Below are 65,583 nucleotides of genomic sequence, written 5' to 3' on the forward strand. Positions count from 1 at the left end.
CTCTTTCTTCTTCCAGTCAGTTGAATGCATCCAGAGCATTATCTCTGCTTGGAACTGACTTTAGCAGCAGTGGCTTAATGTAATTACTGAACAGCAGCCAAAGGACACTGGTGCCGCATAACCCTGGAAGGGCTGAACTGCCAGGACTCCTCAGCAGCGAGTCACAGCCCTGCTGTGGGAGCAGGGGATCCTTGCAGGTGTGGGTGGCCCAGGACAGGTGTAGGGCCACTTTGCAGGTCCCACCTTCCCCAGCCTTCATCAGAGCAGTACCATGCCATGCCGTGGCTTTTCAGAACTGTTCAGCTCCCGGCCATCCTGCTGTTATCTCCGGGGCACGGGATGCCCTGTGGAGTGGAAAATGCCATGCCCTGGAGGGCGTACAAGCAAAGGTTGCTCCCTGCCCTGTGCCATGGTCACCCTGGAGCAGTGGGTGCGGGGCAGCTCGTGCCTCAGAGCGCGCCGTGGGACCCATGGCTGGTGCCCAGCCCGGGAAGATGCTCTCTCCTGCCTTTGAAGAGTCAGCCCAAGGGCTCTGCCTTTGCTCAGCTTTTGGTTGCCAGCTCTGGTTTGCTTCTCCTCTGCCACGATTCAGCTTGGCATGTTCGGGAGCCCGTCTTGGAGAAGGAGTAGGAGGGTTTGGCTTGCTGGGTTATCTGTAACGCATAAAACCCAAATGCAAATGTCAAGAGGGCAGGGCGTAACTCATAAACAGCATTCACGGTGCTTGCACAGCAGTGTGTGGAGCCAAGACCCGTTCTCAGGCATTGCAGGCTCTTTCTCTCAATTATTTACTCTGCTTATCTTCCCCTCTCCTCTGCTCTGACATGCTACGCCATCTCTCTCTGCTAATTTCCTCTCCATCATGTGCAGTTGACATGCTGCTTTCCCTCGCTCTTGTTTTCTATCATTTTCTCTCTCACCTTCCCTCCCTATTTTCTTTCTCCTCCAATTCAAACCTGCTCCCTGAATAACTGCTGTCATATTTGCTCTTCTCCCATCCCTCCCCTCGTCTGCTTTGCTTGTGTACTTTACTCAAGAGCTCTTTTGATCTTTGGTTTTTCTTCTGTGCTGATTTCAGTGGACTGAAGTGAGGTAGGAGCTGCTGCCTTGCAGCATCCACTGCTCCCCAGAAAGGTTAATACCTTCAAGTTGTTAAGTTTGGGGATTTTGTTAGTTTTAGAACTGGAGCTCTGTCATGGTTTGACCAGGAAGGAGTGGGAATTCTGGGAAGCTGTGGTCAAACCAATGAAGGTTTTGGGTTTCATACTGACACCTGGTGTAGCCAGTGGGGTTTGGACACACCTCCGAGAATACACAGGGGTTAAAAGCAAGGCACTGCCCTGGCACTTCCTCTTTTGGACATCGTCGGGCGAAGAGGTCAGATCTCTTCCCCCGCCCGGCCCGCTGCTGCTGGGCGGGGGAGGGGCCGGCCATGCGGTAGGCCTGGGGCCTGGACAGAGGTGGGGGTTGAGGGGGCTTTCAAGGATGGAAGGGTGGCGGAGCCCCAAGAGACATCGAGACATCGGGCAGCCAGCCCCCCCCCCCCCCCCCCCCCGGAGAGAGAGAGAGCCGGCGGCACCGAATGTGATGGCAGCCAGCCAGGAGGAGAAGGGGGGAGGGAGAGAGAGAGCCCGGCCGGCCGCAGCAGCAGCACGTGTGGGAGTATCATCTCGTCTCAGGACAGACAGAGACTGAAAACTTTTAACCCTTTCTTGCATGATTGGGGCCTTGCAAAAATGCTAATCCTCCTCGAAGCTGAATAAGAAGGGAGATGAGAGATGAGATGAGATAAGGACTTTGGCCCGGAGATTGTGGAGATGATTGGATGGGGAGAGATGATTTGGAGTGGCCTTTTGGCTGGACTTTTTCTTGTAGCCATAGACTCAGTTGTTCCTGTGACACAGACTGCATTTAGGGGGAGGCAGTGCCTCAAAACCAGGAGGGTTCATTTGTGAGGACCCCCCGGCCCCAGGGGGTTGGAAAAATATGGGGGGGACAGTTGTCCCAAAAGCAGAGACTGTGCCTTTTTGGAGTGAGACAAGGCATCCTTGAAAGACCACCCTAAAAGCAGATCTGGCCATGTCTCGGTGGTGAGAGCACTGGGCATGGAAGGAACATGTCACAAGCGGCAAAAGGACTTTTTTTTCTCCCGGGCGGTGCCGAAGTGACAAGGAAGCATCCGAGGTTTCAGTGTGTTTCCAGAAGCCTATGGAACAAGAAGGACTCCTTTCCTCTTCATGAACTGCAGTTTGAGTATACTAAAGTGTCGTGCCGGACTGGGCAGTTGGTGTTTTTGAGAAAATGTATTGGATTGGGAAAGTCAGGGAGTGGGGAGGAGGAAAAGTGGTTTTTGTAAGGTTTTCAATTTTCTTTCTTTTTCCTTATAGTCTTTCCCTATTTTTCCTGTAGTTTTAGGTAATAAAGTGTTCTTTATGTTTAAGTTAGAGCCTGTTTTGCTTATTCCTGGTCACATCTCACAGCAGACACCAGGGTGAGGCATTTTCATGGGAGCACTGGCTCTGTGCCAGGCTCAAACCATGACAAGCTCTCACAACACACTCTGGTTAAAAAAGATAAACACATCTTCAGAATAAGCTTTACAGCACAACAGCACAATTTACATTCTGCTGTTGTGGTGTCTCACTGACGCTGGGGCAGCACAAAGGACTCTGGTGCTGCTGAGGTTACAGCAGGGGCTGGTGTTACCACACCAGCTGCTGGATGCAAGTTCCTGCCTGTCCATACATTCCCTCTCATGCAGAAGCCAATGTCTGATTCCAGCACTAAACCAGTTTTTACAGAGGCTGAGTAATAAAAGGACCCACTGGCAGCTGAAATTGGGTTGCTGCATAGATTTATTTGTAGATAAAGATGGGTCTGCAGAAAAGTGAGAGCTCTGGCAGGCCTGGTTTATAGGGACAGTTAAAAGAACAGCATTTGAAAGGATACAAAAGCTGCTGCAAATCCTGAATCAGCCCCAGCAGACCTGCAGAGAGCAGCTTTGCAGAGGGACAGGTGGGTATTGTCCCACTGGGGAGCAGAGATGAGCTGGAGCTCCCCAGGTCCTGCTTTGGTTGGTAACGACAGACCCGTAGGACACAAAACTTCTTCCTTCTCCTGGGTACCTGAAATATCTGACTTAGGGCCAATTTTGATGAAGGTACATGGTTGAGATAAATATAACACTGAGCATGAAGTCATTGACTAGAAGAGTGTCCCACATGCCCTGCATGGCTTGTGGTCCTGTCCCTGTACTCCCTGTACCTCATCAGGGAGTTGGCTAGCCCTGCTGATAACTCATTTTTATATTATGTTTCCATCTGCCAATGATTGCTGTTGTGTCCCTGTCTTTCAGAGAGATATGTCGAATTTCTAAACCTGATTTTTCTGTGTAGGCAAAAACTGATTTTTCTGTGCAGGCAGTTCTGAGCATTCATCAGATCCTTTTTTAAACTGAAAAAAACCCCATTGAACACCAAAATGCATCAATTTGACTTTGGACTGAATTTTGTACTTGAAGTAGTTTATGCTGTTTCTCTAAATGTTGTCTGTGAGCACTCAGAGCCTTTTTGATCTCCTCTCCAAGAGCAGATGCCCGCTGGCACTGTGCTGGGCTAGCCCCTGATCCACTTAGAGCCAGAGGCTGATGAATTCCCACTAATGTGCAAACTTTTCCCTACTGGCAGTTAATCCATTATTGTTTGCTCAGAAAAGTCATTGTGGGGCTGCTCCCTGGGGAAGCTCCTGGATGATCCCTCCAAGCTGGGACTGGCTTTTTCCTTCCTTGTCCATGGGAAGTTGTTGAAGGAACTCATGGAGAACTCCCAGAACTGCCCATGCTCCTCACTCCCATGCCCCCTTTGCACCCTGTTGGTGCTGACAGGCTCCTAAACATCCCTGACTCCTGGTGCTACGATTACAGCATCAATTAATTAACTTCATTTGCAAAACATGCAATTCCCTGGATCCCTAGTAAAGGCTTGCTCAGGGGAGAGCAAAGAGCTGGAGTTTTTTGACATCAGCAGATAAATCGAGTTTTTGACACGACCTGAATTGCCATGTCAATACATGTCAAGAGCAGTTTTGATAGCTATAATCAAAGTATTTGAGTTTCCAGTGATGCCTTCTGAGTGTGACAATGTCCTCCCACGAGGACACTGTGCCTGGGCAGCTGTGACATCGCTGCTCGTGGGCAGGGCTGTGCTGAGCTCAGCCACAGCCATTCCCTCGGAATTTTTAATTCCTTGTAAAAGTCCCTGCTGGTCAGAGCAGGAGGGAAGGGATGCTGTGGGTGTGAAGGGAGGTGTTCTGCAGGGGCTGGGGCTTTGTGCTGATGGAAGCTGCTCTCTCCCAGGTGGACAATGCCAAGGATTTCCTGTCCATGGGTGGGCTCTGGCTGGTTATTGAAGGGCTGAACAGCAGTGAGGCCTCGCTGAAGGAACGTGCTGCCTTCGTCCTGGGAGCTGCCCTGTCCAGGTGAGACCTGCCCTGTCCAGGTGAGACCTGCCCTCAGCTGGGCTCTGTGCCTCTCTCCACCTCCCTTGGTTTATTTCTGATAACAGAGACCAAAAACTGTGTTGTGACACACCACAAAACTGTCTTGTCCCCTTCCTTGCCCTTGCAACACCCATTTCCCCTTCTCCTCAGTGTGTCCTTATCTTGCTCATTGTACACATCCAGAAGTAATGTGGTGTCAAATCTATGATTGTTTCTTGGTTTCCCTGGGCTCCCTGTTTCTACAATGTCCAAGGGGGAATAATTCTCCTTCTGTCCCGTTGACAGCTCTCTCTGGGCAAAGATGTGACAGAGGGTACAGTTACAAGCACCCCAGTGAGCACCTTTGTCCTTCCTCATCCTTGCTCCTGGGCTGCTTCAGGATGCCAAGGTGCTGATTTGAGCAGCTCCCGTGGTCTTTAGAGAGAGATTTGGGCCCCATGGACACGTGCCTCTGACATCAAAGGCATGTTGATTAGATGTGGGGTCAGGAATAAGGGTCAGCAGCCAGAATCCAGAGGAGACTGACCTGCAGAATGTTTGAGGTTCAGGGGAAGGAACCTGCTCTGCCTCATCCTGGGGCTGCAGGAGGTATCCTGTGGGCTCCATGGGTTTTCCTGGTGCCCCCTTTTTGATTTATGGGTTTTGGGGCTTTGCAGGGGATGTGTTGCTCATTCAGAGGTGCAGAGGCTTTAGAAATGCATTGGATGGACTCAAACTTCAGGATCAGAAGTGCAGAGTGAAAATTGAAGGTCGGGACTGTTTTATCTGCATATTTCTACACCTAAAAATACAGTCACCTTCTCCAGCATCATAAATTATTTATGGCTTAGTCTAACACATGGTGCACAGACCTGCATTTACTTGGCAATCTCCTATGCAATGCAGTTGGCCCTCAGCGTGCGTGGAGGGATGGGCCTCGTGGACAGGAGCAAGTACCCAGGTTTACACCAGGAAAGGATCCAGCTTCTAGTCTGAAACAGAGCCTGATTTAGGGATGACAGGAAGATACATGAGAAACAAAACCTGCTCTTCATATTCTGGTGTATCTTTGTCTCTGAAACAATACCAGAGTGGTTTGGTCAGGTTCTTTATGTAGACTCTTTCTGCATACAGAGAAGATCATGCAGAGGGTCTGGAAACATTTGCAGGTAACTTATGAAATGACAGGGGCTGCTAAAGAGCTTCTTTCCAGATGTACCTGCCATGACATGGCCAGGAGTCCAAAAATTCATTGTCTCACGGTGCCTGACAGTGTAGCAGTGGCCACGAGAGTCACACTTTTGTGTAGTGTTTCTTACTCAAGTGCAAAAATCTTCTTTGGAGAGAGCCTCTCATCTGATATGACAACATTAAACTGCTGCTTTGCAAACTTGTGGACCTTTTTTCTTTGAAGGATGTTCTGGCAGATGGTAATTTGGAGTGGTTTGGATGATACATTGTCTGAGAGCTCTGCTCCAAAATGTGAGGGATATTATGCCTTGTTTTGAGTTTGCTTTTTCTCCCCTTGCTGTGCTTAAGCTTTATCAGTAGACACCTACATGCAAACTTGTCTGCTGTGTGCTCAACTTGTTTAATTCGTTTGTTCATACATTTTCTCAGCTTACTCCATGCTCTAGTTAAACTGTTGGAGGCATTTCAGATACTTCACACAGCATTTTGTGTTTTTCTGAGGGCTTGTTTTTTATTTCCTTCCCTCATGGTTGTTCCTGAGAGCCTTAGAGAGGTGGTAGGGCTTTCCAGTAAATTCCCAGAGGTGTCACAGCTTGCTGGGGTGCAGGGACATGATCTGCTCTGTGCTTGTGTGCCTGGGGCTGGTGTCAGATCCTGTGCTGGATGCTGAGCCTGGGAAGAGGCAATGGTCTGCTGCTCACCAAGTGGGTCTGTGGCCACCTCCCAGGTCTCTTCAGCCAGGCTGGCTCAGGCCAGTGGTTTCAAGCCAGGCAAACATTCCCAGAGGAAAATCAGGGCATGATGAGAGCAGCTCCAGAGCCTGGCACAGGAGGTCAGTAACTCCTGGCACAGCTCAGTCTGGAAGAGGGAGTTTGGCCTTGTCTATAGACAAGTGTTTAACACAGGAGAAAACCACTGGACACAGAGTGATTCCAGGCATGCCTGGGACACATCCAGAACTTTTCAGCTCTCAGAAATACCCAGATCTTCTCCAGATTTGCACTGTCCTTAACTCTGCTCAGGTAGTCAAGCAGGTAAGGGATGGAACAAACAGCTGCAGCCCCCAGGTCCTGCCTGCACATGGCCCTGCCAGGACCTGGCTCAGAGCTCTGGCTGTGCTGGGAGCCCATTGGAACAAAACGGTTTTCCAGGGGATCAGCATCTTGAGCCAACAGGCCAGGGGGCTGGCCAAGACTTGGATCAGCAAAGGCAGCAGGAGGAGAAGGCACAACAGGGCCAGCTCAGGATTTCCCCTGCCTGATATTAAAGCTCCTATTTATTTGGCTTAAAGCAGACTTGAAAAGCAGTCATAGCACAGCATGACTGGGACCTCAGGGCACAGGGTCCCAGGTCCAGCTGCCAGGGTCTGACCTCCTGGCATTCATCTGCCTCTGGGAGCCTCTGCCATAGAAGAGGCAGATATCTTCACTTGACAGGGAAGAAATCAAGGTTTCATCTCATGTTTCTCTTATACGTCCTTCACTTCAGGCATTTGGGTTTTAATTGCTGAGTCTGTGACTATTGGAATAGGAATAAGAATCCCAGTATTACCGGTTAGATGGTGCCTGGGCCAGTTCTGACCCTCGCTGCTGGGCCAAAGGCAGCACTGTAGTGTAATTCACCCCAGAGATACCTTGGCTGCTGGAGATTGCAGCAGAGCACTGAATGAGTCCAGGCTTGTCAGGAACTCCGTTTACCTCAGGAGAGAGAGCTTCTGGCGATGGTGAAGAGAAAAAGGAGAGGATTCTGCTGGAGGGTTATATCCAGATGTTTATTCCATGGTAACAGAGGTCTGAACCGGGGCAACTGCTCCAACCAGAATGCGGCCGCATGGTCTGATTAACCTTTTAAGCTCATGGACAGGGGCAGGGGGAGGGGACAGGTGAGCTACCAACCAGGTGAAAGGGGCAGGGTCTCAAGGGACTAGGGACACCTATCCAATGTCCCCCAGGCCTGAGGGACCAACCACACGACGCCTTGCTGGAATGTTAAACCTGATTGACAGGGCACACTCAGCAAGGGGCGAGGGGGAAGGGAGAAGGGAATATTGGCACACCTGAGGAAGGGACCCGGAAGCTAAAAACACACCACAACATGTGACCAAATCAAACATCATTCCATCTGGTGGGGTTCTCTGAGCAGTGCCCTTATTGCAAGTCTAAAACCTCATCACACTCTTACTGTTTTTAAGCCTTCAACAAAATGTTTTTCCATTCAGCAGTTTGCAAAAGTAAACTTCGTTTGAACAATCCTCAAGTGCTCTGATTGCAAATAAAAGTTAAATGCACTAACAAAAATAATTGCTAGGCATGTGGGGTTGTACATTTAGGTATCCATAATTCACTAACAGTATATGCCAACACACAGCATTATCTGGATTTCCAGTGATTGCATTAGCATAAAAGCATGTTAGAATTTATCCTGTGGTACTAACAATTAAATATATATAAGTATGAAATATTAAGATCCAGCATTTTGGAGGCAAGTGAAACTACTGTCTGTAAAATGTTCCTGCATATTTTGAAGGTACACTCCACTATCTTCGCATGACAATCAGCATTCGCACCATTGGGTCCAAACATTACAAAAATGTCAATGTTTTATGCAAAGAGGAGTTATATTAAGCTAAAAAAGATTGCTGATGAGAGAAGTGTCTTCTGATGTCCTCTGAGTTATTTACAGGCAGCATCTCCCTTTGTTCGTGGCACAGCCAGGCCTCTGTGCAATCTGTATCTCCATGTTTGACAAGAGTGGAAATGTTAGCCAGAAAGGATTATGCGTGTGATTAAAACCTCCATTTTTGAAAATTTTACCTACAGGAAACGTTTTTCCACACCAATAATTTGAACATTTTAGTATTTTGTAATAAAAGGATTTTTGTAATCCATTTAGAAGGGGAATAATAATTTATGTTGAATGACTTCTTGAAGTTTTATCCCAAACGCTCCCTGTGTACTTAGGGATGAGTTGGAAGAGAGGATGGAGACAAGTTAAGCTGTAGGACCTTCGAGGCAAAGGGAAGCAGTTTGTATTTCATGGGGGCAAGGCAGAAGGCTCAGAAGGTGAGATTTTGGCCTGGCCAGAGTGGGGAACTGGGAGGGCAGCCACTTGTGCAGCTGCAGTGAGAGACTCGTGGCATTTTGGCCAGACCCTCCAAAGCCCACCCCGTGGGGTAGCCATGGACAAGGATGTCCCACTGATGGTCCAAGCTGACATCTGCCATGTGTCCTAGAAGGGCACAGGACAGTCTAGCACAGCCTCTGCCCACAAGCCCAGCACTTCTGGGCTCTCACTGTTCCCTTTTGGCCCTCAGTGCTAAAATAATGTCACGGGGCTTGGTAAAGGCTTGGGAGTAAACTCATCACTGGTGAGAATTGAAGCATGATCCTGTAGCCACACACAAGAGTTTTCCATGGATTGTCTTAGCTGTTTCCCAGAGATTAAACCCCTTAAGGGATGATCATGTGCATCCTGAATACCCCATTTACCATTATTTGTATCACCAACTGTGAGGCTCATTCAGAGCTTGCCCCACTCTGGTAAAGCCAAGAGAGGCACAAAACATGTGTTTACTTCTCAAGAGAAACTTCAGAGAAGCTCCTAGAGTGATAGGCTCTGATTCCAGCTGTGCTAGGGTGCCCAACAGAGCTCAGTGTCATGGGGTCCACCTGGTTTTGGTTCTGCTTTTCCACTGTTTTTTCTGACAGAAGAGGGATGTGGCAATGCTGTCTCCTTGCTCCATCCAGCAGTCCCCTGGTGGTGCCCATTTTCCCAGAGCACAAGGCTTCCCTGCTCTGTTGGAGAAGCAGCAGCCCCTCCAGGATGCCTCTGTCAAGAGGAAAGAGCTTCCACCAGATTTAAGGGGTTTGAGTTAGGTCCAGCTGTGCACTGAAACTGGTTGGTGCTCGCTTAAATAACACAGAGGCCCAAGCAATAAACCCAGGAAAAGTAAAATTAAAGACCTTGCTTCAATGCTGTCTTGTAAGGACATAAGAATTTCTGTGCAGAGAAATAAATCTGGTTAGCTTAACAAGCACTGTCCCTACCCATTTATTTCCAATCCATCTTCATCCCTTCATCCTCCAGCTTTTCCTTTTACATCCTGCAGTATTTGCCCATCTCTTTATCCACTTTCCCTGATTTTTTCAGTGGCCTTGTTTGCCCACACCATGTGTTTGCCATCTCCCAGTTGCAGTAATTCCAGCTCCACTCCTTGACTGCTTATAATTTCTTGCTTTGTAGATTGTCTCCTCTATTTTCATTCGAACTCCTGACTTGTGTGAAGTTATCAGCCTCACTGCACTTAATTTCAAATTAATTTGATTGGGTCACCTCAATTTTTTTTCTGTAATGATAATGAACTCAACCTATTTAGCCTTTCCCCATTATGAATAACCTTAACAAAAACTGCAGTGCAGTATAAATGGGTGTTTCATCATTGTGGTTAATTACACAGAAGAATAAATCCCTAAACATTTTTCAGCCTCTGAAATCTAACAAGGAAGTGTAATTAACAATTAAAGAGTAAACTGCCATCCTTGTGCTCTCAGGAAGACAAGGAGGGAAAAGTCTAGAATCCAAGGTTTGCTCCTGGGTTTTTAGGGGGAAATATTTGGGGCAATGCTGATGGCTGGAAGTGGCAGGGGGTGGGGTCAGGCCCTTGTCTTGGCCAGGTGTGTTTTCCCAGGTGCCTTTGGCTGCTGGAGAGGGGATGGACACCTTGGCCTCAGCTGAGGGATTGGGCTTAGGCTGAGGATATTGTCATTTATGTAAAACTGGGGAATTCTGCAGTGAGTTCTCTGGCTTGGGCTGGTGCTGTGAGAGGACACAGAGGTCAAGCAGTGGGGATGAAATGTATGTTTGGCCTCACACCCCATGTGTGAGCTCCCACACACTCCCCCAGCACTGGGCTCCACTGGCTTCTCCCCCTTACCCGGGGCTCAGGCAGGTGGCCTTGTCCTCCTGAGTGCTTCAAACAGCACTGGGTGCTCCCAGAGCCTGCAGGGCCTCCTCAGTCCACAGCTGCTGGTGCTCTAAGAGCTGTGGGAGGTGTCCTGCCCTGCAAAGACAGCCCCACAGAACAGCCAGTGCTGCCCAGGGATGTGACAGGCATGGGGAACACCAGGAAGCTGCTCCAGCAGAACTTCAGCAGGGAGGGAAAGACTCATCACAGCCAGCTCATGCATTATATAAAACATGTTGTTTCTGTCTCATCGTGTTTAGTAAATGCTCTCTGCTGAAGCCTTTGAGTTATTGCGGTGGTTTCCATTTAAAATACATGTTCAGGCTGGTTACCTAATCACTTTCTGCCAGAAAAACCAGCCCAAACTTGCTGTTTCCCAGTGCAGACATGGTTCTGTAGCTGGACACAATATATATTCCTCTGTCTCTTCAGCCACAACCACCACAACAGCACAGAGCACAGAACTCCTTTGTCCATATGTACTGGTCATGTGCCTGAGGCCTCAAAGCTCCTCCTTGGGAGATTTCTGGGCCCTCTCCCAGGTGTTTTCAAATGAAAACATTCGGCTAATAATCTAAGAAAATCACCTGAGGACGGGAGCAGCCTGTGTGTCCTGGCTGCTTTTGTCTAGGAGCAATCCTTGGAAATACAGAATTTGGGAGGCCAAATTCAAATTTTGACATTGGTCCCTGGACACAAAGGCTGGTTCTTCTCCATAGGAATGAAGGAACAGAGCCCCTCTGTTTCAGCGGCAGATGAGCGGTGACCACAAGAGGCCCTGGCCAGCTGGGGCAAGCAGGATTTTTTCTGGGAGATACCCTTGCATACAAGAAATTTTTTAGGGAGAGTTCCCATTTTGACAATGGGCATCTGAAAATACAGACAGTTCTTTTCCATAGCAAGGAAAGCACAGAGCCCCAGTGCTCCAGGAGCTGATGAGAGGCAGCCCTTGGCAGTCCAAGGTCAGCCAGACCTGTCAGGTGGCCCCTGGGAGGCCAAGCCAGCCAGAGCTGTTCCATGTTCCCTGGATTCCATGGGGCCCCACAGTGTCCTAATGGCCCCTTGCTTCCATGAGGCCCTGAGGTGTCATAATGCCCTCTTGGTGACACAAGGCCCTGAAGGTTGGAATGGTCTTCATGGTTCCATCAGGCCCCACAGAACCATAATGGTCTCTGGGTCCATGAAGCCCTGAAGGGTCACCATGGACCCTTGGTTCCATGGGCTCCAGTGGTGCCACAATGATCCCCTTGGTTCCATGAGGTACCCACAGTGTCCCAGTGATCTCCATGGGAAAGAAAGAACCCAGCTCCAGTGTTGCAGGGGCAGCCATCAGAGGCCAAGGCCAGCCAGACTTGACAGTACTGGCAGATTTTGCGTGGGAGCAACACTTGGATATACAGAATTTTAGAGACAGAATCCCAATTTCAGACATGGTCTCCCGGAGGAGAAGGATGGTTCTTTTCCATAGAAAGGAAAGCACAGAACCCCGGTGTTTGAGGGGGTAGATGAAATGCAGCCATGAGAGGCCTAGGCCAGCCAGACCTCTCTGTTCTGGTAGCATTTGTCTGAAATCAACTCTTGGATATAGGGAATTTGGGAGGTGGAACCCCATCATTGGCCATTTTTATGTAGATAAAGAGGATGGTTCTTTTCCATAAGAGGGAAAGCACAGAGCCCCTGTGTTTCAAAGGCAGATAAGTGCCAGCCCTCAGGAAGCCAAGGCCAGCCAGACTTGTCAGTCCTGGCAGCTTTTGTCTGGGAGCTGTCCTTGGATGTAGGGAATTCTGGAGGCAGATGCCCAGTTTTGGCTATCGGCGCCTGGTCGAGATGGACGTTTTTTCCCCTAAGAAAGAAAACCACATGGTCCCAGTGTTTCAAAGACAGATGAGAGGCAGCCAGTGGAGGAGAAGGACAGTTCTCTGGCACAGGAAAGAAAGCCCAGAGCCCCACGGCTTCAGGGGCAGATGAGAAGAAGCCCTCAACATGCCAAGGTCACCTGGACCTGTCAGGGGGACCCCAGGAGGCCCAGCCAGCCAGACTTGTTCCATGTTCCCTTGGTTTCATGATACCCCACAGTGTCACAATGGTCTCCTTGGTTCCATGAGGCCCTGGAGAATCTTTTCCTTGCTTCTGTAGTGTCACAATGGCGCCGTGCTTCCATGAGGCCTTGCAATGTCACAATGGCTTTGTGGTTCCACAAAGCCCTGATGTGTGACCGTGGCCCCTTGGCTCCATGCGCCCTTGCTGTGTCACAGGGGCTCCTCTGTGACACTACGGGCTGCACAAGGTCACCATGGACCCTTGGTTCCATGAGGTTCAGTAGTGTCACCGTGGTGTCCTTGGACCCACATTGTCACAACTGACCCATGGCTCCATGAGTTTCTGTAGTGTCACTCTGGTCGCTGTCAGAGGCTGGATGAGATCGATGTCACGAGATATCCTGGAATGGTCGGAATGCCCGAGTGGGGCCAGGGCCGGGTCCGGCCTTGGTTTGTGGTGGGACAGAGCCCCTGGCCTGGCAGAGTGGTCAATCACACAGCAGGGGGCCATGCAAACCCAGCTCTGATTGGCTGAGCTGTCAATCAATCACACACTAGCAGCTGGTGCTACCCTGGCTCTGATTGGAAAAGCAGCTGGCAGTCCCACCCCAGGGGCGGGCCCATGAAGGCCCAGGGCATTAAAAGCCAGAGCACGAGGCCAGCCCAGAGTCTGGATCTTGTGTTCTCCTGGGGTTCCTCTGTTGGTGATGGTGGAACCTGAGAAGTTGGTACCTATGTGTGTGTCTTTCTATAGATCTTCTCTCTTTCTAATGTTCTCTATTTCTTCTCCTTCTAATCCTACTTACCTGGAACATTTTTGGATCACCTAATATTTTAAGGGATAAAGGTTTTTGAGTAAAATGGGCTAGGTTAATGAAGTTAATGCTATGATAAGGGTTATATGTTGAAGTGAGTGTTGTATTAAACCCTTTGCAAAAGTTCCATGATTGTCTATATTTTGTCAGTAAAATTTTGTGTCATTTTGCCCTCTTAGCTCAGTTGGTTTGAGCATGGTGCTGGTATCACTGAGGCTGTGAGTTCAATCCCTGTGTGGGCCATTCAGTTAAGAGCTGGACTTGATCCTTGAGGGTCCCTTCCTACCAAGAAGGTTCTTTGCATCTTGCCATATTGAGAATATCTGGTTGGTGTTCCTCCTGTGCACCAAACTCAAGTCAAGGACCTTTCGTTACTCCCAGGATTTTAGTGTTCTGGGGTTTTACAGCCCTGCAAGGTCACATGGCCTCTTTTTTCCATGAGGCCCCACAGTGTCCCACTGGCCCCTTGGTTCCATGAGGATCTGCAGTGTCACACAGGTTTATGACATTTGTCCTTGCTGCCCCTCACATCCCACTGCCCCACAAACAGCCCCGAGCCACCTGTGAGGGACAGGCCCTGCTGTCCCAGGCTGGGCTCAGGGCTTGGACTTTCTGCTTCCCCCAGCCAGCCCAGGCCTTGCTGCTCAGCATTGCAGTTCCCTGCTAAGAGCCTTTGGCTCCCTGCAATCCTGGCTTCAAGGATCTGCTCTCAGCAGTTCCTGGGCAGCCTTTGGCACTCCCTGCCCTCAGGGGGGCCCAGTGATGCTACAAGAGACTCCTTGAGCAGCTTCTTCAGCCATGTGCCTGAGGGTCCTGGACTCAGCCCCAAATCCCTTGTGGGGATCATGAAAATACAGAAAGTCCTCAAAAGCTCTTTCTCTTCCTTGAGTGATCTTCAAGTCACCAGGCCTTGTGCAGCTGTCTGGAGTCAGTTGCAGTTCTGTTAAGGAGGAAGATTTCAAAGTACACCTCATGACATTTTTTCTTTATTCAAGTGAGGTTTTTTTTGTTGTTTTCCAGATCAGAGAAGAGCTGATAGAAGCATTCCCCAGGTGATCCTAATGCTGAATGTCTCCTTAGGAGGTCTGGGCATGGAGAAGAATGAGCCCCTTGAGGGCTGACCCTGTTTGGACAAGCTGCTCCTCACCCCCAGCCTCACCATGTCTATCATGGCCCACCTGGCACTGACATCCCTGTGCCCTGCAGCAGAACCTTGTCCCCTGAGCTCTGCAGCTCCATGTCCCAGCCCATTGCACCATCTCCCACCTGCTCTCCTCAGGGCTCTGCCTGCACACAGGCCCAGGAGAAGTTTTCCTGTTGGGAAAGAAAGAATGGAAAAGCCTGAGCAGGTTTCCTGAACAACAAACCCCACTCAGGGGCCACCTGCTCGGTCCAGGCTGCCAGGAATGGTATCACCTTTCTCCAAGGGACAGTGTGAGCAGAAATGATATCTGGAAGAAGAATTCTCTGAGTCTTGCAGCTGAATTCTCTGTCCTTGCCCTTCCCCTGGATCTCTGTTGCAGATGGAAGCTGCTGATGCCATCCTGACCTTTAACCTCTCTCTTGAATGCAAACAGATGTTCCCAGATGTGTTCAGCAGGATTTGATCAATGTTTCTACAAAACTTTAGTTGTTCCTAGAATGAAGGGGCCATTTTGGCACTGAGGGAATCACATGGAAGCAAGGAGCCAATTGTGAGAGTGGGGTCCCATGGAACCAAGGGGCCGTGGTGACACAGCAGGGCCACGTGGATCCAGTGGTCCATTGGGACACTGTGGATCCAAGGAGACCGTGGAGACACGCCTAGAACCTCATGGAACCAGGGAGTCCATGGTGGCCCAGCAGGGCTGCATGGAGCCAATTGTCCATGGTGACACTGCCCATCCAAGGAGGCCATTGTGACACTGCGGAAGCTCATGGAGTGAGGGAGGTCATTGTGACACTGAAGAACTTCATGGCACCAAATATCCATGGTGACACAGCAGGGCATCATGGGAACCAAGGAACCGCTGTTGGCAGTAGGGAAACTCGTGGAACCATTGTGGCACTGCAGAACCAACAGAGCTGCTGGACCTTGTCCGCTGGCCTTGCTCAGCTCCTTGGGAGGCACGGCAGGAGCAGCAGCCTGGGAGCCTCGGGAATTCCCCTCTGGGTTCCATGGCACACACTCCCAGGGGCTGGAATTCCAATTCCTAGCCAGGAAAAGGTGATCCTGCCTGGGACGCAAAGACCTTAAAAGGAGATAAAAGCCACAGTGAGATTTTATCACAAAAAGGAGATAAAATCTTACTGTGACATTTCACTGCCAGCCTTCATAACTTCACCCATGGTTGTTGTAGCTCCTGGAATGGGAATTAACTCAGGACAGGGTCTTTGGTGGGAGCTACACTGGGTCAAGGGAGACACTGAGAGAGAAACAGAGCAGGCAAAGAAAGGCAGGAGAGAAAGGAGGGCACAAACACAATCAGCTGAGAAGGTGGCACTCTGAAAAACAGAACTGGAACTGATGGAAAATGAATGGGACAGAAACTAATAGTTCTGAAAATTTTATTTGCTATCAAAATACATCCCACACACTCAGCCCCCCCAGTCCCAATCCCATACCCTCAAATTTGGATCCCACTTCTCCCAGTCTGTATCCAATCCCATCTCACCCAGGTGATTGTGGAATTGAGTAATTTTAGTACAGGACTGAGTTTTTTTGAGGTGGGAACAAGGCAATTTGAGGCTGGATTGAGCCCTTTGGGATCAGATTGTAGTGTTTTCAGTGGGACTGAGTCATTTTGAGGTGACAGATCAATCTGTCTTTACTTTTGGAGTACGAAGATATGGAGAACACTTCCTGAAATCCCCCAAGAACCCACAAATCTTCCAGAATATGTCCCCAAACTATAAATTGCCGCTCAAGTAACTGTTAACTGATAGAAATTTTGACATCTTTGATAAATTTCTTTCTTTTTAGTCCTATTTCAAATGTTTTTAAGTGATAAAGAAAAATCAAGAGGAAATTTGGGCCAAACCTAAAGGATAACCAGGCAGGTGTCCTCCCAGCACAGATCGCTGAATGTGGGTCACCAGGGCTCTGCCCAACGTGAATCCTGCAATGAGGGATGGAGCTGGAGCGGTGCACAAAGCTTTTCCAGCAGTTGGGTCATTGGCAGGGCTTCCCTTACCAGTGCCTCCATTGGTGTTCGGTCAAGTGAGACCTCATGGAGAAGCTCTTCCCACACTGGGGACACTCATAGGGCCTCTCCCCAGTGTGGATGCGCCGGTGGGTGATGAGGTGGGAGTTGCGCTTGAAGCCCTTCCCACAGTCAGGGCAGCAGAAGGGCCTCTCCTCATTGTGAATCTGCTGGTGGTGGACGAGATGGGAGCTGATCTGAAACCTCTTCTGACACTTGGGGCACTCGTGGGGGCCTCTCCCCAGTGTGGATGATTTGGTAGATGATCAGCTGGGGCCTCTGGCTGAAGGTCATTCCACATTCCCCACACTTGTATGGCTTTTCCCCAGTGTGGATCATCTGGTGGTGGATCAGGCTGGAGCTGCAGCTGAAGCTCTTCCCACATTCCTGACACTCGTAAGGGCCTATCCCCACTGTAAATGCACTGTGGGTGATGAGTTTGGAATTTTGAAGCCCTTACTGTTGTGGTGTGTTGCAATATCCTGTTTTACTTTCTCCCTTCCCCCTCGCCCCTCGCTGAGTGTGCCCTGTCAATCAGGCTAACATACCAGCAAGGCGTCGTGTGATAGGTGTCCCTAGTCCCTTGAGTCCCTGCCCCTTCACCTGGTTGGTGGCCCACCTGTCCCCTCCCCTTCCCCTGTCCTGGGTTTAAAATGTTAATGAGACCATGCGGCCTCCATTCTGTTAGCAGCAGTGGCCCAGTGCAGACATCTCTGTACTCATGGAATAAACATCTGGCAACCTTCTAGCAGAATCCACTCCTTCCTTATCTTCACCATCGCCAGAAGCTCTCTCCTGAGGAGAACGGAGTCCTGTCTTGTGCCCTGCTGCACTCTGCCGCCAGCCAAGGTATCTCTGGGGTAAAACACCACAGTGCTGCCTGTGGCCCAGCAGCGAGGGTCAGAACTGGCCTAGGCACCATCTAACTGGTTATATTGGGATTCATATTCCAATACTTACGGCAGTTGGGGCAGCAGGAGGGCCTCTCCTTTGTGGGAATCCGCTCATGCAGGAGGAGATGGGAGCTGGTCTGAAACCTCTTCATACACTCAGGACACTCGTAGGACCTCTCCCCAGTGTGGATCATCTGGTGGCTGATCAGGTTGCTCCTCTGCCTGAAGCTCTTCCCACACTCCAAGCACTTGTGGGGATTCTCCTCATCATGAAACTGCTCATGGACCACCAACTCCGAGCTCTGGCTGAAGCTCTGTCCACCTTCCTGGCACAGAGTGGGTCTTTCCTCCTCAGAGCACCCTGGGCTGGGTTTGGAGCCCCTCCTTCTGTGGGATCTCTCGGATTTTCCTCCCTGTTGGATTCCTGTGCCATGGAGCCACTCAAAACAGCCTCTTCCATGAGGTTCTGCTGCAGAGATTTGTCCTCCCTGGTCTGCATCCTTAGCTCCTTCTCTGGGGGAGGAAGGACAAGGAGAGGATGGGATTTGCCTCCGTGCCAGAGGGAAGGGGAAGGAGATCCCCCCCAGTGCATCCTCGACAGGATGGCGCTGGCACCAGGGTTGTCCTGCAGGTGGGGGCCCATGCTGGACTGGGAGATGGAGCAGGAGAGAGAGGGGGAAAGGGGCAGTGACTTCCTTCTCACCTGCCTTGGGCTCAGGGAGCCTCTTCCTTGCAGCCTCTGTCCAGCCAAGGTTTGGGAATGGGAAATCCTATTTTAGGAAAAATTCAGTGCACTAGCACATTGGGTTAGGGGGTTCCCCTGCCCAAGTCCATCTCTGCAAGTTGCCAGCCATCTGGGGTCCAGAAAAACCTCCCAAACACCAAGATTCAGCCCTGAAAATGCCTTCCAGCAGTTCCCTGTCTCTGGTCTCTCCCATTTGGCGTTCGGGGTTCCCGCATCCCAGCTGCTGGGAGTCCTGGAAATCCAAAAAGGTTCCTCTTTTCCATCTCCCCACTTAGGGATGCTGGGGGTCTTGCGGTCCCAGTGTCCCTTCTCCCTTTATTCTCTGCTCGGGGCTGCAGCGGCTCCAAGGAGTCCCCCCTGCTCCTCTCCAGGCTCTTGAGGCTCCCACCAATGGCGGCGCTCCTCCCTCTCTGGGCTCCCCACTTTGGGCTCCTGGGGGACACAGGGCTCTGCTCCTCCAGGCTACCTCTGCCGGCAGCCGCCTCTGGGACCTCCAAATGTCCTCCCAAGGGGCATTTTCCACTCAGCTTTGGAGTTCTTCATTCTCCAAACATCCCCCACAAAAAACCCCAGCCCAGGGACCCCTCGGGATATCTGGGTCGAGCTCCCCTGCCCAGGGGAGGTGATGATCCCATGGGTGGGGGCTGCAAATTCAGGAAGTGCTTGACCTGGTGGTTCCTTCTCCTTTCCTTGATGCTCCTTTGTCCCTCCTCTTCCTCCTCCTCCCACATCTCCTCTTCCATCCCTCCTCCTCCGCTCTAAGCCCACCTCTTCCCCTACTTCCATCCCTTCTGGCTCTCCTTCTTCATCCCTCCCCTTCCACCCCTCCTCCTCCTCCCCCAGCAGCAGCGACCCCCTCGGTGTCCCGTTCCCACAGCCCTTGCAGGCCGCAGGAGGAGCGGGGATGGAGCCGAGACAGGTTGGGATGAGCAGTGCAGGGCTCTTGGCTGCTGTGGGCTGGGGGAACCCGGCCCAGGCCAAAGGAGAGGCAAACTGGGCAAACTGGGGGCTGCACATCCCAACTAGGCCTTGCTGGGGACCCTACCTGGCCACTGCCAGCCCTTGGGGCTCCTCTTGGGAGAATCGGGAGGGGGAAATGCAGAGAGGGCTGGGGGATCCCAGGAGTGGTGTCCCTGGGAGGGAGTGGGCATTACTGGGGTAACTGGAACTTTACTGGGACCACTGGGGGTGATTGGGAAGGACTGAGGATTGAGACATGCTGAGGGCAAGTGGGATATACTGGGAATGCCTTTGACCTTACTGGGGTGACTGGAACCACACTGGAAACAACTGGGAGCATGCTGGAGGCAAATGGGAGTGTGTAGGAGTGACTGGGACGATACTGGAGGCAACTGGAATCACACTGGGAGGAAGAGGGATTACTGGAATCATGCTGGGGGCAACTGGGATCCTAGTGGGATCACAATGGGAGCAGCTGGACCATGATGGGGGACACTGGGACCATACTGGCAGCAACTGGAACTGCACTGAGGGTGACTGGGAGTGGCTGTGAGCAACTGGGATCAGGCTGGAAGCAACTGAGTATTGACTGGCAGTGACTGGGAACATGCTGGGAGCACCTGGGATACAGTGGGAGAGACTGAAACCACAGTGGAGATAAACGGGAGCAACTGGAACCACAGCTGATGATAATGGGAGCAGCTGTGCCCATGTTGGGATCATACTGGGATCCTGCTGGAGCTGACTGTCATCATACTGGGATTGACAGGAATACTACTGGGAGTATCTTAGAGTGACTAGGATCTTACTGGAATCAGACTGGGAGTGGCTGGAAAGGTGCTGGCTATGACTGGAACCATGCTGGAGGTGACTGGGAGCAACTGGGCCCACACTGGGAGTGACAGGGAGTTAGTCTGGGCATTACTGGAATCAGATTGGGAAAATCTAGGGGTGACTGGGGTCACTGGATGTGACCTGGTTGTGACTGGAAGCAGCTGAGATCATAGTGGAAATGGCTGTGATCATACTGGGAGTGACTGGAACCATACTGGGAATGACTATGCATCCTACTAGGATCATCCTGGGAGCCACTGGGTTTACAGCAGATGTGAATGGATACTGACTGGGGGTTACTGGGAGCTACTGGGCCCATGTTGGGAGGAAAATGTGGACACACTGGGAGGAACTGGGATCAACTGGGAAGTACTGGAACCATGCTGAGGGGACTGACATCACAACTGGGGCAACTGGGAGCAACTGGGACCATGCTTCGGGCAAGCCAGAAACTGGGATCATGCTGGAGGCAACTGGAAATAACCAGGAAAGACTGGGACTATTCTGAGGGAACCAGAACCTTTCTGGGCACACTGGGATATACTGGGAGTGTGTGTGACCATACTGGGGGGACCACACAGGGGGCAACTGGGAGTGAGTGGGACCACGCTGAGAGGGACTGGGGCTATTCTAGGGACAACTGGGATAATACTGGCAGGAACTGGGAACAACTGGAACAATTCTGGCAGCAACTGGGATCATACTGGGATCACAGTGGGAGCAGCCGAGTCCATGCTGGCATTGACTGGGATCTCACTGAGGGTGACTGGAATCATACTGGGATTCACTGGGAATGGCTGTGAGCAACTGGAATCATGCTGAAAGCAACTGGGAGGAAGTGGGAGTGACTGGGACCATGCTGGAGGTAACAGGGAGAGGCTGGGAGTCACAGGGATCATACTGGAGGCTACTGGGGTCCTGCTGGCATTGACAGGGAGCAACTGGAATCACACTGGAGGTCACTGGGATCATACTGGGAGTGACTGGAATCACACTGGGATTATAGTGAGTGTCAGTAGACCCAGACTGAGTGTTACTGGGAGCTACCAGGCCCATGCTGGGAGACAATTGCGCACACACTGGGAGGAACTAGGAACAACTGGGAATGACAGGATACATGCTGGTGACAACTGGGATGTCCTGGCAGTGACTGGGATACAACTGGGGGCAGCTGAACCCCACTAAGGTAACTGGGAGTGCCTGGCAATGACTATGATAATGTTCAGGGCAACTGGGGTATACTGGGAGTGCCTGAGACCTTGCTGGTGGTGACCGGGACAACACTGGGAGCCACTGGAAATGTGCTGGGGGTAACTGGGACCATGCTGGGGGAACTGGCAAAAAGTGAGAGTGACTGGGGGCCTGCTGAGGGAGACTGGGATCATACTGGGAGTTACTGGGACTATACTAGGGACAATTGGTAGAACTGGGAACACACTGGATGAAAGTGGGAGCAACTGGGACCATGTTGGGAACAAATTGCATCATAATGGGGAATGACTGGGAGTGCCTGGGCTCATACTGGGAAGAAGAAGGATCCTGCTAGGAGTGAGAGGAAGTGACGAGGATCATCCTGGAAGTGACAAGGAAACTGGAAGCACACAGGGGCAGCAAATGTGTTCATACTGGGAGCAGGGCTCCTTGACAGGATGGATGCAGGGGCCAAACCCAACAAGGTGAGGTTTACCAAGTCCAAGTGCCAGGTCCTGCACTTTGGCCACAACAATCCCTGCAGCACTACAGGCTGGCGACAGAGTGGCTGGAGAGCAGCCAGGCAGAAAGGGACCTGCAGGGACTGATGGACAGCAGGCTGGACATGAGCCAGCAGTGTGCCCAGGTGGGCAAGAAGGCCAATGGCTCCTGCCTGGATCAGGAATGGTGAGGCCACAGCAGGAGCAGGGCAGGGATTTTTCCCCTGTGCTCAGCACTGCTTGGGCAGAATCTCAAGTGCTGTTTGCAGTTCTATGGGCCCCCAATTTAGGAAGGACATGGAAGGGCTGGAGCATGTCCAGAGAAGGACAACAAGGCTGGGGAGGGGTCTGGAACGCAAGAGCTTTCAGGACCAGCTGAGGGAGCAGAGGTTGTTTATCCTGGAGAAGAGAAGGCTCAGGGGAGACAAGGCAGTGCCAGGGCACAGGTTGGACTTGATTATCTCCAAGGTCTTTTCCAACTTTGTAGATTCTGGGATTCTCTGAAACCACCCTTGGAGCAGTTGCAGGATGAGCCCTGGGCCTCCTCTTCAGCAGCTCCAGCAGCCCAGGTCCCTCAGCTTCTCCTGCCAGCCCCAAAGCCCATCCTGTCAGTCCTGCAGAGCCTCTGCATCTCCTCCTCATTGCCCAGAACAGGGAGCCCCAGAGCCAGACACAGCAGCCCAGATGTGCCCCCCTGGCCTGGGGTGCCTCTGGCAAGGGAGCAGCAGGAGGCACTGAAGGAGCCTGCAGACAATTCCTGCAGCACTTGCAGGATGATCCTGCTGCCCAAGGGATGTTTCCATGGGGGCAAGTCAGGAACTGCAATGGGGAATGGGGCCAGAGAGGAAAGGGCAAATAGGGATGGGCTCCTTGGAAGGGAGGGAACAAGGGTGGGCAATGGGAAGAAATTTGTACCAGGGAATAGTAAAGAAAGCAAAGGTGAAGCCAAGGAAATGCTGAGGGCAGTTTGGGGGTGGCTGCCAGGCAGCCCTGGCTCTGAGCAACAGCATCTGCAGTGGCACAGGAAACTCCCAGCTGATGGGAACAAACTTTCTGGCTGACTGCAGAGGCCAGGATAAAGCTGAGTGGTTTCCCTGGTGTCCCCCAGCCCTTGCTGGCCCCAGGGGCTGATGGCATTTGTGCTCCCTCAGGTTCATGTCCCCACACCAACAGCATGGGGGTGCTCCCCCTGCTCTGTGCAATGCAAACAGGGGCTGCTGAGCCAGTGCTGCTGTGTCTGTGCCTGCAAGGATGGGGCACCTGTGTGAGCTGGGGAGAGGCCAGGGCTGCAGAGGGGGGATGTTGTTGTCAGCTCCATGAGGACGCTCTGGGACGCTGCCCTGGGCTGTGCAGCGCACTGGGGATGGATCAGCCCCTGCTCTGCTGCTCCTTCCCATCTTCCCCAGGGCCCTTGCAGAGCCCCAGCCATGCTGTTTGCCCCCAGCCTACCCACGGCCAGCCTGGGGCTGCTCACGGGGCTTTTCTGTGCTGAGCATTGGCCTGGGTGTGTTCTTGAGAGAGCCTGGGCAAGGAGCCTGGAGCCCCCAGGCCCTGGCCTGAGGCGTCAGCGCTGCCCCAGCAGTGCGCATGGCCTGTCCCTGCTGCAGCCCCGGCACTGCCACCCCCAGGGCTGTGCCCGGCCCCGAGAGCACTCAGGTCCTGCAGCAACACCAGGGCCACCAGGGCAGCGGGGCAGGGCCACCGCAGCAGCACTGGCAACACCAAGTGCTGCTGCTGCTGGGCACAGCTGCTGTGCCAGCCCTGATCTGCCCCCAGCTCTGCACACAGACATTGCTGCTGCAGCTCCAGAGAAAGAAACAAGTGGGTGTCTCTGCAGAAAACTCTACTGGGAGATGCTTTAGTTCCTCTAAAGCCACCAAGAGCGCAGCCCCTCATTGACGCAGTCTGTGGCCACAGGGAAGTTGGAGAGAAACAAAATGGGAAATTGCACAAACAATGACATTTCTTTGTGGAAAATATGAAATACCTAAAGAAAGAAAGAGAACCTCTGAAACCAAGAAGTATCTAAGATTCCTTTTATTACAACTGAATTTCAGATACTGGCCTGCAGTTTAATGTCCGTGAAAGCATCCATCATCAGTCTCCACACTGCAGCTTTGAGCTCCTGGTTCCTCAGGCTGTAGATGAGGGGGTTCAGGGCTGGAGGCACCACCGAGTACAGAACTGTAAGTGCAAGATCCAGGGATGGAGAGGACATAGAGGGCGGCTTCAGGTGAGCAAAGGTGCCAGTGCTGAGGAACAGGGAGACCACGGCCAGGTGAGGGAGGCAGGTGGAAAAGGCTTTGTGCCGTCCCTGGTCAGAGGGGATGCTAAGCACGACCCTGAAAATCTGCACATAGGAGAAAACAATGAACACAAAACATCCAAATCCTAAACAGCCACTAACAGCAATAACCCCAAGTTCCCTGAGTTGGGATTTGGAGCAGGAGAGCTTGAGAAGAGGGGGGATTTCACAGAAGAACTGGTCCAGGACATTGCCCTGACACAGGGGCAGGGAAAATGTATTGGCCATGAGCAAGAGAGCATTGAGAAAGCCACTGGCCCAGGCAGCTGCTGCCATGTGGGCACAAGCTCTGCTGCCCAGGAGGGTCCCGTAGTGCAGGGGTTTGCAGATGGACACATAGCGGTCGTAGCACATGATGGTCAGGAGAAAATATTCTGCTGAGATGAAGAAATACAAAAAAAAGAGCTGTGCAACACATCCTGTGTAGGAGATGTCCCTGGTGTCCCAGAGGGAATTGTGCATGGCTTTGGGGACAGTGGTGCAGATGGAGCCCAGGTCAGTGAGGGCCAGGTTGAGCAGGAAGAAGAACATGGGCGTGTGCAGGTGGTGGCCACAGGCTACGGCGCTGATGATGAGGCCGTTGCCCAGGAGGGCAGCCAGGGAGATGCCCAGCAAGAGGCAGAAGTGCAGGAGCTGCAGCTGACGTGTGTCTGCCAGTGCCAGCAGGAGGAAGTGCCTGATGGAGCTGCTGTTGGACATTTGCTGGGGCTGCACATGGGGACCTGTTCATGAGGAAAGGACAGTAAAGAGTTAGAGGAGATGTGTATAACCAAAATCAAAGCCATTTCCCATACACCCTCTTCTGTAAAACGCATGGACACGCTTCTCTATTTAAGAGTTCGGAGGTTTTCTTTTTAAGCTGCCTTCAAGCCTCTCCTGCTATTTCAGGATATCAGAAACCCTTGGCATTTCTGCTACCCTTGGTATAACAGAGTGAGTTCCCTGGGGCAAGATAATGAGTGGAGACTGGAGGAAGAAGGTCTCACTTGATTGTGTTTGGAGTTTCTCTGGGCTTTCAATTTCCTCAAATGGAGAGCCCAGCTCCACATTTATAGCCAATGTCTCACATTGCTCATTTCACCAACCCAGCAGCATTTTCAGTGCCACAACACCTCTGCCTTTCCCATCAATCTTATAACTCAAGAGATGCTCAAGGAAAGGTTTGCATCCCGGATTGAAGCTCCCAGCTTGGACTGAAATCTCAGGGAGACTTTCAGGTGTCCTTATGATGGCACTGGATTGAGAGAGATGCAGCTCCTGCCCTGGCTGCACTGACAGCATTGCCCAGAGCCAGGCACTGGGGACAGCGTCACCCTGAGCCAGCTGTGCCCCTGCCAGAGCCCCCAAAGCTGGGCAGCTGCTCCCAGCCCTGTGCTCTGCAGAGGGAACTGGGCCCGGGGCTGCAGAGCTGCCCCACGGCTCTGCTGCAGCTCTGCCTGCACAGGAGGGGCTGCACGCCTTGGAGCCCCGGCCCTGAGGGCAGAGGCTTGGCTGGGGCACAGGAGGGAGGGGGCTTGTTCAGAGGGAGGGGCTGCCCTGGAGGGGATCCTGTGGGCATCTCTCAGCTCTCCCTTCCACAGCATTACTGGGTTTTATTTTCTCTCATTGCCTGATCTTCTCTCTGCTTCATGCAGATTTTCCTCCTGCAGGTGTTTCCCTGTGCCTGATCTCTCCCTGCCAGCACTCATAGACCCCAAATCTCTGGGCAGTCTGCTTGGCCTGACACAACCCTGCCTGTTTGCAGAGCACTGGCTAGGGCAGGTTCTCTTTGCAGCTTGGAGAAAGGACAGCTCAGACTGAGCCTGATGGCTCCAGCAAAGGTGATGCTCATGCTGTCCATGGGCAGATTGGCTGAAAGCACATTAGGGATCGCCTCAATGAACACTAAAAAGAACAGTTGGGATGTCTCAGGCACTTTTAAAATTTCATAATTAATCATTCATATGCAATATTTAATATTTATTCCCTCCATCCCTGCCATTACCGAATATTAGGAAACTGAAGTCTTTGGAAATGTCCTCATTTTTTACAAAGTCATTGTCTTGCAAATAGTCTATGACTAATCAGAATCCTTCGGCATGTCAGAGTTTGATGAGTAGTTCACCTCCCCAGCACCAGAAGTACACAGAGTTGTACTCACCGAGCCTGTAGGCATTGGGATGTTCCAGCTTTAGGAGATCACTCCAGGAGCTGCAGCTGCATTGTCCTGCAGCCAGAGGTTCCTGTGCCAAGGGCTGGCAGTGATTCAGCCCCAGGCACTTCCCAGCACCTTCCCAGCCCTGACTGATTGAAGCTCTCTGTGCCTCTGTGCTGTGCCCGGGGTGGCTGCAGGCAGTGCCCCAGCCCTGCTGGGCTGGCAGAAAAGCTGCTCATCAAGAGAAATGTGCTTTTGAAGCTCTTCTTGGTTACCAGGACCTGCCTCTGTGCCAGGAGCCCAGCCCAGCTCAGCAGCACAGACACAGCACAAGGACTTTAATGAGCCTCTGGGGCTTTGTGCTCAGGCCCTGAACATCAGTCCCTGAGAGGGAGCTGAAGAAACCTCTCCAGAACTCCAAGGCAGAATCCAACTCCAAACTTTCTTGGACTTGTAATGGGTCCCACTGAGGGACACGACTGAGAAAGTGTCCCCAGGCCCCAGGCAGAGCAGAGAACTGGAGGCAGTGATGACAGGTGGGGACAAAGAGGAGCCAAGTCTTGGTGCCCTGGGGCAAGCAGGCTCTGTGCCACCAAGGGCTGGGAGGAGACACCTTGTCCTGAGGCCCTGGGGCCTCCTGGCACAGCCCCAGCCAGGCTGGGCACTGTCAGCCCCTTGTCCTGCCCTCAGCATCCCCCCCCAGCCCACATCCTAGTGGCCTCAAGGATCTGCTGGAAGGAGTCTCTGGGGAGCCTTACTCAGGAATGGCCCTTCATTGGGTCTCCTTCATGCTCCCTGCAGGGACTGCAGGTGTTTCAAAGGACTTTGGGTTTGGCTTTTGCCTTGGAGTCTCTGAGAGGTTTGTGCAATCATGGCCTCCAATTATCTGCTGTAATTAGTCCATGGAGAGGCTTTGTCAGTAACAACACTCACTGGGGCTCATTAATACTTCAGGGTACTTCAGTTATTTTAGGGTACTTGGTGTTTCCCTTTTGATACAGATTCTGTGAGAAGTTTGTGCAATCATGGCCCCAATTACCTGCTTTAATGAATCCCTTGAGAGCTTTGCACTGACACTCAGTCGGCCTCAATGCCTTGAGAGACTCAAGGATTTTAAGGTACTTTATGGATTTAAGAATACTTTTAGGTACTTTTAAGGTTTTTCCTTCCCACACTGAGTCTCTGAGAGGTTTTCATGCCCTCCTGGCCTCCAGTTCTCTTGTCCAAGGAGTCCATGAGGAGCCTGTGTTGGGTATCTTCCCCCGTTCTCTTTTACAACAAAGATGGAACTGAAAGAATTTTGTAAGACTTTCTAAAAGCATCCAAACAAACATGGAACAATTAACAATTGAACAACAACAACCACTAAGAGAAATAATAGTCCTGTTTTAGCTAGACATCATCCAACCCTTTAGTCCTCAGGATTTTAGAGTTTATTGACCCAGTCTTTGTTTTCCACTTGAAGCTTCTTGAACCCTTCCTTCAGTACCTGAATGCTCTTGTGGATTGACTCACTGTGGCTGGAAAGGTTCATGCAACACTTGCCCTCAGAGTTTGCACAGCCATGCCCATGTGGCCAGAGTAAAAACTCTATCGCTGTTCTGCAAGGTGGCCTGTCTGATGGTCCCTATGTCTGAGAGCAGGCCACTCAGTGTGAGGGAGGTAGCATTGGTTGCTTACTTAACAGGCACCCAAGATGGTGTCATTGTCCTAAAGCTTTAGCTGCAGCCACCCAAGGTTGTCCAAATTGGGGGTGCTACCATCTGATACCTGGATTAAAGTTTTCAAAGCCATCTCTTTGATATAATTCAATTCTTCTCTGGGGATATCTGCTGCTTGATCATCTGGTAGGCTGTGTTGTCCTTCTCTACCTAGCTGGTTGATTGTCAATTCCGCCCTTGCCTCATTAGTAGCATAGTCTGCTATTAATTGATTTAGTAAACACTTCCATCCCCCTTTTCACAGGGTGTATTCTATAGGTGACAACAACATGGTCATAATATATTTTAAATCCTAGCAGGTTAGGACATATGCTGTAAACATGGGCCTCATTAGGCCATTAAAACAAGGTAAGTCCTTTGTATGGTGTTTAGCTGCCCTACAGAGCTCCTTGATTTCCTCGTAAACCAATGGCTAAAACCTGGGATTCTGCCCTCTTCTTTCATAACATACCAGGGCCATGAGGAGTTTCAAGGCTATTTGTAGTGTCCTTCCTTAACTGTAGGCATGGTCCAGGGTGGAGAGGATGATTGACAGTGGGGCATGTCCCCATCGTGGGCGTGGAGTCTGGAGGTTCATTCAGGGCAGAAGAGAAGGTTGTGGTAGCAGGAAGTGGAGGACCCAAGATAGAGGGAGGATGTTTGGGCTCCCGAGCCACATTTGGACTCCTTCTGTCTTGAGTCTCTAGAGCATGATGCTCCAGGACCATGTGTCCATTGCCATCTTGGACCATCATGGAAGGTCTGAGAAAGGCAGGTTTGGGGGGAGGTCCCAAGTTAGGAGTGACCAACGGATTGAGTTTTCAACACACTGCTTGCTGGTCAAAGGTCGTGTGGAAGATGGGGAGCATGTGGGGTGCAGTGGGGTCCCTTTTGATCAAAAGTTGTACAGTTTAAAAGTCACTGAGTCCTAAAATTAAGTGGTATGGATTTCATCAGCAAAGGCCTCTGGAAAGCTTGTAATGATCCACCTCATGATTGATTTTAATTCATTCTTTGAAAATATTATGTCATGGTCAGTGAGAATTAAAGCATCCATATATGTTCCTTTCTACTTTGGACATCTGGCTGCCCATTTTTCTCTTTCTCTTCCTTACAGGGAAGAGCCACCGGAACACCCCAAATCAATTATGGGATGTGCATGCATATTGTAAAAACACAGTGGCAAAATGGGCAATAAATGTCTTGCATTTCCCCAAACCCACCTGCAATCCTGTGCAGTTGAAACCGTTGTCATCCCTGCCGATCCTGGGCAAGAACCCTTGAAGCAACAATGAATCTGCCGGGCCCGGACCAATCCAAAATCCCGGGGAGCACTGGCCTATCCAACAGTAACCCCAGCTGACGTGACTGACACAGGCAGCCCTGAATGTCATGGTCCCTGTTTGGGCGCCAAAAGTCACAATGAAGGTGGCCGTGACAAACCTCTCTGATTCCCTGACTTCAGGGCGAGGGTGGCGAAAATGAAAAGGAGCAGGATCAATGGAGTTGCTTAAAAGGAGCTTTAATAACAGGGTGAGAAACAATAAATATGGAGAAGTTGAGCACAGTATGAGGCGCAGGATCTAAATACCCGCGACAAAGGGGAAGCAATAACATGTACACTTGGGGGTAGAACACTCTAGAACAATAACCATATAGGGTAAACAAGTAACCAATAGGGGAGTAGAACTTGGACAAGTTAGTATAGCAACACTAAAGGCTTATGGGGGAACTCTCAAGCTCACCCTATGTTAAACGAATGATTCCTAGGACTTGAAATTCACGCTCAGTTCTTTTGGGATAAAATCTGACTGACTGAGTTACAGCTGGACTAAATACCGCACCACCGCCTTTGCACTGGCCCCTTGGGACCATGTGGCCCAACAGAGCCACAATGATGTCCTTGTGAGACAGAGTAGGGATCCATCCTGAATTAGGTGAAGTGTCTAACAACGGTGAAAAGTCAAACGGCCAAAGCTGAAGGAAAAACTCACATGCCGGGACAGCAAGGAGACAGAGAAAGAAAAACAGAAAAGACCACGAGGTCAATTTGCCCCGACCTAGAAATTCCTTTGATAAAGAAGAACTGGTGCTAAATGTCATGCGGGATGAATATGTATGAACTTATTGTGAAACTGTATGCATATGCATTTGGAAGGGGGATAAAAGGAGGTCTGAAATTTTCAGGGGTACGCACGCCTTTTGAGGAGAATTTTCTCCATGTGCGTCCGGCGTCGTAAATAAACATACCGAGCTTTACAACTTTTATAAAGTTGCGAGGTTTCTTCTTTTCTCCGCAAAACACTTGGTTCCACGAAGCTCTACAGTGTCACAATGGTCTCTTGGATCCACGGTGCTCTGCAGTGTCACAATGGCACCTTCATTTCACAAGGCTCCCAAATGTCACATTGGTCTCCATAGGAATGAAACCATGGAGCCCCCATGTTTCAGGAGCTGATGAATGGCAGCCACTAGAGGTCAAGGAAAGTCTGACCTGTCTGTCCTGCCAGGTTTGCTTGAAGCAACCCTTGGATATTCAAAATTATGGAAGTGGAGTACTAATTTCAGACATTTGCGCCTGGAGAAGTATGATTTTTTCTATATGAAGCAAAGCAGAGTCCTTTCCAGTGTTTGGTAAACAGGTGAGTTCTGGCACTCAGAAGTCAAAGACCTGCCAGACCTGTCTGTCCTGGCAGCTTTTGTCTGGAATCAATCCTTGGATACACAGAAATTTGGAGGTGGAATCCAAATTTTGGCCATGGATACCTGGAAAAGACAGACAGTTCTTTTTTTATACAAAGGAAAGCCCAGAGCCCCAGTGTTTCAGGGGCAGATTGGAGTGGCCTTCCAAATCCCAAGTTCAGCCAGACCTGTCACGTGACCCCTGGGAGACCAAGGCAGCCATACCTATTTTGTGTTCCCTTGGCTCCACAGGGTCCTGCAGTGTCACAATGGTTCTCTTGCTTCCATGATTGTCGCAGACTTCTTTTCATAAAAATGCTTTCTTTAGGATTTTCCCTTCTGGGAAGCTGAGGCCCCAGAAAAAGTACGTAAACCATGGTTATTTGCTGCTGTGGAATGCAACAGGTGCACCTGTGATTGGCCCATATTGGATGTGTATAATTAATGGCCAATCAAGGACCGAGCTCTCTCTGGGACAGAGTATGAGAGAGCTCTTTTGTTATTAATTCTTTTCTATTCTTAGCTTAGCTAGCCTTCTGAGAACTTTTCCTTCTATTTCTTTTAGTATAGTTATAATGTAGTATATATATCATAAAATAATAAATCAAGCCTTCTGAACATGAGATCGACATTCTCATCTCCTCTCTTCACCTGTAACCCTTGTGACCACCATCACAATTGGTGACCCCTCGTCTGAAGAGCAAATCATCACTTGGTGAGACCTCCAGAGGAGCAACTGCTGCACTGGGTAAACCCCAAATTTGTGGCATTGATGGTTGCTTCACAAGTGACCACAGAAGTGGATTCTAGCCAGGAGCTGATGAACTGAAGATCCAGATTTGGACAGAGCTCACAGCAAGGCTGACCACAAAGAGAACCTTCTGAAAAGCCTCCAGGAAGATGGCCGAAAAGCTCAGCAGCATCGTGCAGCTGGCCAGAGCATGCTGGACACCTTCTCAAAGTACTGTTGGCTTTTCCCCTCTCAGTGATCCTGGCCTTCACAGATTATGGCTGCAAAGGTGTCGGGGTATTCCCACCATGGCCGAGATTCAGTTCTCCCTTTCAGAGGAGAAACTTACTGCCCTCTGGGAAGAATGGGGTGAAAAGGGTGGAATTCTTGGGATTTTCCTGTCAGAAAGAAATTTCTATGAGTTTTTCCAATGGGCAAAGCTTTTGGGGTTTTTTACAAATGTGCTGTATGCCCTGGATGTGTTTGTACGGGAATGAATGGAATCCATTTTCCAAGTCCTTTTGGACCGTGGATTCGGACACCCCAGAATTTACCTAACATTTAAGGCACTCTTTCCAGTCTTGGAAGGGAGAGCAGTTGTTTTTTCCTGGATTGCTAACTGCAACAGGCTCGTCCCATTTCCCCTGACTCCAGCAGGAGAAGATCCTTTGGAGGGGGACGATTTGATACTTCCCAGCCCCCGTACATCCCAGCAGGGATTGTAGATGTTGTCTGGAGCCAAAGTATTTTTCTCTGTGTTTTTCGAGCATGCTCAGATAGAGCCGTGTTTCTCCTCCCCTCTCTCTCTCCATGGGATGAAGAGTGGGTGGTGCCGCTCTGGCCGGTGCTGTGAGCACCACCCCTGGCAGCCCTGCAGGCCCCGCCACGGCCGGCCTCCTGGACCCTGCCTCGTTCAGAGATGGGGGCGACACCGATCTCCGAGGCCCCCCCTGCCGGGCCGGCGGGGCCACCTCCCAAACCCACTCTGCGGCCGCCTCCCCGGGCAGCCCTGCCCGCGGCTCCGCTGGCTTCTGCGCCTGCGAGCTCAGAAACACCGCTCCCTGCGCCTGCACCTGTGTTGCTGAGCAACAGTGATCCGGCGTCGCTTCTGTTGCGTCCCGCGGCTGCGTCGATGTTGCTAGGCAACAACGATCCTCCGCCGCCATTCCCCCTGGCTGTTCTGCCGCTCCACGTGCACATTCCGCGGGAGATGCAACTGTGCCTTCCACCGAGCCAACCCCAGAGGCAGGGGCAGAAGACACTGCCGACCCCGTGCCGTGCTCAGCAGGCTCTCCCGCAGAGGCAGAGAGTGCGTCTGCGCTGCCGCTCCTGGAGCAAGCGAAACAGCAGCAGCGCTTTCCCGCGCAGCCCCGCCGCCTCTACAAGCCACCCCAGCAGTTCTGCCACCATCGGGGACTTTGTCCTCCGTACCTGTGTTATGAACAAAAATTCAGGTAATATTTTTTTTGTGAGAAAAAGTTACAAAAAGGCAGCCAGATCACTGTCCCTGCCAAAGTTCTGCGTGTTTTGTTATTGCAATCACGGGTCGTTGTAGCTGATCGCTCCCTTTGTATTAGCAGAGCCTTGCCCGAGGCTTAAGTGTACTTTTCCCAGAAAAGTGAGGACACCTGAGAGGGTGGGGGGGTTATGCAAAGTGACTCCAAGACCAGCATGCTTTATGAGACCCCAACTCCAAACGCAAGAGAAAACCCCAAAAACAACGAGCCAAAAAACAGTTGAGAGACTGGAGTGATGTCTGGACATGAGGAGCTGAGTGCTGAGCCTCCAGAGACGCTGGAAACCTTCGTTGATCCTCACCCTGTCTTCGAGAGCCCCTGGGCCATGTCTGGGAGGAAGTGAGACTGAGACGAAAACAACATCTGATGGGGACCCCACGCCCCAAAGCTCCCACGAGGACGGATCCCCCGGCTCTGCCCCTAGTGGACAGAGCTGCGCATATCCTCCTCCTCTGAGTTGGGATCCGATGAACTGGGACTGCAGCCCGCCGCTGCCAATCCTGAGCGATCCTAGAAGGTTGAAAAGGTAGAGCAGTCTCCTGACCCTACACGGGGGACGGAACCTTGAGAAGATTAAGATGGCCATCAACCAGGACAGTGGTGGAAAGATCTAGGCAAACAGAGGAGACCGAGAACGGGATTGGTTTATGTAAGGGGGGTAGAGGAGAGTAGGATGGAGTGAATGGGAGCCGTAGCCACCTTTCCTATCTCTCCACTTCTCCATCCCGCATGGGCCGGCGGCAACAGGGGAATGCGATTAATATGCGTGACACCGGTTTAAGAATAGAGGTATAGGGGAAAAGGTAAATATTTCTATAGGGTACGAAAGATATGGGTCCGAAGGGGACGGCAGATTGTGCCCAGAAGGACTGCGGGTAGCATTTGTAAGTCTGAGAAACGAACATTTTTAGTAAAGATTAGTAAACTAAAACCCAGCAAAAGTAAGGAAATCGAAACCCACAACTTGGTTTTCTTTTCAAAACGGGTGAGCCCAAAGGCGTAGGCACTCCGGCATTTTCCTGCGGGAGTCAGGCACACCTCAATCAGCCGAGCTATCGTGGACATTGTCCCTGGTGTATGCAACAACCTTACGGGGGTGGGCAATCAGAGATGGCACTTCATAAAAGCCTGAAAAATAGAGAGAAGAAAGAAGTTCAATGGAGGCGAGACTGCCTCAAACAGGTATCTGAACTGTGTAGATTGCACCTTGGATTTTACCTGAAAAGGAGGAATTCGTAAAAAGCTGGCAAAACAGAGGTAACATCCCATAGGTCCCTTAGAGAACTGTAGAAGAAGGAGTAGTGTATAGAGGCCACAGATGGATAGAAAAGTGAAAATATACCAACTGAGAATGCACATTTAAGGGGCAAGAGATTTGCCCTGGTGTGGACGAAAGATACAGAGAGGTCCAAAAAAGAATTAAAACAGCTATATACTATTAAGCAAAGCATGTACCTGCTGTAAAGAGCACTTGAAGATATGTGAAGTGAGGTTCAGGCAAGAAAAAATAAGGACATATATTTAGCTATAAAAGATGGACGACTTAAGCCCGCCTGTCTCCCTGCAATAATAATGCTATTATGCAACCTCATATGGGAAACGATCTTCCCCTGACCACCATACCACTTGCGTCAAAGCTCCTCTAATAGCTGCCGTGAAAACCCAGTATTAGTAAACTACAACTTAGCTCCCCAGCCTTAGCCATACGAAATGCCTAACAAAGAGCAATAATTAGCTATTAATATCACCGGTCTCCCACCCAGGGACCCTTAACCCCCTAGTGGCAAAAATCTCCCGCCAGAGAGCATAGAATACGTGATCAGAAACAGGGAAAAGATACCCCAAAGAGAGGATGTGAGGGGGCCGACTGTACCTATCCCCTCCGGCGAAGCCTTTCCCCTAAGAGCAGAGAGTAGCCAGGTGTCGGCGGAAGCCGCCTAATGTCGAGTGAAGGAAAAACAAGAAAGAGTTGGTGATTTATTCCGGGCGCCATGACTTTTAGCATACTACACTTGGGGGAGATGCCATCCTGACCCCAAAGAGCCGATGAAGGTGTGCTGGCAAGAATTCGGAAGAAAGAAAGCCACAGACCCGGGGCCAGGGTCAGAATGCCCACGGCCAGCGAAAAAACAGGAATGAATGGCCAAAAAAGTGCTATTGGATAAACGGATAAAGGGTCAGTTAAGAATCAAGCCCATTTGGGAAAGTGCGCCAGAGAAAGAGAAGCTCCTGCCGCCGGCTGAATCCAGGAACTCCTTGTACCTGCAAAGACAGAAAGAAGTCACAATGAACAAAGATAAGACACAGAGTCTGAAGAGAAACAAAGAAGGAAGATTGACAAGAAAGGGACATTAATGAGTTATTAGAGAGACTAAGGGAGTCTCAGAGAGGACGCAGAGCAAAGAGCCGCAGTCATGGGCGAGCGAGAAGTGCACCGTGAGACGGTCCCCCAGGAGGGGAGAAGAGCCTCTTGTCAGAGTTCAGATGGGTAGCCCCCAATCCCGATTAGTAGAACTTATCAATAACTTGGAGTCCAGATCACCATCAGAGAGAGTTTTAGTGAAACCCCATTTCATTGCAATACAAACCAAAAAAACATCTGAGAGCTGAGATAAAAGGAGGCTACACTATGGGGCTGAGTGACAAATCAGAGTACGCTTCGTAAACTTGAGTGACCCCTAAATGAGGAATACGAATTTTGGTTGTAAAGACAGAAGTTTCCCAAAAAGAACATCAGATTAGATCAAAAACACAAAAGATATCCAATAGCACAAACTGGCCAAAAACATAACTATTATATGTGAAAGAAAAGTACTATTTTTTTGATAGGGATGTGAGTGAGTCACAAGCAAAGTAACCTCAACTTCCAGGCAGGTGGAAGACGCATGAATGTGTGTGACTGCAACAGCTTGACAGGAGAAAATTTTAAGTTGACCATGCAAACAGAAGTTCCCATTTGAGACGTACTGTAAGCGTGACAGCAGCAGAAGCAACAAAGAGCTTCTTGCATTCAGTAGACACCACAAAAAAGAAACATCGACAAGATCCTCAAGCTTCCTTTTCAGATTTGAGAGCGAAGCCAAAAACCTCAAGGCGAAGAATGAGACGTGATGAACCAACAACATCCACAACACCATTATTTATACAAATTCCAACAAAACCTGAAAGAAGAAGAAGAATTCCAAAAGCCAGTGAAGACAATAGATTAGAAGCAAATCAGAAAAGCGTTAGCAAAAGAAAAGCATTTATTCCCGAGATCAAGAGATCTGACAATGCCAGTGACATATGATGCCCAAAGACAGAACCCGAAGTGAAAAAGATGAGTCATGAAATACTCAAAGATTTAAAGAAGGCAGCTCAAACTTTTGAGCTGAATTCACAATACTTCAAACAGCTATTAAGAGAGACATTCACTACATATGATCTCACACCATATGACATTCGAAGCATTGTAGCAATGATTCTCACTGACACCCAAAGCCTCGTCTAAGAAAAAAAGTAGAAAATATCTCGCTGAATTACAGAACAGATACCAAAGCGAGCCAAATGCAAACCTCACAGAAGAGCAGTTAGCAAAAGATCCTCCAAATGACAACCCAAGAAAACAAGCAACTAAGCTACCACGAAGAGTATTAAGTGACATCAAAGAAGCAGCAAAGATAGCAATTATGCAAATCGCACCTACAAGAGCTCCAGAAGTCCCGTTCTCTTGCATCAAGCAAGGTCCCACAGAGCCATTCATGTCGTTCATCGATCGACTCACACAAGCCGTAGATCGACAAGTGACGATAGAAGAAGCGAAGAAGCCTCTCTTAGAAAGCTTAGCCTTCGGCAATGCCAACCCAGATTGTCAACAAGTGATTAGCGCCATGCCAAGACAGCCATCCTTGGCAGAGATGGTAGAAGCATGCAACAAGGTGAGAACACCTCAGCATGTCGCAGCAATTGTGAAGAATGAATTGAAAGAAGAATGAGAGAATCAACTAAAGAGACATTCAAAAAAAGCAAGCAGAAGACAAGACCCTAGAGAAGATGCTAGAAAAAATACTGCATCAACAGAACGAAAACATTAACAAAGTTCTTGCGACGATGCAGAAAAAGAACAATCCCCCAAGAAGACAGTGCTATAGATGTAGACAGCTTGAACACTTGAAGAAGAACTGTGCACAAACACATACGCCAGCGCCAGTACAGAAGGCAGAGAAGCCAGTTTGCGCACAGTGCGAGAGAAAAAGACACCCTGCGAAAGAATGTTATTCCCAACAGATGTAGATAGAAATCCGTTACCGTATCCGAAAAACGCGAGGCGCAGCGCAGACCAGCGCGCTCAGACACAAGTACTAGCGGTGTCGCAAGAGCAGACGGAGCAATCATCAGTGAACAACAAGCAGACGCCCTCAGCAAAACCCTTAGCGATTCCACAGTGACCCAGACCTCCTCCCACCAGAAGCACAGTGCACATTAGCAGCTTCAAAATTAGTATACTTTCTAGACGAAAGTCATGCAGAAATACCAACAGGTGTCCGCGAAGACTCATATAAGAAGCAAGATTTCCTAATAATCAGACAAAATAAATGCAGTATTCTTAGACTCATTGTCTATCCAACAGTTATCTCAGCAGACAAAAATACAGAATTGACAGTGTTAGCAAGAGCACTTCGTCCACCATTGACTGTACCAAAAAACACTGTAGTTGCGAGAGCCTTTGCACTGCCGCCGCACGCAGTTAGAGAAGTCATGTCAATCTTCGACGAAGAAAGTTTCCCTATGAAAGAACATGTTGAAGTACTTACAACATGGGTGAAACACATAAGTCGAGACCGACCCACGCTCACATGCCAATTAACATGCTAAAAAACGTTAGTAGTATAAAACAAACAACTCTTCAAAACAGAGCTACAATCGATTATCTATTGCTCGCCCATAAACATGAGTGTGAAGAGTTTGAAGAAATGTACTGCATGAATCTCTCAGATCACTCAAAATCAATTCATAAAAGTATTAGAAACATAAAAGACAGCGTAAATAAACTTAGCGAAATCACAAAATCATAGATTGATCAACTAGCAAATTTCTTTGACATTTCTCCTATTTAGAGAAAAATCTTAAAAATAGAGTTTTATGTTTTAATAGTCCTACTAGTCCTCATGATTGTCGTCCCGTGCATTTTTGTATGTCTGAAGCGCGCCATAAATCGAGTAATAAAAGAAGTTTTCTTAGTGCAAACAGAAGAGAGACTCTGAGACCCTGGGAGACACGACGGGGACTGCAGCCCTGCCAAGCTGCCTAATCCTGAGCTGATCACTTTTAATAAAGGCATTAAAAAGGAGAAGAAGTCTCCTGGCCCTGTTTATTTCAGCTGGGGGCGCTCGTCCGGGATAGCCATGCTGCAAGATGACTCAAGACTGGCCATCTTGGAACTTCAGGACAGCTGGCTATCAGGACCAGAGGGATCAGCTCAGGACCAGCGACACAGAGGAGCACCGGAGCACCGGATTGGTGAGAAACCCGGTGGCGGTAGAGGGAGACGTGCGCATGTGTGTGTGAATGAGACGAAGGCCAGTAGCCGGACATTCGAAGTGAGAGCGGACCCCTCAGTACTGCGTTTCCGGCTTTTCGCAAGAAACCTGGCCAGGAAAATGGGGGCGGTGCTTGGAATTAATGTGAGTGAGCCATCTCCCAAGGGGGAATAAAGGGCCCCCCCCCTCCGGGCGTGTGGAGGGAATATTTGTATGAGTGGCACGCACCCAAAGTAAGTCCTGACAGAGGGAAGTCAGGCAGATTTGTAAGTCCTGAGAAGGATTCGGGTAGCATTTGTAAGTCTCGAGAAAGATTCGAATAAGATTTGTCAGTCCCGAGAAGGATTCGGGTAGCTCACAAGCCCTGCAGACAAAGTAAGTCCTGACAAAGGAGTCAGGCACAAACCCCAGCGAAGGAGGCTGTGGTTTGCTTTTAAGTCCTGATACGGTGAAGCCTAAAAATTGGCGGGTTAGGCAAACTAAAAATCAGGCATTTGTTTTTCCTGACTGAGGGAGTCAGGCACGACCCGGGAGTCAGGCCGAGGCTTCATGTGTTCAAGTCCCGATAGATGTAAGACCTGACGTGGGGGAAAATTGGGCAATCAAGAGATTGGGCAGTTGTTTCAGTATAAAGTCCTGAGCATCAGGCAGAAATTTGAAGTTCAATGGAGGAGGCTGAAGCTCCTCAAACAAGGTTTTCTTGAAAATACTGGTCAGTAGAGGCACCTTTGGGATTTTTTACCTGTAAAATGGGAGGTGTAATAGTAAAAAGACCGGCAAGAGACTGAGGTATATACATCCCAATAGTCCCTTAGGAGAACTGTTAGTAAAATGGGATTTTATAGAGGCCACTGAGGGATTAGATAAAGTGAAAATGATCCATTATTGTATGGAAGTGTGGCCGGAATTAGAGGTGCAAGGAGGATTACCTTGGTGTGGGACGAAAGATAAGTAGATGTGCCAACAACTAAATAATTATCTGACAGCTCGAGGTGATACTGATCCTGAGCAATTACTGCATGTATCTTGCTGGGTAAAGAGCACTGTTGAAGATGAAGGGGTGTGAATTTGTAAGGTACAGAGGAAGAAAGAGGGGAATGAAGGAGGGGATGATAGGACTAGTAAAGATGGGATCCCTGGATTATTTGCCTCCTTCTGCCCCTCCACCTTATAATCCTCTTCTTCAAGCACCTCAAATGGCAGGTCCGGTTCTTCCCCGGCTGCCATCTCATCCTTCTACCTCTTCAGCTTCCGCTATGATAAACCCAGTATCCCTCCAGCTCCTTCTGCACCACCACAAGTGCCTACTCACCTGCTGCATTCTCCACCCCTTCTCCAGCTGCACTTAATATTCACTCAGGCTCTTCTCCCCTTCCTATTGCTGTCCCTTTACCTCCTCCTAGTTGGGGCAAAAATGCCTCCTCGCCCAGTAGATGGCTATCAGCAAATACACCTGCTGATGGGCAGAAAGTTCAGGGTAACCCAGATATCCCTCAAGGTAGTTTGGCATCTGAAGGTGGGCCGTACTGTAGCACCAGATCCAAGACCTCCAAGGCAGAGAGACTCTTTCCCCTCAGAGAAGTTCCTATGGGAGGAGTAGCGACAGGTGTTGGCTTTGTGAATGCTCCCCTAACTGCTTCTGAGGTGAGAGGATTCAAGAAAGAGTTGGGGCATTTAGTTGAGGACCCAGTGGGCATAGCCGACCAAGTGGATCAATTTCTAGGTCCAAATATCTACACTTGGGGGGAGATGAATTCCATCCTGAGTATATTGTTTTCCCCAGAAGAGGTCCAGATGATTAGGGTGGCTGGCATAAGAATTTGGGAGAAAGATAACCATCCAGGACCCCAGGTGCCATCAGGTGAACAGAAATTGTCACTAACGGATCCCAGCTGGAACCCTAACCAGGAGGAGGGGAGGAAGGCCATGATGGAATATAGGTCTTTGATAATACGGGGGATCAAAGAGTCAGTTCCCAAAAGAACTAACACCCGATTGGCATTTGAGGGTACACAGGAGAAAGAGGAAGCTCCTGCTGCCTGGCTTAATCTCCTAAAGCCGAACTTCCAGTTGTACTCTAGAATAGACCCAGACACCCCAGAAGGTCAAATGCTACTAAAAGTCCAATTTGTTACCAAATCTTGGCCTGATATATGGAGAAAACTGGAAAAGATGGAAGATTGACAAGAAAGGGACATTAATGAGTTATTAAGAGAGGCATTGAAGGTGTATTTAAGGAGGGAGGAAGAAAAAGCAAAGGCCAAGGCTAAGATCATGGTTGCTGTAGCTAGGGAAAGTGCAGGGTGGGCGGGTCCACCACCAGGAGGAGGCAAGGATAGGCCTCTTGTACTGTCAGGTGCAACGGGGATAGAGACACCTCAAGTCCCTTTGAGAGAACGATATTGCTATTACTGTGGAGAGCCAGGACACATCAGGAGGTTTTGTAGAAAGCTCAGTCTCAATGTGGCAATAGCCAGGGAACAAGATAATTTAGGGAACATCCTTAGAGGTGACGAGTAGAGGGTCAGGGGTTCTACACTTTAGGGGATCTGATGCCAAATCTAGAAGAGCCCTTGGTAAACTTTGAAGTGGGACCCCTAAATGAGGAATTTGAATTTTTGGTTGATACAGGGGCAGATAAGTCCTGTCTCAACAAAGTAACATCTGAAGTTAGACAAAAAACAGCTAGGTAGAAAGGATATCCAATACCACAGAAACTGGCCAGTAACACTAAACTTGTAATAAGTAATGTGAAAATAAAAGGTATCTTATTGTTGTCTTGTTGTGTGTGTGGAAGTGAGTCACAAGCAAAGTCAGCCTCAACTTCCCGGGCAGGTGGGAAGGGGGCAGTGGAAGTGTGTGTGTGACCTGCAAACCAGGCTTGTGGCCCCCGGGCGGGTGGGGGCTGTGACCAAAGTGTGTGTGTGTGTGACCTGCAAACCAGACTAGTGCTCCCCAGATGTGTGAGGGAGCCGTAGCTGTAAGAGTGCGAGTGACACGCAGGCAGCCTCACAGGTGAATGTGCACCAGAGGCAACCAGAGTCAGGGCCCTTCCAAGAGGCCCAGAGATAATGAGACCTGTGGGCCAACCCCAAGGTGAGAGGGGCTATAGGGACCTGTGATTTTCTAGCAATAAGTTTGTGCCTTAAAGGTGTGGAGGAATGTGTGAAAGTGAATGATAAATGAGAGAGTGAATATAAACGAGTTAGAATAGAGGTAATGTAGATTGTGCATTACAAGTTTTACCACATCTCCTTAGAGGGAAGTGTATTGTGTAGAAGAATGGTGTAAGGAAAAAAAAAAATAAGTGTAAGGGGTTGAAAGAAGTATTTAGGCTGTAAGTGAAAGTAAGAAACAGAAGCAAGAGATAAATAAATAAGATGTTGAAAAATAGAACAGAAAACCAGTGAATTAAATACACAGAAAAATAGGAGAATAAAAGTACTTTGGGAGTTAAGTTAGCTGAGAAATACAACTCATTGCAAAATACAGAGTATATAGAAGTTGATGAGGGAAACACACAAGCTATGGAAAAGAGAAATTACCAATAACATTAAACAGAGAAACTGAGTTTTGATAAAATCATTAAATAGCAGACCATTAATGCCTGTGTTTGAAAGCTGGTTTCAGGTACTCTTCAATACTAATTCGACTGCGCAGACCAAAAGAAAAAGGTTGGACTCACGTCACTCTCACCTTCTGGCATTGGGCCAGACTCCCAGTTTTTCCCTCTGGCATTCTGGCATTGGACCGGACTGCACCCCATTCTCCCTCGGGCATTCTGGCATTGGCCCGGACTGCACCCCATTCTCCCCCTGGCATTGGACCGGACTCCACCCCTTTCTCCTTCTGACATTGGGCCAGACTCTCAGTTTTTCCCTCTGGCATTGGGCCAGAGTCCACACCACTCACCTCTGGGCACTGGATAAGGATTCATCCACATCACAAGTTAATTCACCTGAGTATACTGTGATTTAAAGATGACTCTCAGGAGGAAGAGTCAAAAAGACTGAACTGTATGGGAAAAATTGGTATCAAGAGTTCTAATACTGCTTAAAACGTTTCAAAACTGTTCTGTGTAAACTATGTTGGTAAAATGTTTAAGGCTGTAAATAAGTAATTCTGGTTTAAGTTCCCCAATTTATTTCTAAAGACTCCAGGTTAATCCTCTACAGAACACTCCCCTGGGGGGGGAAACCAAAATTGGTAGGGAATAGACCAAGAGGGGTTTAACCAGAGAAGCGGGTAGAAGGGACTCTAAAGAGCTTGGAAGCTTCCTCTCAGTAAAAAAAAAATTCCCCAAGAGGCAAGGCCGGGTGGGCAGGCTGTGCAAGATGACCCATACCGGACTCTTGGGAAGGGTAGTACTGATGGCTCTGATTGCTGGTGGTGCTCCGGGGAGCCCAGCTGAGCTGTGCAGTGAGTGCTACCAACCCCTCTATAAGGAGGAAGTGAGCTCCTTGTCGAGAGTCCACATCAGTTCAAACCCTGATTGTGTTAACCCCTCCCAATTGGTCCTTTATCAGAAAAATAAGAGAGTGTATTGGATAGCCCAGAATACTGCCACTTTTAGGCAGCCACTCCTAGGAGAGTGCCCTGTAGGGGAAGCCTGGCTGTGCTTTGAATGTGATGCTGCTGAAACAAGCTCAGCAGATCTAGTAAAAAGCAATGGTGAAAATGGTAAGAAAAATTGTTTGTTATGAGTATTTATATGAGTGTACTGGAAAAGAGATAAACCCCTTGTGGAACACATTTCAGGAGAGCTCTAAACCCCTAAGTTTGATCTCATCTGGCAACTGCATTGCTAGAGGGATAAAACCTTTTTTCTTATTACCCAAAGAAACTGGATCAAGTTTGGGAGTTCCTATATATAATGATTTGGGAGAAATTAAACAAAACCGGGAAAGTGAAATAGAAATTGAGAAAATCCAAAATTGTCAAAGCCAAGTTCGGACCCCAATATCTATGTTAAACAAAGTCATCCGGCTCCAGGCAGTATTAAAAATAATGAATTCAATTATTAGGAACATTTCAAACGAAATAAAAAGATTAGCATGTGTAAATAATCAAGAACAAACTCCTACACATGATCTTAGTAGGTGGGAGAACCTGGAGATTTTCAAAAAAGATGTATGGGAAAAGGTATTTTTTCTTGCTGTGTGTGTACTTGGAAGATTGCTCTTTTTATTATGCTTATTTTTCTGTTTCAGTAAAATAGTATTTGCCGTGCAGACCAACCTGAAGAAATCAAAGAAAGTAACAAATTTAAGTAACTGTGATTACCAAAGTGCACAATAAATTTATAGTCGATTCAAAACAAAAAATTGTAAGTTGATGCGAGCTTAAAATTTAAGCTCGATCAAAGAAAAAGAGGGGGGACTGGTTTGAACAAAAATTCTGTTAATTTTTTTTTGTGAGAAAAGGTTACAAAAAGGCAGCCAGATCACTGTCGCTGCTGAAGTTCTGCGTGTTTTGTTATTGTAATCACGGGTCGTTGTGGCTAATTTCTCCTTTTGTATTAGCAGAGCCTTGCCCCAGGCTAAGTTGTACTTTTCCCCAGAATAGTGAAGAGACCTGAGAGGGTGGGGGGGGGGCAATGCAAAGTGACTCCAAGGACCAGCATGCTGTGTGGGACCCCTACTCCAAACAAATGCATGGAGAAAACCTTAAAAACAATGAGCCACCTAAGAGTTAAGAGACTGGAGAGATGTCTGGACGTGAGGAGCCAAGTGCTGGGCCTGCAGAGATGCGGAGTCCCTCTCGCCCTGACAAAGGGAGTCGTCCCCCACGCGGAGACCGGGCGGACGGGGCCGGGAAAAGTAACATTGGATGGGATCACCACGCCCCAAAGGCTCCCACAAAGACCTCATCCCCAGCTCTGCCCCTGGTGGACAAAGCTGCGCATGTCCTCCTCTTCTGAGTCGCCCTGGGAGAGATGACGGGAGACTGCAGGCCCGCCAAGCTGCCCAATCCTGAGCTGATCAATTTAATAAAGGCATTAAAAAGGAGAAGAAGTCTCCTGGCTCCTGTTTATTTCAACTTTGTGCCCCAGCACTGTTAGAGGACATTCCCTGTCATTGGTGCAAGCAGCTGGAGACATAACCACTGATTGATTTGGGGGCCACAGTCTTGATAAGTGCAGAGGTGGTTAAATAACCTGTCATGAGGGAGTTCCCTCAGAGCAACTGGGATGCCAGAAAGAAGTGAACAGCTCACCACAGCCTGGCCCACTTGGCTGCTTTTCCTTCTGACCCTCCCGGGTGAAATAAACAGGGCCAGGAGACTTCTTCTCCTTTTTAATGCCTTTATTAAAAGCGATCAGCTCAGGATTGGGCGTCCCGGCAGGGCTGCAGTCCCCGTCGCGTCTCCCAGGGCGACTCAGAGGAGGAGGATATGCGCAGCTCTGTCCACTAAGGGCAGAGCCGGGGGATCCAGTCCTCTTAGGAGCCTTTAGGGCGTGATGTCCCTGTCAGATCTTGCTTTGTCAGTGCGGTCCCTCTCAGTCTCGGCGCTGGGGACGACTCCCTTGGTCAGGGCGAGAGGGACTCCGCATCTCTGCAGGCTCAGCACTTGGCTCCTCACGTCTGGACATCACTTTAGTCTCTCAACTCTTAGGTGGCTTGTTGTTTTTAGGGTTTTCTCGTTGCATTTTGGAGTCGAGGTCTCAAAGCCTGCTGGTCTTTGGAGTCACTTTGCACAACCCCCCCCCCCCCAGGGGTCTTCCCTATGCTGGAAGAGAGCACTGCCTCGGGCAAGGGCCATCACCCCACCCCAGCCAGGGCCTTTACTAATACAAAAGAGGAGATAAGCTACAATGACCGTGATTACAATAACAAAGCACGAAGAACACTGGCAGAAACAGTGATCTGGCTGCGTCTCTGTAACTCTTTCTCACAAAAAAAATATTAACCGAATTTTTGTTCATTACAGTCCCCCCTCTTTTTCCTTGATCGAGCTTAAATTCTTAAGCTCGCATCAACTCACAATTTTTTTGTTTTGAATCTACTATAAATTTCTTGTGCACTTTGGTAATCATGGTTACTTAACCTTGTTACTTTTCTTGGTTTCTTCAGGTTGGTCTGTACAGCCAATACTGCTTTACTAAAACAGATAAATAAGCATAGTAAAAAGAGCAATCCTCCAAGTCTACACACAGTGAGAAAAACCACCTTTTCCCATACATTTCTTCTGAAAATCTCCAAGTTCTCCGACCCACTGGGATCAAGTGTAGGAGTTCGATCTTGATTATTTACACATGATAATCTTTTTATTTCGTTTGAAATGTCCCTAATAATTGAATTCTTTATTTTTAATACTGCCTGGAGCCGGATGACTTTGTTCAACACAGATATTGGGGTCCAAACTTGGCTTTTATAATTTTGGATTGTCTCAATTTCTATTTCACTTTCCCAGTTTTGTCTAATTTCTCTCAAATCATTATATATAGGAACTCCCAAACTTGATCCAGTTTCTTTGGGTAATAAGAAAATTGGTTTTATCACTCTAGCAATGCAGTTGCCAGATGAGATCAAACCTAGGGGTTTAGAGCTCCCTTGAAATGTGTTCCAAAAGGGGTTTATCTCTTTTCCAGTACACTCATATAAATACTTGTGACAAACAATTTTTCTTACCATTTTCACCATTTCTTTACTTTTTACTAGATCTGCAGAGCTTGTTTCAGCAGCATCACATTCAAAGCACAACCAGGTTTCTCCTATAGGGCACTCTCCTAGGAGTGGCTGCCTAAAAGTGGCAGTATTCTGGGCTATCCAATACACTCTCTTATTTTTCTGATAAAGGACCAATTGGGAGAGGTTAACACAATCAGGGTTAGAACTGATGTGGACTCTCGACAAGGAGCTCACTTCTTCCTCATAGAGGGGTTGGTAGCCTTCACTGCACGGCTCAGCTGGGCTTCCCAGAGCACCACCAGCAATCAAGCCATCATTACTACCCTTCCCAAAGAGTCCGGTATGGGTCATCTTGCACAGCCTGCCCACACGGCCTTGCCTCTTGGGAATTTTTTCTGAGAGGAGCTTCCAAGCTCTTTAGAGTCCCTTCTACCCGCTTCTCTGGTTAAGCCTCTCTTGGTCTGTTCCCTACAATTTTAGTTTCCCCCTAGGGGAGTGTTCTGTAGAGGGTTAACCTGGAGTCTTTAGAAATATATTGGGGAACTTAAACTAGAATTTCTTATTTACAGCCTTAAACTTTTTTACCAACATAATTTACACAAAACAGTTTTGAAAACATTTTAAGCAATGTTAGAACTGTGATGCCAATTTTTCCCATACAGTTCAGTCTTTTTGACTCTTCCTCCTGAGAGTCAACTTTAAATCACAGTATACTCAGGTGAATTAACTTGTGATGTGGATGAATCCTTATCCAGTGCCCGAGGTGAGTGGTGTGGACTCTGGCCAATGCCAGAGGGAAAACTGGGCTCTGGCCAATGCCAGAGGGAGAATGGGGTGCAGTCCGGTCCAATGCCAGAATGCCAGAGAGAAAAAACTGGTGTTGAATTCTGGTCCAATGCCAGGGGGTGAGAGTGATGTGCGTCCAACCTTTTTCTTTTGGTCTTCACAGTCGAATTAATAATGAAGAGTACCTGAAATGGGCTTTCAAACACAGGCATTAATGGTCTGCTATTTAATGATTTTATCAAAACTCAGTTTCTCTGTTTAATGTTAATTGTAATTTCTCTTTTTCCATAGCTTGTATGTTTCTCTCATCAACTTCTACATACTCTGTATTTTGCAAGGAGTTGTATTTCTCAGCTAACTTAACTCCCAAAGTACTTTTATTCTCTTATTTTTCTGTGTATTTAATTCACTGGTTTTCTGTTCTATTTTTCAACATCTTATTTATTTATCTCTTGCTTCTGTTTCTTCCTTTTACTTACAGCTTAAATACTTCTTTCAACCCCTTACACTTAATTTTTTTTTTTCCTTACACAATTCTTCTACACAATACACTTCCCTCTAAGGAGATGTGGTAAAACTTGTAATGCACAATCTACATTACCTCTATTCTAACTCGTCTATATTCACTCTCTCATTTCTCATTCACTTTCACACATTCCTCCACACCTTTAAGACACAAACTTATTGCTAGAAAATCACAGGTCCCTATAGCCCCCCCCCACCTTGGGGTTGGCCCACAGGCCTCAGTATCTCTGGGCCTCTTGGAAGGGCCCAGACTCTGGTTGCCTCTGGTGCACATTCACCTGTGAGGCTGCCTGCGTGTCACTCGCACTCTTACAGCTACAGCTCCCTCACACATCTGGGGAGCACTAGTATGGTTTGCAGGTCACACACACACACACTTTGGTCATAGCCCCCACCCGCCCGGGGGACACAAGCCTGGTTTGCAGGTCACACACACACTTCCACTGCCCCCTTCCCACCTGCCCGGGAAGTTGAGGCTGACTTTGCTTGTGACTCACTCTCACACACACAAGACAACAATAAGGTACCTTTTACTTTCACACTACTTATTACAAGTTTAGTCTTACTGGCTAGGTTTGGTGCTATTGGATATCCTTTCTACCTAGCTGTTTTTGTCTAACTTCAGATGTTACTTTGTTGAGACAGGACTTATCTGCTCCTGTATCAACCAAAAATTCAAATTCCTCATTTAGGGGTCCCACTTCAAAGTTTGCCAAGGGCTCTTCTAGATATTGCATCAGGTCCCCTAAAGTGTAAAGCCCCTGACCCTCTACTCGTCACTTCTAAGGATCTTCCCTAAATTATCTTGTTCCCTGGCTATTGCTGCATCGAGACTGAGCTTTCTACAAAACCTCCTGACGTGTCCTGGCTCTCCACAGTAATAGCAATGTCGTTCTCTCAAAGGGACTTGAGGTGTCTCCATCCCTCTTGCACCTGACAGTACAAGAGGCCTATCCTTGCCTCCTCCTGGTGGTGGACCCGCCCCCCCTGCACTTTCCCTAGCTACAGCAACCATGATCTTAGCCTTGGCCTTTGCTTTTTCTTCCTCCCTCCTTAAATACACCTTCAATGCCTCTCTTAATAACTCATTAATGTTCTTCTCTTGCCAATCTTCCATCTTTTCCAGTTTTCTCTGTATATCAGGCCAAGATTTGGTAACAAATTGGACTTTTAGTAGCATTTGACCTTCTGGGGTGTCTGGGTCTATTCTAGAGTACAACTGGAAGTTCCGCCTTAGGCGATTAAGCCAGGCAGCAGGAGCTTCATCTTTCTCCTACATGCCCTCAAATGCCAATTGGGTGTTAGTTCCTTTGGAACTGCACTCTTTGATCCCCGTATTATCAAAGACCTATATTCCATCATGGCCTTCCTCCCCTCCTCCTGGTTAGGGTTCCAGCTGGGATCCGTTAGTGGCAATTTCTGTTCACCTGATGGCACCTGGGGTCCTGGATGGTTATCTTTCTCCCAAATTCTTATGCCAGCCACCCTAATCATCTGGACCTCTTCTGGAGAAAATAATATACTCAGGATGGAATTCATCTCCCCCCAAGTGTAGATATTTGGTCCTAGAAATTGATCCACTTGGTTAGCTATGCCCACTGGTTCCTCAACTAAATGTCCCAACTCTTTCTTGAATCCTCTCACCTCAGAAGCAGTTAGGGGAGCATTCACAAAGCCAACACCTCCCGCTACTCCTCCCATAGGAACCTCTCTGAGGGGAAAGAGACTCTCTGCCTTGGAGGTCTTGGATCTGGTGCTACAGTACGGCCCATCTTCAGATGCCAAACTACTTTGAGGGATATCTGGGTTACCCTGAACTTTCTGCCCATCAGCAGGTGTATTTGCTGATAGCTGTTTATCGGGCGAGGAGGCATTTGTGCCAAAACTAGGAGGAGGTAAAGGGACAGCAATAGGAGGGGGAGAAGAGCCTGAGTGGATATTAAGTGCAGCTGGAGAAGGGGTGGAGAATGCAGCAGGTGGAGTAGGCCCTTGTGGTGGTGCAGAAGGAACTGGAGGGGATACTGGGTTTATCATAGCGGAAGCTGAAGAGGTAGAAGGAGGAGTTTGAACAGGTGGTAATGAGATGGCAGCCGGGGGAAGAACCGGACCTGCCATTTGAGGTGCTTGAAGAAGAGGATTATAAGGTGGAGGGGCAGAAGGAGGCAGATAATCCAGGGGATCCCATCTTTCACTAGTCCTATCATCCCCTCCTTCATTCCCCTCTTTATTCCTCTGTAACTTACAAATTTGCCCCCCTTCATCCCCAACAGCGCTCTTTAACCAGCAGGCTACATACAATAAATGCTCAGGATCAGTATCCCCTCGAGCTGTCAGATAATTATTTAATAGCTGGCACATCCACTTATCCTTTGTCCCACACCAAGGCCATCCTCCTTGTAACTCTAATTCTGGCCACACTTCCATACAATAATGGAACATTTTCACTTTATCTAATCCCTCCGTGGCCTCTATAGAATCCCATTTTACTAACAGTTCTCCTAAGGGACTATTGGATGTATATACCTCAGCCTCTTGCCGGTCTTTTTACTATTACACCCTCCCATTTTACAGGTCTCAACAGTAAAAATCCCAAAGGTGCTTTACTGACCAGTAATTTCAAAAAGAACCTTCTTTGAAAAGCTTCAGCCTCCTCCACTGAAACTTCAAATTTTGCCTGATGCTCAGGACTTTATACTGAAACAACTGCCCAATCTCTTGATTGCCTAACTTTCCCCACGTCAGGTCTTACATCTATCGGGACTTGAACACACGAAACCTCGGCCTAAGAATCCGGGTCGTGCCTGACTCCCTCAGTCAGGAAAAACAACTGCCTGATTTTTAGTTTGCCTAACCCGCCAATTTTTAGGCTTCACCGTATCAGGACTTAAAAGCAAACCACAGCCTCCTTCGCTGGGGTTTGTGCCTGACTCCTGTGCCAGGACTTACTTTTGCCTGCAGGGCTTGTGAGCTACCCGAATCCTTCTCGGGACTGAAAAATCTTACGCGAATCCTTCTCGAGACTTACAAATGCTACCCGAATCCTTCTCGGGACTGACAAATCTGCCTGATTTCCCTCTTTCAGGACCTATTTTGGGTGCGTGCCACTCATAGAAATATTCCCTCCGCACGCCCGGAGGGGGGGGGCCCTTTATTCCCCCTTGAGAGACGGCTCAGTCACGCTAATTCCAATCGCTTTCCCCTGTTTCCGGCCGGCCCCTTCGCAGGAGTCCGGAAACGCGGTACTGAGGGGTCCGCTCTCACTTCGGAGGTCCGGCTGCCGGCCTTCGTCTCATTCACTCACACATGCGCACGTCTCCTGCTCCCGCCACCGGCTTTCTCACCAATCCGGTGTTCCGGTGCTCCTCTGCGTCGCTGGTCCTGAGCCGATCCCTCTGGTCCTGGTAGCCAGCTGTCCTGAAGTTCCATGATGGCCAGTCTAGAGTCTTCTTGCGACGTGGCTATCCCGGACGAGCGCCCCCAGCTGAAATAAACAGGGCCAGGAGACTTCTTCTCCTTTTTAATGCCTTTATTAAAAGTGATCAGCTCAGGATTGGGCGGTTCGGCAGGGCTGCAGTCCGCATCGTGTCTCCCAGGGTGACCCAGAGTAGGAGGATATGCGCAGCTCTGTGCAATGGGGGCAGAGCCGGGGGATCCGGTCCTCGTGGGAGCCTTTAGGGCGTAGTGTCCCCGTCAGATCTTGCCCCTCCTCGCTTATTCGGCTTGGTCTCTCCGCCAGGGATGACTCTCGTGGTCAGGGCAAGAGGGACTCCGCATCACTGCAGGCTCAGCACTTGGCTCCTCACGTCCGGACATCACTTTAGTCTCTCAACTCTTAGGTGGCTCGTTGTTTTCAGGGTTTTCTCATTGCATTTGGAGTCGGGGTCCCAAAAAAGCATGCTGGTCCTGGAGTCACTTTGCATAACCCCCCCCACCCTCTCAGGTGTCTTCACTATGGTAGGAAAAAAGAACACCTTAGCCTCGGGGAAGGGCCATCACCCAACCCCAGCCAGGGCCTTTACTAATACAACAGGGGTGAAAAGATACAATGACCCATGATTACAATAACAAAGCACGCAGAACCCTGGCAGGGACAGAGATCTGGCTGCCTTTTTGTAACTTTTGCTCACAAAAAAATATTAACCGAATTTTTGTTAATAACAGTCTGGACACTTTGTGCCCTGTGAATTTGCAGGCCTGTGCCAGGCTGAGCCCCGTGCAGCCCATGCTGAGGTCTTTTTTTTCTTCCTTCCATACAGAACAATTGGCAGGTTCAGCTCATCTCCATACTGCTCTTCCGAACGTTGGTGACTCTTCCACAGGAAAAGGAAAACAAGGCCCTGAAGACACCCCTGCGCCAGAGCCTGCTGCCCCTCGTCCTCCACTGCCATGATGAGAAGCGGCTTGTGGCACAGGTGAGGACTCGTGGGCTGCTGCTGTCCCCCTGGCAGGGGGCTCGGCTGCCTCCTGCCCTGGCACCTGCTGGGCTGCAGCCTCCTCCAGGCCTTGGCACAGGGACGCACCCGGGTGCTGCGCCCTGGGCTGTGGGGCCATCTCTGTGTCTGCTGCTCTCCAGGCTTCTCAGGAAACCCTGCTTTGTGTGGCCGAGTTCCTGAAGAGGCCAGATCTTGAAAGACTGGTGAAGAACCAGAATCTGTGGAAGTTCAGCAAGTGCCTGGTAAGGACAGCCTGCAAGCCCCAGCCTCAGCCCGGAGAAGCTCCCTGAGCGCGGTGCTCAGTGTGCGGGGAGGGCAGCTGTGGCCCTGCCCGCTGCTGCACCCAGAGGCCGCACAGGCTCTTCTCCAAGCTGCCGGGGGAGCCCCGGCCCGGCGGGGCTGCGGGGTGGGGCGGCACGGCGGCTCCCCGGGCAGCAGCCGGCCCTCTGCCCCTCCCCTCGGGAGCCCGGCGCCGGCGGCTGCCGGCCGCGCCTCAGGGCTGTGCGGGCAGGGGAGGCCGGGGCTGAGCCCGCGCCAACCCTTCCCTCCTGCCGCTCTCTCCAGCTGGCAGAGGACAGGAGCCGAGCGGCCGAGCACCTGCGCCGGGCCCTGCCCTACGTGCAGAGCCCACAGGAGCCCCTGCGAGCGGCGGCCATCAGGTTCATGGGTGAGCCACGAGCCCGCGCTCCCTCCCCGGCCCGCCGCAGCTCGGCCCCAGCCCGGCCTGCTGCCCCGGCAGCGCCGGACGGGCCCGGCGCCGTGGAGCCCCGCCTGGCCCGGGCATTGCTGCTGCCGCCCTCTGGCAGCCGTGCCCTGGAGCGGCAGCGTGCGGCAAGGGCCGGGCAGAGCCCTGCCGGGCCAGCAGCCCGTGTGGCCACAGCGCCGGCAGAGCCGCTGGCAGGGAGCTGTGCCGCCGGCGCCGTGACAGGCTCTGTGTTCACAGGCATGGCCGCGCGGCACCTGAGGGGGAAGAAGGAAGAGCTCCGGCTCATCTGCACTGGTGAGTGAGGGCAGCGGGCTGGCAGCGGGGGCTGCCGGGGCAGCTGCAAGCCCTGCCCTGGCTGTGGAGGGCTCTGCTCCCTGTGCAGACCAGGGCCAGCGTGGGCAGAGCACACAGAGATTTCAGGGCCACCTGGGCGATTCGTGGCCAGCAGCTTCGGGCTGCTCCCGTTGGTCCCTGCTCCCTCCTGGCCATGGCTAGAGCTGGCTGGGATGGCCCTGGCCGGGGGCTCTCCTCGGCTACCCGCAGATCCAGGATTTGACCGTGGCTCTGTTCCTTTCTCTTTCAGCCCTTGAACACCTGACAGAGGACACCAGCAGTGCCGTGTCGGACCTGGCACGTCAAACATTGTATGTCCTCCAGGCCCTGCAGAGGGAGCGATATTCTGTCTTCCAGAGGGTGCAAGAACATCTCTGCTGGGCATGGAGGACACGGCCTCGTCTGTCGCCGCTTGGCTGGCTGCGCTGCTGGAGCTCTGCAGAGAGCTGATGCCTCTTTCTGCTGAGGCCACCCGAGTCAGCGGGAATTTTCCTTTTCTTTCAGATTGTTCTTTTCTTTTTTTGTTTCTTCATTAGTATATGAATATAGAGTGTGTTGTAATACACAGACTCCCAGGAGCTTTCTTTTGCTGCGCAGGGTCTGCAGGGCATAGGGGAAGAGGGGGAAAAGGGTACCCTGGCTCAGCAACCTGCCCAGGTGTGCAGTGTTGCAGGGGAAATGGCCAGAAGCCCCTTGGCCTGTGGTGGTTCTGCAGAAGCCCTTGTGCTGGTGACAGAGCGGGTGGGCAGGGGCCGGGGCTGCGGGGACCCCTGTGAGAGCGGTGCCCGGAGATGGCCACAAGCCCTGTGCCAGGCAGGAAGCGCCATCCGTGTCCTCCTGCCCGTGTGCTGCTGGCTGCCTTGCTGAGGGCTCCCAGGTGCCCCTGGATGAGTCTGCTCTGGAGCTGCTGTGGGGCTGTGGCTCTGCCGCCGGGCAGCTTGGCCGTGCTGGGGCAGAGCCTGAGGGGACTGGGCCATGAAGGGAGGGCAGGCTGGGAAACCCTGACAGGACACAGCAGTGGGAAGGCACGAGGGAGATGTGTGAGGGAGTGGGTGGCTGTATCGTTGGCTGGGGGTAGCGCGTTGGAGACAGAGAGAGTACTCACCCCTATGTTCATGTTGCAAAAAGAGAGCATTTATTCTCAAGCCCTTCCTGCTAAAGGGCCTTGGAAAAACCCAGGCTGGATAATTTCGTTTCTCTGATATCCATGCCTTGTCAGATTCTGCCCAGTGAAATGCTGCAGCCTGGAAGAGATGTGACTGCGCGAGGCCCCTGGCAGTATCAAACCAGGGCTGGTACATTCACACAGCCCAAGCCAGCCTGCGCTGTGACACATGGCCACAGAGTGCAAGGCACAGCTCCAGGTGCTCCCCAGGAACCTCAGCTCTGGCAGCACTGTCTGCCCCAAGCTCCAGGGGCTGCAGTGGGAGCCCGGCTGGGCTCTGCCCTGGGGCCATCCTGCAGGGACAGCTGGGAGCAGGGAGCATTGCCTTGCCACAAACAGCCAAGCCAGGGCTGCAGGGCAGCTGCTCCAGCCTGGACTGCACTGTTGTGTGCTGTGCTCTGGGGCTGGGGCTCCCTGCACAGGGCACTGGACTGTTGTGCCACAGGAGACAGAAAAGCTTCAGCTTCAGCCTAACTGAGGGGGGTTCGTGGGCTGGGAAGAGTGGGGAGGCTCAAGGGGATTCACAGAGCTCATCCTGCTGCAAGGATGAGGAAAAGGGAGTGGGAGCGCAGCAGCGAGGAGAGCTGAGGGCTGGAGAGTGGCTCTGAATGACACTAAAATCCCACTGGACCTCTGAGACATTGCTGCTCCTCAGCCAGTGACAGGATGAGTCCCTAAATCTGGGGCTCAGCCTTCCTTGTGGTGAGGGGCACCAAGGAAGGCAACAGTGTGATGGAGACTGCGATGGGCTGGGAACTCACTGGGGGAAAAGAGGGAGCAGTTGGGAAGTAAAAGGAGGGTGGGAGAGAGAACTGTTCGGAGAAGGGCTGAGCTACAGCTTGAGCAAACTGAGAAATGTCATTTGGGGTCATGCCAGATTGATTTCATTTCAGAAGTTATTGAACAATTTTTTTTTGGGGGGGTTGTCATGTTTTCCCTTGGAGGTGTACACTCTGCAAACTTGAGATGTGCTGCCAAAATGCTCAAGCAAGTGCTGCAGGTCACACCATTTCTTCTTTGGCTGATTCTGGCCCGGTGCTGAGCTCCAGCGGAGCCCTGGCAGAGCCCAGAGCAGCCTCAGCACCCGCAGAGCCCGGCTGCAAGGAGAGAAAGCAGAAACCGCCTGTGAGCTGAGGGTTCCTGTGCCCTTGTCCCAGCTGCCCGCGGTGCCCAGGCCGTGCTCAGAGCGATGCCCAGAGCTGCCCATCCCTGCTGCCTTTGGCACAGAGCAGGACGTGTGCCCAGCCTGCAGCCAGCCAGGGCACATGTGACGGTGGTCAAAGGGGTCTTTGCATGCGGGAAGGGACGAGGATTTGACTCCATATTTCAGAAGGCTTGATTTATTAGTTTATTATATATATATGTCATGGTTTGACATTGGCACAAAGCCAGTGCCCCCATGAAAATACACTCTCCCTGGTTTCTGCTGTGAAATGTGACCAGGAATAAGCAAAGCAGGCCCCCACTTAGAAATAAAGAAAAGAAAACTTTATTAACGACACTACAAGTAAAAAGAAATACACAGGGAAAATGAAAACCTTCCAAAAACATTTCCTCCTGCCCCCACCAAATTTCCAATACATCCATCCCTCAGATCACCAACTCTCGGTCCATCACGACCCTTTAGACAATCAATTCTCTGTTCATCAAGAGGAGAGGAGTCCTTCTTGTGCCATAGGTTTCCCCAGGAAACACCGTCAAAACCTCGTGTTTGGTACGCTGGCAGTTTATATACAGACGTGAACAGGATGGGGCTGCTTTGATCAGCATCTAGAGCTTTTTATGTTTTCAGCATCAGTCTCATTACATGGTTATGACAATGGAAAGATGCGTACAGCTCGCTGACCAGGCAGCAGGCCAAAGAAACTTAATGTTTCCACATGACATAAATGCATCTAAGCCAATTACATAGAGCAAAAGCATACCGACAGTAGTTCTATCCAATCATCTTAAACACATGTAGCTTTGGTTAAAACAATAGCGGCCGATTCTCCAACACAACGGCTCGTTTATAAGAGACAACGAATAAAGCTATATTCATCAGCATAACCTTCCAGATATATACTAAATAAACTTGTTGCAACTTAGAAGGCCCATTACATAGCCCTATTGTCTTCACTACAGCTTATATATCTTTTTCTGCTGCTTTAGCACTTCCCAATTCTGGCTGTTTCTGCAGCCTGTCCTTTTTACAACCTTCCTAAAACTCTCTGATTTTTATGGATTCCTACACATGTGTTTCCATGTCACTCGTGGCACCGCCTGGAGAACATCTGCCATCGTGACCTCTTCCTTCCATGTCCAGTGCTCTCACCACTGCACAGAGACCAGAGCTGCTTCTAGGGTTTTCCTTTTAAGGATGCTTTGTCCCGTTCCAAAAAGAGCACAATCTCTCACTTTTGGGACACCTGTCCCCCCCAAATTTCACCCCCTGGGGCCGAGGTGTCTCAAAACTGAACCCTCTTGGCTTTGAGCCATTGCCTCCCCCTGGATGCAGTCTCTGTGTCACAGGAAACATGGTTCTGTCCAGGGCTATACGAGAAAAGTCCAGCTAAGGCCACTCCATCATCTCTTCTCACCTAAGATTCTTTCCCACTCTTCTGACATCTTTCACTTGCAGGAATTTTCATCACACTTGCCCATTTCTTCCTCTGTTTCATCTCTATCTCTCTTCTAAGAAGGTTATTGTTCTGCAAAGTTTTCATTGTCCAAAATAAGGGTTAAAATCTCGGGCTCAGCCCGCCCAGAACTCCCACAGTGGCCGGACACCTTCTTGCTGCATCCCCCCCCTCCCTTCCCTCCCTTCTCCTTCTCATCCGTGCTGCGGGCCCATGTTATCAAGTTTCAAGGTAGCACAGTCACAGACAGAGGCTGGCGCGCTCTCTTTCTTTCTCTCTCTCTCTCTCTCTCCTGGGGGTGGGGGGCTGCCCGATGCCTCTCGGTGCTCTTCCACTCTTCCACCCTTCCATCCTCGGGGCCAGACCTTCCTCACCCGGCCGCATGGCTTCCCCTCCCCCGCCCAGATGGCAGGGGAGGTCTGACCTTTTATCCCTGCCAGAACCCAAGAGAGCTTCCCCTGGGAGTTCTCTGCTTTTAACCCCTGTGTTCTCAGAGGCGTATCCATGTCCCCAGTGGCCACACCAGGTGCCAATATTCAAATCTGAACACACATAGGTGTGACCACACCATCCCAAAAACCTCACTTCCTCTCAAACCACAACAATATTTCACTTAAAATTTGTAAAAACTATATTTTAGCATTGATATATGATCCTTCTAATAAGCTTTGTTCACACCCTTGGCTTACAGAAGAGAAAGTTTAGTGGGACCAGAACCTACATTTCACCTTCTACTCTCTTTATCTGTTTACTTTTAGGCCACCCAAGCCTCCAGATACTAAATTAGCTCAAGTCAGAGGATGCTGCCGTTTGTTGTTGCTGCAGCAGGAATCTGGATGCTCCTCACTGAGCTGCATGCCTTCAGCTGGGTGCTTCCACAGACAAGCCACAAGTTCTTGTCCATGGCCATGGCTATCAGGCATTTGAAGGCATGTGTTTTTTCAACCTGCTGTCACATAGGGAGTCAGTATACCAGAGCACCCAGCTGCTAAAGGATCAAGGAAACAAGATCCAGACAGAAGGCAACAGCGACTGGTTCAGTGGACTTTTCAAACACGGGGGATGAAAGGCTGGCTTTCATCTCTAGTTAAGACTGTTTCGTGGACTTTTTTTATTGTATTCATTGTGTTGGTTATTGTATCCCTTTTTTGCTAAATTCCTGCAAACCTCTATGGCAGAAGCCTTCTTTATAGAAAACAAAAAGGGTGGAGTTGTGAGGGCCCAGAAACCTACCATTGGAACTGTAATACCTCTGGGCAAAGCGACCAAGGTAAAAGAGAGACATCCCTCTGAATGCAATGGTGTCACCCATGGGCATTTGCAGGCTCATGGTGATGCAGCAGTTTTTGTTGGCATCACCCGGTTCAACTGCTGTTTTTTCCTTATATATACTCCTTCTAGAATGTTCTCCCCTCTCTAGTCCCCTATTGGTCATGGCTTACTGCAATGCTCTGCTGCTTTCCCACCCCATATAAAACCCTGTGTCCCCATCCCCATTTTGTCTCCCTCCCTGGACTCTCTTCAGCGCAATCCACAGGGTTTAGAATTCCACACAAAGATCCCTCTATAGCCTCGTTCAACAGTAGTTTAAGCAAGTGTGATCCCAGCTCTGGGTGTGCCATTTGCTCACAGATGCTGGCTGTAGGGAGGCTGCAACACAGGAACTGAGTGCACCATGGAACCTGGCCTCTAATAAAAGACATGAATCCCACAGCCCACCCAAACCAATGCCTTGCATGTCTCTACTTTTTCCTTCTTATCTCACCTCTCATGCCGCTTTCCCCATTTTTTCTGTCTGGGAACTTGGCTTCTCTCTCTCCTGTCTGCAGGTTCAACCACACATGTGACCCTGCAGGAACAGCCTGACCCACAGGAGTGTGGGAGAGGACTCTTTGTCAGGAAGTGTAGCAACAGGACAAGGGGGAATGGGATCAAACTGCACGAGGTGGAAGAGATTTGATGATGGGAAGAAGTTCTTTACTCTCAGGGTTCTTGTCCCTGATGCAGGGACCAGTGCAGAGAGGCTGTGGAGGCCCCATCCCCAGCAACATCCAAGGCCAAGTGGGACAGGGGCCGCAGCAATCTGCTGTGCTGGGAGGTTGCCGAGCTTGGATCCAGATGAGCTTTAGGGTCCCTTCCAAGCTAAACCATTCAAGGATTTGATCATTCTGCCATCCCCATCTCCCACTGTGCAGTGGCCCTGAAATTTCAGTGACATCACAGCTCCCAGAGGGTTCCAGGTGGAACGTCCAGGACCTGGAAACGAGCAGAGCAGACACTTCACCAGCTGCCAAGGGTCAGTTGCTGCTCTCTCTGTGCTCTGCCCCTCACTGCTGAGCTGGTGCTGCTGCCTGGGCTTTTCTTGCTGCCTGCTCTGGAGCACCAATCCCAGCAGGATGTGCCCTGCTGTGCCCGTGGAGGTACAGTGCCATGCCAGGAAGGGGGCACCTGGCTTGGGCAGGCTGCAGCCATGTGAGAATGGATGGTGTGGGACAGGAAGCCCACTGGGAGATTGTGCTGCCCCTTGCAGACTGACAGAGACATTGTGGAGGCGATCGAAGTGGAGCAGGGGCTGGATGAGGATGAAATGATGGAGGTGGACTCCTCCACTACTTCCATGTCCTCCCCAGTTGAGGACATGGAAGTAGAGGAGGAGGAGACCATCGAAGAGATGGAGGTGGATGAGGAGGATGACACCGAGGAGATGGAAGTTGACAGGAACGATGAGGAGGAGCCCATGGTCCTTGGATGAAGATGGAGCCCCACAGGTCAGACAGGCAGCTGCTTCCCACACCCTGCCCACACACACACTGGGTCCCCTGACGCCAGGCTGGGGCTGGGCTGGATGGCCCCGCTCAGGGACACGGTGCCCGCAGGGGGCCTGGATTGTGCTGCCACAAGCACCAGCCCCGGCCTGGCCTGCGCTTGCCTGGGGCCACGCCAGCCCTGCCAGCCCTGGCCCAGACCCTGGGGCCCAGCTCCCAGCCCTGCCGGGCCCAGTGCTGGCGGCTGAGTCCAGCTCTGCTGCTTCCTTTCTTCCAGGACTCATGCAAATGATGGCAAAGGTCCGATGCCCTTGTAAATACGTTTGAGAGTTTAGAAGTTCCTTGTAAATATGTTCACTACGTTCCAAGTTTCCTGTAAATACGTTCACTACATTTGAAGTTCTCTGTAAATACGTTTTGAAGATTGTTAGCCCATCAGATCCCATGTAAATATGTTCTGTACATTGTTGTGGTTGTTGTTATATCGATTGTTATAATGACACATATTCTCTAAATCATAGATTTGCTGTGCTTCGGCAAATAAATAGTTTCTTTTAAAAACCTGACTTTTCTTGGCCATTCCTTTGGGCACAGGCAGCCTTTGCACATTTGTGTGTTCCACTTGTTCTGCGTTCCCAGGGCTGGAGGTCCCTGGGGGTGCTGGCACGGCCACTGCGGGGCTGGGGGGCCCCTGTACACAGGTGCTCCCACTGACACCACTCCTGGCACTGGGCACTGCTGCTCTTCCTGGCCTGGGGCACAGCGCTGTCCCCAAGAGCTCAGCTCTCTCTCACCAGCTCTCACCCAGGGGGCTCTCACAGCACTGGCCCCTGCAGCCATGCCACCAAAGCAGGCAGCAAACCTTCAGCCACCCTTCCTGCTGCAGCCACAGGGACTCCAGGGCCCAGAGCTGCCAGCAGGCCACAGCCTTGCAAAACCCACCTGCACACTCTCAAGGCCACCACAGCCTTGGCAACTGGGCCACGTGCATCTGGGCTACAGCACGGGCTGATCTTTTAGCCTTGTAGCCTCCAAAGGCCCTGGGCTCTGCTTCCCAGTCTGCTCTGCACTGCGCTGAGCCCTCATTGTTCCAGAGACAAAAGCCAAGCCAGGGATCCTCACCCTGCCCGCATTCCTGCTGCTGCCAGCGGCCACTGGCCCCTTCGACCCACTCGAGTGACAGCTGCAGGGACAGGGCAGCCTGTGCTGGGCAGGGGGCATGGGGCTTTGGGCCCTGGGGCTGCTGCTGCTGCTGCTGCTGGGGGCCATGGGCCCAACAGGGCCCCGAGCTCAGCCCCCGCCTGCGCTGCTGCCCCCAAGCATCCCCATCACAGCTGCCAGGGGGAAATCCCATGGTATTCTCCATAGGAACTAAACGAAGAAATTCTCCATGGGGAAAGTCAGCTGTAGTTTACAGCGCCTTTGCAAAGGTGGCTGCAGGGCAGGTGAGATCTCCAGGGCCTCTGGCAGTGCCTGCTCTGCACGTGAGCCTGTGGGGCTGCTCCCAGTGGGACACAGCACCATGCTCAGGCCAGCCCTCAGCCCCTCACAGCTGATCCCAAGGAGCAGGCTCACAAAGCAGTTTCAGACCACTTCCTGTAGATATTTCAGAGGACTACATGTCATTCAAGGAAGGCACCGTGCACATTTAATTTTGGTGTTGTGGCATTAGAAGCCATGAATGTGCCTCTGAATGTGCACTCAGGGCACCTCCACTGCCATCTCAAAGGGATCACAAATGACAGGCCTCAGCCTTCAGCACTGCTGAGCTCCTCAATGAAGTCAGCAAGGAAGTCTCAGGAAGTAGTCTATTTTTGGAGGTCCAGGGCCCGACCACTGGAACTCTAATACCCCATTAGTACTTTGACAATCTCAAGTAAGTTGCGGCACACCTCCAAAGCAATGATCTTGTCCATTGGCTTTTGTGGGGTCATGGTGATTCAGGTAATTTTCATGATATCATGAAGTTTTTTCTTTCCTTATATGTACTCCCGTAGGTGTTCTCCCCTTTCTTATCCTCTATTGGTCCTTTTTTCCCGCATATAAAACCTTGTGTGCCCAGCCTCCTTTTGTCTCCCTCCCTGGACCCTCTCCAGCACAAACCACACTGTTTGGAGTTCCACACAAACGCTCCTCTCTTGCCTCATCCATCATCCATTCAAGCAAGCCTGCTCCCAGCTCTGGGAGTGCACGTCTCTCACAGAGGCTGGCTGTGGACATGCCACAACAAGGCGTGCCCAAACAGGGACCTTCTTTGAGAATTCCTGATAGTGATTACAGTGACGATTCGACTGTTCCACCGTCACCGGACAGAAGTCGCCTTGGGTCAGCCTCCGCCCTGGAGTGAGACCTGAGTTTTATCAGGGCTTGCTGAAGGCAGCGTTGGCACCCTCCAGCAGCAAGAGGGCCGACTTAATAGACAAAGCCCATGGGATATTTTGAAACATCTGCATACAGAGCCATCAGAGCAGTGAGCTGGGGGACAGCCACCAGCAGTGCAGGATCTTTGGGTGATATTTCAGTCCTGTGGGTGGGCCACATTTTACATCAGGGGCAGCTCTGGGTAACAAATGATCCAAAGATGAGAGGGACATATATCTTTGAGTTAGGGAGGTTCTCCTTTCAGAGTGCAAGACTTTTACTAAGGGAAGTTGGAAGTTGTTTGTTCATTGGCTGTTTACGGAGCTCCCAGATATTTCTGTTGATTCAGTTTGTCATGTAGCATTTTGGGACTGAGTTAGGGAAACACTCTATCTTTTGCAAACTCAGGGAGTGAAAAGAGTTGCAACATTTTACCCAATTTTTCACATGTTTTATGGAGTTTTCTCAAGGGTTCAAAGTTATAATATTCAACCCAGACTTTCTGTTCTGCCTCCGGCATTCCTGAACCCTGAACCCACTGACACCATTAGGATGAGAGACAGAAACTGCTCTAAAGCACAGACGAGCCACCTGCTGACATCTCCCCTCCTTCTCTACCCCCTGCCCAGGTCTGTACTGATCACACAGGCTTGGATTCTACCCTAACCCATTCTCCAGTACCTCTCCTCACTGGATCCCCGTCAGATAGCTCACAAAATGGAGTCCCTCCTCTGGAGGGGGTTGTCAATGTCAAACTCCCTCCCACCCTCATCTCTCTCATCGGGTCCTGCCCCTTTTTTGGATCCCACCCCTGCGTCAGGAACCACCCCTGCATTGGGATCCAGCGCTTCCTTGCCTACTCCCGCTGCCCTACCCCCTCCAACTCAGCCCCTTGTGGATCCCACACTCTCAGAGCCGGAAGTGTGAGGGGCGGTAACTGGAAGGCCGCCATCTTGGCTACCAAAGGCCCACAACACCAGGCCTGGCCAGGCCAGTCACCCCAAGGCCCTGCTCCTCTGCCAAAGACCAAGTTCTCTTTTCTGGAGAGGAGAGGGAAGGTTCATCCGACCTTCAGCATGAGCCTGAGGATTCTTGGATGAGGATGTGGAAGCTGGCGGTGGAAGAGGGGGACTGGGAATTGGTAGCTAAAATACAAGAAGCACCGGTGCAGTACCAGAGGGGGGCTAAGCCCCAATTGGAACCTCTCGTACATGGAAGATGAAAGACCTTTATAAAGTAGTGAAAGACCATGGGAGTGGCTTGCTGTATATTAATCATTTGTTAAATACCATCTATCCAATACATGTGTTGGTGCCCCACAATCTGTGCCATTTTATGCGCATCCTACATTCTCCCACTGAAATTATTCTGTGGGAAGGAATGGGGAAAAAACTACCTTAACAACTGTTAAAAGACTATGCTAGAGAAGATAGGCGGGCACACCTAACACTAGTCCATCTAGCCAGGGAGGAAGATTGCACTAAACCTCCTTCAATAGGCCTTCCCTGAGCTCTGTTAGAAGAGACATGCAGTTACCTGGGAAATCCCTTCTAAAATTTACTGACCACCTTACACAAGCAATAGAGCAGAAAGTTGAACATCCAAAAGCCAGGAAGGTACTGCTTACTAAACTTGCTGAAACAAATGCTAACAACACCTGTAAAGACATTTTACCTTCTCTACCCCTCAACAGAAAGCCTACCATTGCACAAATGGTCGTGGCATGCACCATTAGGGCATCCTTATACTGTGATGCCAGCCTAGATAATGCTTCCTGTCACGGTGTAGTAGAGGTGCTAGTAGCCTCCCAGGTTATTCCCTGACACACACATGAAAAAGGACCTTGCATTAAATGCGGGGAGATGAGGCATTCTCAATAGAATTGTAAAAATAAAGGCTATTACCAGGGACCTTCTAGCTGTCACAGCCACTTTCCTCACTGTCCCCTCGTCCACATGCTTTCCAACATCACCAAAACCGGTGGCCTGCAGGAAACCCCACACAGACAAAGAAAGGCCCCGCGCGATGACACCAAATGGGAGGCCTTTCCACCATGCTCTCTCCAACATTGTGGAGAACCAGCACAGCGACCTTCTCAGAGGCATCAGGACAGCTCGATAGCTGCAGAAAACTCAAGAGAAGACAGCTCTGCCCTGGAACCTAAAGGCAGCTGGTGAGCGCCTTTTCAATTCCAATCCACGATATTTATGTTCACCATATTCCCACAGGCAAATACGGGCCTGAAGAACGGCCCAGAGACATTTTGATTTTAACCAACACCAGGAACGGGACGGAGACACTCTCTATACTACCTGAGGTACTCGCCTTGACATCTTAGCAGGAGATAAGTGTCCAGGCTCTATGCTTAGTCCCTTTTCATTGCAAAAGGAACAGTTATAGCCAGAGCCTACCTCCTACTGCACATGATTACCACACCAGCTGATCCAGTGGTGATGTGGGCACAGATTACGGGCCGAAATAGACCCGTTCTAAAGTGTGCTTTGTCGTGTAAAGGGAGAAAAAATGTCTTTCACGATTATTATATACAGGACCTGACATCATGATAATTTGCTGCTCTGATTGGCTAAAGGATGACCCCTGGTTCCAACTGCTGGGGTAATTTTAGCCATCGGGAGAGCCACTACCAACTTCTGGAGTCAAGACACCATCTGCATGGAAGATCCTGAGGGCACAGTTGCTACAGTAAGATCATTCATCACCTGGGCACCAATAACACTTTGGGGAAGAAACCTCTTGTCCCAGTGGAGGACAAGGCTAGAGATCCTATCAACACCTCAGGATTTCTAGACGGGGCCACTGAGCAGCACCACCACCTTTCAGTTAACCTGGAAGACCAATGACCCCATATGGGTGGATCAGTGGCCCCTCCCAGGCAGAAAGTTAAAGACCCTGCAGTCCCTCTTGCAGGAGCAGCTGTCTGTGGGCCACATTGTACCCATCTACTAGCCCCTGGAATGCACCTGTCCTTGTCCTACAAAATCCTGGCAAAGACAAGAGGCTGCTGCTGCAGGACCTTAGGAAAATCAATGAGGTCATTGAGGACATGGGTCCCCTCCAATCCAGCCTGCCCTCAGCCTCCATGATACCCCAAGATTGATAGATGGTTGTTATAGAAATAAATGACTGCGTTTTTGACACCTCCTTGCATCCCAATGACAGATCCCTTTTGCCTTTTACGTCCCTAAAACGACAAGCACCTTTACAGAGGTACCAGTGGACCGTATTTCCTCAAGGAATGAAGCAGAGCCCAACTATTTTTCAATGGCTTGGAGCCCAAATTCCCTCACCCATGTGGAAAAGATATCCTAATGCTATAATTTTTCATTACATGGGAGAAACATTAGTTTGAGAAGAGGCTCAAAACATTTTGGATGTTGCAGTACAAGATGTCATCATGGCAGTACAGGAGTAAGGTTTTGAGATTGCAGCAGATAAATTCCAAAAGACAGCGCCCTGGAAGTACCTCGGTCTAAAGACCACAGAGAGAACCATCACACCCCAAACACTGCAAATCAAGGGCAACCCAAAGACTTTGCGAGAACTGCACCAACTCTGTGGAAGCAGTTTTGGTGTCGTGGCATGAGAAGCCATTAAAGTGCCTCTGAATGTGCACTCAGGACACTTCCACTGCCATCTCAAAGGGAACACAAAGGACAGGCCTCTGCTTTCAGCACTGCTGAGCTCCGCACCCAGCAATGAAATCTCAGGAAGACAGGAAATTGTGCACCCGGGAACCTGGCCTCTAACAAAAGGCAGAATCCCACACCCACTAACCCCAAAGCCTTTTATGTCTGTACCTTTTCCTTCTTCTTCTTCTTTGTCACTTTTCCCCTTTTTTTTGTCTTGGAGCTTTGGGTTTTCTC

The 65,583-nt window shown here is 50.2% G+C and overlaps 1 protein-coding gene across 1 annotated transcript; it reads left to right on the forward strand.

The window, feature by feature from the left end:
• Nucleotides 1–36,597: 36,597 nt before the first annotated feature.
• Nucleotides 36,598–53,359, forward strand: LOC135460894 (uncharacterized). The gene is made up of 6 exons (XM_064737867.1): nucleotides 36,598–36,774; nucleotides 51,575–51,730; nucleotides 51,892–51,993; nucleotides 52,217–52,418; nucleotides 52,695–52,751; nucleotides 53,041–53,359. The coding sequence occupies exons 1-6, from the start codon at nucleotides 36,598–36,600 to the stop codon at nucleotides 53,238–53,240; spliced, it is 894 nt and encodes a 297-aa protein (XP_064593937.1). The 3' UTR covers nucleotides 53,241–53,359.
• The last annotated feature ends 12,224 nt before the right edge of the window (nucleotides 53,360–65,583 follow it).

The sequence above is a fragment of the Zonotrichia leucophrys genome, unplaced genomic scaffold (assembly GCF_028769735.1).
Source record: "Zonotrichia leucophrys gambelii isolate GWCS_2022_RI unplaced genomic scaffold, RI_Zleu_2.0 Scaffold_119_139060, whole genome shotgun sequence".
NCBI lineage: Eukaryota > Metazoa > Chordata > Aves > Passeriformes > Passerellidae > Zonotrichia > Zonotrichia leucophrys.

Excerpts from the sequence above, each read along its gene's own strand:
- LOC135460894 (XM_064737867.1), top strand. The coding sequence starts at position 36,598 with ATGTCGTTCATCGATCGACTCACACAAGCCGTAGATCGACAAGTGACG. Across the intron at positions 36,775-51,574 it reads TGGTAGAAGCATGCAACAAG|AACAATTGGCAGGTTCAGCT; the intron begins GTGAGAACACCT and ends CCTTCCATACAG. Across the intron at positions 51,994-52,216 it reads GGAAGTTCAGCAAGTGCCTG|CCCGGCGCCGGCGGCTGCCG; the intron begins GTAAGGACAGCC and ends TCCCCTCGGGAG.